Below are 72,089 nucleotides of genomic sequence, written 5' to 3'. Positions count from 1 at the left end.
CAACCATCCTGTTCAACATCCTTGCGCGCATGCCTACAGAAGTCACTGGTTGTGATCTGCCATGGCTTAGGTGCACGGCTCATGTCAACCAGGAACTGTTCATTCAGTATTGGGGCCCCCATTCTTTGGAATCTCCTCCCAAAGGAGTAGATCAGATTGGGCCCCACCTTGTCAAATTTCATCAGCCATTTTAAGTAAGTTTTTAAAAAATATTTTTGGCTAAGCCAGTGTGGCATAATGGTAAGAGTGTTGTACCTGAGAGAGCAGAGTTTGAATCCTCCCCCCCTTAGCCATGAAGCTCACTGGGTGGGACAGTCAATATCTGTTAGCCTAACCTACCTCACAGGGTTGAAATGGCAGAGAGAATCGTGGACACAACATTGAGATCCTTGGAATATAAAGGTGGTATGCAAATGTAAGAAACAGATTTTAAAATATATTTAACTTTTTATTCTGTTTGCTACTGTATATTCTCCCTCTCGAATGCCACTTAAGAATTATATTATTTGAAAGTATCTAAATCATTCACAGAAATAAATAATAGAGATTCCCATCAGGATCCCACCCAACCAAGACCTCAGGAAGACTTCACTGGAAGAAAGGCATGGGACCCCATTGAGAACCGAAACACAAGTGGGTACCAAGAAGAATAGTCAGGTGTGTGCATGACTTTGAAGGAGTGTACAAGTATAAAATCAGTTATAAATCAATTATAAATCCCATGCATAATTAAAACACACAATAAAACAATTCCATCAAAGCATTAAAACCATTCATAATTAAAATATGCACTAAAACAATCCAGTTAAAAAAACACACAATTTGATCAGGAAGTTCAAGTTCAGGGGAAAGCTTGCCTAAACAGCTGTGACTTCAAGAGCCCGTGGAATGCCAATACTGATGGGACTTCTCATATTTCAGCAAGGAAGGCATTCCATAACACTGGTGCCACCAGTGAGAAAGCCTGCTTCCATGTTACCACAACATATGGCTATACACCACCCTGATATTATTATGAGATGGTAATATATACATACTTTTATAAATAAATCAAATAAATAAAGCCACTTTAGTCCTAAAACAGTCAATCTAATATCATGGGCATCCCACCTGCTTCCTAGATCACATCCTATAAACCTACAGTGATCCCTGATTCTCAAACCTGGACCTCCTGAATGAAGGTAGAAGATGCCCAAAGTACTTATTTGACATTCTAGGGCTTTATCAATGAAGTTATCTGTGGGAGAAAGGGTTTACTTGGGAGAAGTAAGAGAAAATTCATCTGTGAACAATGATTCAGTTCCAATGAGGATATGAGCTTCTGAGGCTGGGATAGGATGTTGGATGAATTTAACCCAGTTCATAGGTGAACTTACCTAATTTCCCAAATGATATGTGAAGCAAAACACAGCCATCCTTCAAAATTCACATTTACCTGAATTTTGCAGTGCAGTTCGCTTATCAAGTAATGCACATGAATGCATATATTTGTGAAAATAATGTAAACAAACGCACTATATTATGGGGAATTGCTTTGCAAAAAAATTATATTAGGCAATGTGTATATTAGGCAAAAATGCATACAAAATTGTGTGATTTGCACAAAAAGAGAAGGAGGAGAAATCACAAAATGATCAGGAAATGTGGGGAACTGATTTTAAGATTGGGAAATGAGAAGCTGAGATAAACCGACACTGACAGGTTTGCCCATCCCTGGTCTAGAATGTAACAGTTACAACTCTAGCACCAAGTTCTTCACAATGTCACATAAATGGTGCGACCATGGATACAACTGGCAAAAATTCACACAACCTGCAGGAGCATTTCTCTTCTGCTCCCTAGTTACATGGATTGCTGCTCTCAGAATTGTGGACTACACTGCTTCCATGGCACTTAAGAGTAGTTCAGACATGTATATGTTCCTCTCGACAACTGCAAACTCCATTCCTAGTGGTGATGGCAGCTATTTGAAACCCAGTTGCAACAGAGTTCCTTAAGCAGAACTCTAGTCATGGATTATTATTATTTTCACACAAAGCATACCAGAAAGAAGACAAGAAGGCTCCTTGATTGGAGAATCACATTTCTCATGAAAACTGTCAAGTGAGTCAATTCATCATTTCTATAAATAGTTGTCTTCAGGTTTCTTTTTTTTTTCTTTCCTAAAAAGAAAAGGTTAGTTCAGTTTCTATCCTGCTTTGCCTCAAGGGCTCAAAATCCACACACCAAACACATCCATAAAGTAATGTATGGGACATACTCTGTTTTAATTTGGATCTAATTTGAAATTACTTTTTTATCCAAAACCATTAGCAGGAAGGAGTTGACAACCGCAGGTACATCCATACAAAGCATCAACATCATTGTGTGCTTTTGGACACTCCATCCTTGACAATTTTAATAAAGTATTGCCATGGAAACTCGTGGCTGGAATGGGAGAAATCTGTGGAAAAATAACAACCACGTCAACAGGGGAAGACAGGCAACTCCTGACTGGAGGGCTCATTAATTGTCAGCGCTAAGGAAGGACAGTCAGTGGCTTGTAAGCAAAGAAGCAAACAAACACTTCAGAAGTTTTGAAGAAATTCTTTCGGAATTTTATTTTATTGGGATTTATGAAGACTACAAAGAAAAGAATATACATCTGTAGCCTGAGAGGCCGGGGAGGAAGTGAAAATTAATTCAGAATTCAAGCACTACATTAACACAATGTCAAGAATTTCTTGTCAAAAGGTTTGCAGTTATTATTCTGTTCCAGAAGTGAACTAGACAGTCTTCAATCTAGATATAGGTGAATCTACCCATGTCACTGTGTTATAGTTCATGTCGCCTGTGCACGTTTACCCATAATTCTAATTCATTGGCACATTGCTCTGCCATTTTTCAAACAAAAAAAAAACCGTCTCAGAGATCACATCCACACTATAACAAAAGCTGGGGTGACAAAGCTGCAATGCCAGCTGGCCATTGCAAGGGAGGAGCAGCAGCACAGATCACACCAGATGATTCCTCTTCCTGAGGGCTGCTGCTGTGGTGGTGCAATGAGTCACAGCCACCCTAAGACATTTTGCAGCCTGAGATGGAAGACAAGAACATGTCCTCTCTCCAGTCTTCTTCTTCTTCTTCTTCTTCTTCTTCTTCTTCTTCTTCTTCTTCTTCTTCTTCTTCTTCTTCTTCTTCTTCTTCTCCTCCTCCTCCTCCTCCTCCTCCTCCTCTTCCTCTTCCTCTTCCTCCTCCTCCTCCTCCTCCTCCTCCTTCTCCTCCTCCTCCTCCTCCTTCCCCTTCCCCCTCTCCTTCTCCACCAGGACAACGAATCAACAAAAATATATTTATTTGCTTATTTAAAAAGCATTCTAATAGAAAAGAGAAATATTCTCTCAACCGCCAGTCTCAGAGTTTCCAGGAACAGTGATGGACACCAACTTAGATGGCTTTAAAAGAGGATTTGGCACATTCAAGGTGGAGGGGGCAATCAATGGCTACTAACCATGGTGGCAATGCTCTGCCTCCACAGTTGGAGGCAATAATGATTCTGAATACCAGTTGTGGAAACTGAAGTGCTTAAAGGCCGTTTGTGAGTTTCCCATGGACATCTGGGTGGCCACTGTGAGAAGAGGATGCTGGACTAGGTGGGTCATTGGCCTGATTCAGCAGGCTCTTCTTATGTTCTTATGCCCTACCCCAGTATCATATGCCACATCAGGTGTGAGATAGTCCAAGATATGTGTGGTACACAGTGCTAACCAAGCCAAGGCCCAGGGATCCAACCATCAGATATCTGGGCAAAATCAAGTCAACTGATTTCAATGTGCAGTGGTGTCTGGTGATTGACTTTGCCCAGCTGTCAAACCTGGCCCACAAAAAGGTGAGGGAGATTAGCTCCCCACCCTGATGAAAGCCCTCTTGAGTACCATAATGGAAGAAAGGTGGGATATGAAATGGGCAGAAAGTAATCTGCCAGGTGGATGTGAACTCTCACTTGCCATTTCACACACAGAGAGCAATTCCTTCCCCCCTCCAGGCACTTTTTATCTCACCAGCGATTCACATATTTACTGCATTACAAGACAATGAGCTGCAGAGAGAAAATGGCAGGTTGTGTTTTTTTGTAATAACGTTCATTCACTTGTCCTTTCATTCATAGTTTCTGACTGCCCCCATCTTGAACATTCCAGGCGGCTTTGAGAAGAAAGATTTTTTTTTCCTATGGCTGCTAATATATGTACCAGATATACTTTGATATGGAAAAATGAACCTCACTTGTTGGAAAGATTAATTACAAAGTTAAATAGCATACAGCTGAACATCAAATTGGCAGCCATTTCAAGACAGGAAACTATTAATTATTTAGGTGGAGAAGTTATAAATCAAGAAGGCATCAAGCACTGTTAAGGAAGAAGAAGAAGAAAAGACCAAATTTACATGCAGAGAAGATTCATGTCGAATCTTTTCCTTTCTTTCTTTTTCTTTAAACGTTCAACATCATTCTGAGGAGTGAAGATTTCAAAGGGTGCCCTTATTTATTTATTTTTCATTTTAAAAACATAATTCATTCAAGCTTCTCTTCTGATATCTTTGGCTCCCAGTAGAGCTTTTTTCTTCTTCCTCTTCTGGACCATAAATCTGTTTTACTATTACCACAACCCCAAAGCCAGCTTCAGTTCAAAATTCAGAAGTGTGTGAATGCCTCCCTCATCTCAGAAAAAGTTTGATGAATTTATCAAAGCTTAAGAATTCCTACAGGTATTTTGCCTGAAGCAAATTTGGATTTCCATCCTCATGGTGGTGGGGTGGGAGGTTGGGATATATGGAGGAATTCTGAGAGAAGCAAAGGGCGTTTTGGTAAGGCTACTGAAATGTATTAGGCTAGCTCTTGCGAGCCTTAAAAAAGCCAGACCCCATTGGGCTTGCTGGACACCTCATCTGAGCAGTGTTTTGTCTCTGAGCCAAGTGAGGGAAAATATCAAAACCATTTTCATTTTCACCTAGCATGCAGGTAGGATACCTATCTCCCCTAACCCCACTGGCCAAATCTCCTGACCTCACAACAATACCTGACATCACGTGAGGCAGTGTTTTGAACACCTGGCAATCAACCCTGCATGGTGTTCTGAAGGGCTTCTGACCGGTGGGATTTGCAAAGAGCCCTGTGCTCCTTGAATTCCTGTCAATGAATTCCTGCTTAGAGTGACTGCTGAAAGCACTGCATGAGGAGCTTCTGAGGTGTCAACTGATTGGCAGCACTTCAGACACTCCTTTTTGCCTGGTCACCTTTTTACCTGCTCCCCTACCCTTGGCCACAATGGCCCGGTGGAACAAATGGGGAGGCCTTGTGGGCCTAATTAGATTTGCCACCACTGGCCTACCAAAAACCTGCACTATACACTTATAAGCAGTATCATACCATGATAATGAGTTGTGGCCTATCCCAGGAGCTGTAGTTCATTAGGGGTGCAGAGAGTTGTTAGGGGACCCTTGTTCCCTTCACGGAGCTACCATTCTCAGAGTGGTTTAGCGATCAACCTCTATTCCCAGGGAATGCAAGGAATAGGGGTTTTCCTAACAACTCTCAGCACACTTAAAAAACTACAGTTCCCAAGATTCCTTGGGGAAAGGCATGACTCATTAAAATGGCATGATACTGCCTTAAATAGATAGGACCCTAGTCTACCTATGCAGCAATATGAGGTGATAGAACGGTCTGCACCATTTCAGAGTGCATGTGGGAGACGCATGTTTTGGAACACTTCGTTATGATCTCGTCTTACAACAAATCAAACATAAGCCGAACAGGCAAAGGGCTGGACTAAAAGCTTCGTATGTGCTGTGCTAAATTTCTGTTCACGGGATATTTTTCATGTAGGAGAGCATTCAAGAATGCAACCCCCCACCCCAACCCTCTACTACCTCCTTACCATTCCATTTGGCTGTATACAGAGGCTCTGACCAAGATAAGGTTGCCATATTTCAAAAAGTGAAAAACTGGACCCTAGCCCTAGAAAGCCTTGCAAATTTCAGTGGCCCATCTACCAAGGGAAAATGGGGAGGCTGGATTCTTCAGCTAAGAATGCCACATTCTTCTTCTCGGTGCTGCTGTGAAACTGCTGCATCAACGTACCCTGAATATGATGTTGCCTTCCAAGTATTGCTTTTCAGAACTATGGACTTCAGCATCAAAGCCAAAAAAAGCTTGCTCTAAGGCCAGATGGCCACGCCAAGCACTCTGAGAACTAAACATCTTCAGATGTCAGAAACTCTAATTCACTGCCCCTCTTCATAAGAATGCGGAAGAAGACAACTTCTCACTTTGCCTACCTGTTGTCAATTAACAATGCCTCATTACACAAGTCACCCGGAAAGCTGATGAGGTTTCATTCCAACACAAAAGGCCAGGTCAATCAATCGTCATCAAACCTGTGGATCTTCAATGGACGCTGGAAGGTTAACTTGCTTCTTCAAGGCCTCCGTCATGTCAGCAGAAATTAGCAAAGAGGTGGGCAAGTTGTCAATAGACCACCAAGACAATTAGTTAATGATTAGGACGGGGGCACTTGGGGGAATTGGTAACAAAATGAGACATCTTGGATAAATTTGCATGCATTTAGGAAATCTATATAGGGCAGCGCAGGCAGAGAGGGGGAGAGGAGGAAAGCCAGTGAGCAAATGAGCAATTAAAAAGGACTGGAAAGCAGAATTCAGGAGGTCCAAAAAGGGTGTTGTTTGGCCTGGGATTTTTTAAATGCACTTTCTAAGAGCCAATGTGATGTAGTGGTTAGAGTGTTGGCCATCTGTCAGGGATTAAACCAGCTGCATTTGAGGGGGTTGGATGGGATTGGGGTCCTTCTGAACTCTATGATTCTATGACTCTCTGAGTGGATGGAAGGGGCTGAATTTTTCTCTGGAAAAGATTTTAACTGGAATCAAAGAAGAATTATGGGTTTATTATAATGCTTACTTCATATACAAATCCCAAATATTTGTGTTTCTGAGCAAGGAAATAAGGGCTTCAGCAATGTCCTGGTCATTCCCTGGACAGGGAACCTTTAGAAACCTCCCATAAATTAGCCCGAGCTTCTAGAAAAGGAAGACATAAAGAACCAAAAAAGAAAGTGAATAGGTCTGTGTCCCATACATTGATGCGTTCAGGATAGCTGACAGTCAAGGATGGGTATTTTTGGCTTGTTGCTATCTGGTATTTTGTTGTGGTAATACAGATTAAAAAATTCCACACCAATGATTTAATGTACACCCATGCTCCTTTGAATGTTCAAATGATATTTCTTTTGGCCACTGGGATTCAAAGGGAAATGATTTGGGGCGGGGGAGAACTTCACTTTCTTAAAAAGGAAATGTTGACAAAGGAGCAGGATGTGAAGGAGAAGGGCTCAGTGGTAGGACAGAGCATCTATATGAATGCAGAAAGTCCTAGGTGTGACCTCTCAGCTTCTTCAGGTTGGGCTGGGAGAGACTACAGTCTGAAATCCTGGAGAGCCACTGCTAATCAATGTGGATAATACTGGGCTCGATAGATCAATGGTCTGACTCAGTCCAAGGCAACTTCCTACTGGGAGGTTGGTTTGGTTTTTTGCAGTGTTGGAAACAAAATGAAAAAAGCCCTTGGCCATCTCATTCAATGTCAAAGGTGAACACACACCTTGCTGTCTCTCTTGGAAAAAAAGATTGCTAAGTTCTCCTACTTCTGCCATAGAGGCAGAAAAAGAACATATCTTTTGCAAGGAGGAACAGGACCACTATACTACTGACGTGGTTTAGAACATATTCTCAAATTCATCACAATGTTGAGTTTTGAAGAGAGATATTTCAATCTCTTAGGTTTCCTTTTTTGATGGAAGACTATTTTAGGCTTACAGCTCCATTGCGTTGTACAGCATTATAAACACCCGCTTAATAAGACACATCCACTTCACCTGTGTGTGTAACAAGGTATTTCCTTGGTTTTTCAGAAGAAGCTTAAGAAGATGTCTCATCTATATATCCACTATAGGTTATCTTCTGACCCAATTGCCATCTATTGATGTGCAGATCCTTACCTTTATGTGCCAGAGTACTTTGACATACAGGTATCCAATTATATTCAATTTAGTTTCAGGTAGCAAAGACCTTTGCTTTATTTTATTTTTTTAAAGTAAGCTTGAAACCCATAGATTTTAAAGGAAATGTCACAAAAGGAAGATCATTTTAGATGTCTGACTTCTTTTTTAAGTTCTTCCAACCCATGTCCCTTAACAAGAAATAAATAAATTACGATTTAATTTACTATCTCGAAAGGTGGTGTTTGGCATCAAGGCCCCAAAATGACCACAAGATGCCTTCTGCAGGAGACAGAAGTGATTTTCTATAGGTCATGCATCAACGTTCACATGCTTTTCAGTTCGTATTAGATAAACATGAAAGACCGATCTCTTCCTTCTTTTGAACATGATGGGGGAGGAACATGATGCTTCAAAGATGCTGTGCTCTGAATTGTCCCATTTGGCAGAGATGGCCTAATTGCATGGAATATTGGCCCTCTAAGCTTTTGTTGAAGCCTTCGATTAGTGTGCCCCCCCCCATCTTCTTCTTGGAGTGCATTGAAAACTTCAAGCATTCTTGAGCACTAATGGCCCACACTCTACGGGTGGATGTTACCATTACAAAAACGCTTTCGTGATTTTTGTGAATTGCTTCCAGTGCAATTATCTGAAGTGAATCTGTTGGTGGGAGTAGACAGAGGGTGTGAGAGCAAACATAAATATCATCTTAGGAAGCAACTTGTTCTTGATGATGTTCAAGTGTGGAAAATCATTCAAAGGTGATACATTTGAGCTGCATTCTGTTGAAAGATGACTTGTATGTTTTCAGATTCTTCTAACTTTTTTGACATGTAGTATCAATGAGCACAAATGACCCCACTTTTATTGTTTCACCCCATTTTTCCTTTTGTGTTCCCCTGGCTTCTCTCCATTCTTTAAATCAGACTTAGGCAAAATGCTGCCCTACAGATTTTGTTGCATATCAGTTCCCATTAGCCCCTGCCAGCACAGCCAATGGTTAGAGATGATGGGAGCTGCAGGCCAACAACATCTGAAAAACACTGTATTTGCTGCCTCTGTTATAGAGCATGCAATGTGTGCAGAATTTAATATAGGTTTTGCCCCAATATAATACACATATCTCACCCATTGCAATGCTTAAGAACATAAGAATAGTCCTGGAGATCAGGCCAATGACCCATCTCATCCAGCATTCTGTTCTCACAGTGGCCAGCCAGACGCCCATGGGAAACCCACAAGCAGGACTCAAGCACTTGAGCCCTCTTCTCCTACTGCACTTTATGGCAACCTGCATTCAGAAGCATTATTGACTCAGACTGTGGAGGCAGAGCAGTGCCTCCATCATGAGCACTTGCCATCAATAGCCTTATCCTCTATAAATTTGTCTAATCCTCTTTTAAAGCCATCCAAGATGGTGGCCATCACCGCCTGCTGTAGACTTGAATTCCATAGCTCAGCTCTGCACTGCAAGGAAAACTACTTTGTTTTCTCTGTGCTGAGTCTTCCAACATTCACCTGCATGTGACATCCAAAAGTCCTAGTGTTCAAGACCAGGGGAGAGAGACAGCGGAAGAAGATTGGAAGAAATTTAAGGACTATCTTAAGAAACATTGTAAAATTAATGAATGTTAGAATGACGTTGGTTTAGAAATTACGTGGTTTCCAGCGGTAATGGATAAGCAAAATGAAAAGAAAGCCTAAAAATTAAATGAAAAACAAGGGAAAGGATTTGCTGAATTAATAAATTAGAAATTGGAATACAGAGAGGGGAGGTATGAGGAAGTCGTGGAAGTAAGTTATAAGAAAAAAAGGGATTGAAATTATACTTGTCTTTTATTTTTGTCTGTTTTTATTATTGTTTTGTTTTGTTTTTATACAATTTTTGAAAACTTAATAAAAATCTTTTAAAAAAACAAAAAAACAAAAGTCCTAGTGTTATAAGAGAGGAGGGAGCCAGGTTTCTCTTTCCACGTTCATTTTATTGCATACGTGGCCTCACCCATGAGTAGGGATAGATAAATCTGTCAGTTTCAGCTACTTTTAGATTCTCACACACACACCCATTTTAACTTTAGTTCAACTTATTTATTTATCTATTGGTAAAGAATGTTTATAAACCACCAACCCATAAAAAAGATCATGCAGGCGTACAATAAATCATTAAAACATCATATTATAAAAAGCACAATAAGTAGAAGTACTTCCTTTTATGTGTCCCAAATCTTCCAACATTCCGCTTTTTTGGCTGTCCATTGGTTCTAGTGTTGTGAGAGAAAGAAAAACTTTTCTCTATCCACTTTCTCTATGCTATTTATAATTTTATACACTTCTGTCATGTCACCTCTTAACCACTTTTTCTCTAATGCTGGGTATTATGATCTGGTTCATACGGTCTACTTTGCATGCTGGAATAAATAAATGGCCATGCATTTCTACATTTGGGGGCCACTCTTAATGTTGCCTTTGGGACTTGATTTCTGCTTCTGAGAGTTTGCACCTGACTAGCAATGTCAGAGAATTCTGATGTAAACAGGTCACATTCCCTTTGGGAAAACTTTCCATGGGTTATATGATTGTGGTAGGCAGGGCCAGAAGCAAAAGTAGGCAGAGCATAAATGCTAATTTTGCTTTGTTCTGGAGGCTAGTTTCTACACACAGAGAGAGCCCTATATCTCCTCCATTCAGGGAAGCAAGAAGCAATCTCAGATTTCAAAGACATTCCATCAGGGCAAAAGAAAGCAAGGAGGATGCAAAGCAAACTTGGTGAGAGGTGTGCAGTCTGGAAAGAGTCCTGAGGACCACAGAGCCATATTTGTCACCCAGGCTTGAGCTTCCCCAGCCTTGCTTGGCCAGAAATCCCTCAACCTCAGACTCTAATGGCCACACACCTCAAACACAACAATTTTCAGTGTATGCCATTCAGCTGTACCATTGAAGTGTAGTGAAGTTAAGTGGTGAACGTACATGTACTTGCGTGAACCAGTTCTACCTCACAGGATACTGTGGCAGCAGCCACATTTAAAAGATATACATCACCTTTGAATCATTAAAGAAAAAATGCTTGATAGGTGATACACAACACAGTCACCTGAGCAAAGCCTGGGAGATGGAAAATCTCATGGGCGCCTGAAAGTTTTGTTGCTCTCAGCTCTTCCAGTTGCTTTGATCCTTGATGTGCTACCAAGGTCCCACCATATTTCAGGCTCGAGAATTCATTTGGCTCCTTTCTCCCCTCTGAAAGAAATCCCCACAAGCAATACAGCAGTGCTGTGTCCATCACCCAGGTGCTAATAGCATTGCTTCCTTGACCTCCAAGCAGAGGGAATCAGTTCAGCTTCTCTGATGGGTGAATTTCTTTTTTTTGGTAGTTTGCTAAAATGCTTTTCTTCGCTTTCACAGACATAATATAGATTTTACATTCTGGAAAAAGAAACCTGGTCTCTCTGAAGTTCAACAATAGCTGTCAAGAGCTCTTGCAACCATCTCGGTTTTGATCCTTCCTCCTTTTTGGGGTACTTTGATAACTAGGCTCGTTAAAATATTGTGTTACAGGGCCAAGAGTGTGGTTGTTGTTTTGTTCCTTCCACTGAATCTGTTCTATTTTTACTGCACTTTCCCCCTTCTAAAGCCAATCACCTTCACAAAAACTGTATTAGTCTCCACCAGCAGTTATCATGAGGCTAGTTGGTTTTAGTAAGGATCTCCTCAGGATCATATAAAATATATTATGCATATGAAATGTGGTTTTAAAAAAATCTACGATAAACATTGAGGGTGAATATAATATATGAGTTGATGGCACTTTTAGTGGAACTAATTGATATCAAAATGGAAGAAGCTGGTTAACAATTAAAAATGGAGATTTTCAGAAAATTCCATCCCTAGAAATTGCTTCAGTGTCACAAAGTTCCTCACTTCAACGCATGGTGTGACTACCAAATGGATGACAATACCATTTTGAACACTATTGTGTGCAACTCCTTGCATCAGATAAATTTGAGAACCTTGCCATCATAATTTGAGGTCCTTCTTCGTGTGCCTCCTCCACAGGAGGCCCAGAGGATGGCAACACACGAACAAGCCTTTTATGTGGTGGTTCCTCGTTTGTGGAATGCTATTTTCAGGGAGGCTTGCCTGGTGCCTTTGTTACGTATCTTTAGGCACCAGGCAAAAATGTTTCTCTTCAACCAGGAATTTAGCTGATTAACATCCCATGGCTTTTTAAATGTTTGTGGAAAGAGGGGTTAATGGTTTGTTTTGGTATGTAAAAACACTTCTTATATGTTTGGTTTTGAGATGCAGGTACCCACAGAATATGTAGTTCAGCCCCTACACTTGGTGATAATGTATATATACCAACATCAAAATCAAAACTCAAGCACTCTATCTCGTGTCCACGAGTTCCAAGGGAGAATGTGCTCTTATTGTCCCTGTCTCCATTTGACTGAAAACTCCCATTTCTTTCTCCTGTTAATTGATTTTCATGATCCTTTCTTCCTGCCATGAAGAAGCCAACAGAATTATCTCAAGGATAATTCAAAGAAATTAGTTTGTGTAAAGCACATTGGCCTCTGCTGCATGAGGTGATGTTTTCAATGTGTCATTATCATGATTGCTAAATGGCTTCCAAACACCAGCAAAACACTGTGACCATTTTTTAAAATGAGGGGGGCAGACTCCTTCTGTGTCCGCCTCCCCCCCACACACCCGTGCTGGAGCCTTTTGTGGAAGTGAGAAAATGAGAAGTTCTCAAAACTGAGGAAGCTCAAAAATATATTTTGAAATGTCAAGCATATGTGTTAGGTGAATATATTCTTTTTCGGAATAAAGGCACAGTGTACCAAGTGCCAGTAATGTGGAAGGCCCATTAATTTTAAAGTACATCAGCTGCTGTCGAGCTGCAGCAAAATGGCCAAATACATGATCTCTCAGCCAGAAACTGCCTCATTCAGATTAGTGCTGTGCCAAAAATGTCAGCCCTTTTTTAAAACAAACAAACAAACAAACCATTTGGCACCAATTAACGAGAAAAGAAGCAGCATTTGAAAATTATCAATGGAGAGAGAAACTTCTGGTGAAATTCTCATGAATGGGGTTGCAGGCTTTTTGAGCTACTTGCCTGACTCTCAAGATGGCTGAGGGGTGCTTGTGAATATCTTTTCTTTCATTCCATGAATCATCTCCCCAGTGTTCTTCACTGTGCAGCCTCCCCAGGTGCCCTCCCTCCAGTTAAAGCTCAGGGGAAGACATCATGTGTTAACAACCATCTCTTGGCTCTAAAAGAGGGTGACGAAATATTATGCTACGAGGCACGACATTTTCAAGCCTCTCAAAGTGAATTTATTGCTATTTCCTCGGATTCAAAGGGATTGTCACTTTCACATTTCAGCTGTGGTCTGTGGAATGCTTGCTCTGGAGCAGTTCTCTTCACTTTAGCAGGCTTACTCTGAATTTCAACATTCATTGCCCTCTCCGTATCTGGGAGCAGTACAGTGGCTATGCTTTAGGCCAGGTGGTGGAGAACCCCAGGCTAAAGATGGCCCTCCAGGTCCTGCTAACTGGCCCTTGGAACTCTCCCCAGACCATGTCACTAGCCCTGAGCCATACCCTCTTCCACCGCTTTGGCCTGGTTGGAATGTGCCCTTGAATGGTAATAATGCTTCTTGCTTGGTTGGAAGACAAAAAGGTTTATAGATATGTGGAGACCTCTTCCTTTTGCTTGACAGAAATGCAGCCCATGGTACATCCATTGCTCTACCTATTTTTGCCTCTGGCTGCACCAGAGAGTGCAGCTCTCAAAGATTGTCAGGGAAGGAATTCATAAATTCTTCAAGACGAAACACTGTTGGAATTAAGGCTGAGTCAAAAATCCACCTCCTAGTCTCTTGAAAATAAAACAGGGGTGTATTTTCTTCTTGGGGGAGAATAAATTATTCTAAGAAATACTTGAGATGGAGTTGCTCCTTCCATTGCTAGGTCATGCCCACACTGGAAGCTGTGGAAAAATACTCGCAGCACTTTCCATATGCCACACTTCCCATAATGCCTTGCAGCCCGACATAATGTCTCTCTCAAAGGATTTCAGGAAGTGTATCTAGAGGGTAGCTGTAACAAAAAATGTGGAGGTGTAGTGGTTAGAATGTCAGACTAGGGCCTAGGAGATCAGGGTTCAAATCCCCATTTGGCCATGCAGTGAGTGAGCATGGGCCTATCACTGCCTCTCAGCCTAACCTACCTCATAGGGTCATTGTGGGGGTTAAATGGGAAGAGGGACAACCATGTATGCCACCTTCAGCTCCTTGGAGAAAAGGGGCAGATAGAAATGCAATCAATCAGTAGGATGTTTGCACCACTGTGAGTAGTGTGGTGCTTTGGAAACAAATTTCAAAAAGCAAGGAGAAATGGAAAATACTCAACCACCATAAGGTAAAGCAAGGTAAGTTGGACAGACCCACATCTTCAAAATTTCAGAGAAATTTCTTTCCACTTGCCACCCCACGATTTTGGGGCGCAGGTTTTATTTTGCCCCCATCTACCCAACAAAAGAAAATTTCAAAACTTCCAGCCCATCTGCAGTAGAAATGGAAAGCAGCAAAGGGGCAAATACACATATTTTCCCTATTAGATTTAAATAAAAGTTACCCTTTCTGGAGTCTTTTACAGCTGTCTCAAGAGACCGAAGAATTAACTAGTAACAGATGATTGCAACTTTTAAATTAGGCCTCCAGCTGAATGTGAATTAAGAAAGATAACAAGCTAAAATGAAAAGCAAATTAACAGCTAAATTCAAGCAGAGGATCAAGAACAGAGGTAAGATCTTGGCAGAGCATTCATAGATTTAACAGGAACTTAAAAGGCATTCGCGGGATTGTTCAATTATTATTTCAGGTGTGAACCAAGCCTAAGTCTTGTGCTTGTTCTTACATCCACCCCACCAGTCCCTGCGGGGCAGAGGGAAGAATGGAAAAATAGCCTCTCCAATAAAGAGTATGTGGTTAATAACTGTGTGCATGCTCAGGGCTAGGTTCCCTTATCATTATCATCATCATCTCTGTCCATATTGCCACTCCTGTTCTTTAGCAGGGGTGAATGCACCCTGTGGCATTATAGGGTTTAAGGGAACTCTTAAGTCACCTTCCACAGGCTTTAGCTTGCTGGGGGGGGGGGAGTCATTGGGGCTGCCACGTGCTCCTCAGTGAATGCTGGACAAAGGGTCCTGGGTGCACATATCCAAGGCTCACTTAGGAAGAAAGAGTTTTCTCCCAATCCCTGTATGGGGAGCCACAGAATGTGGCTATTTACATGCCTGGGGTAGTAGAGGGATGCTTCCCTTATACAGTGGTACCTTGGTTTACAACCATAATCCGTTACGGAGGTCCGTTTGTAAACCAAAACAGGTTGTAGCTCTATATAGAGCTTCCCTTGCACTTGACCCAGAGTGCGGAATACTTCTGCATCATGGCTGGTAGGAGTGAGACCCTGTCAATATATTGCATTGCTACTCAAGAGATCTGCACTGCCAATTTGTCACCAGGCCAAACTCAAGAACTTACTATTAGTATAAAAAAATTCCTAGTGTCATTAGACCAGTTTACTTGCCTCATATATGTCCATTGAACCACTTTAATCTGCAGAGCTGGCACATTATGAAATGCCACAAAATGTTGCAAGGAGTCAATCCTTTAGTATGGCGGCACCTTCTCTCTGGAACACCCTGACCATTGTTATTAGGCAGGTGCCTCCAGTCCATTGTTTTCAGCCTCAGCTAAAGGCTTTTCCTCTGCATGTTTTATATTATATTATGCTAACCACTTGGTAGGCTTTTTGTTGATTTTGTTGATTAAAACTTCTTAAATAAATAGATAAAACAAGTGACACTGCTCAATAGGAATGGGCAGATCTGTCCTTTCTGCATCAGTTTGTGATGCACATGTCTCCTTGTGAAAACTCATCAGTATTTAGTGCTAATTTCTCCAAACCTGTTCCTTAAGAAGGATGGAAATCCCATCCAAAGCAGGTTGAACACCACCCCTTCTTTGAACCAAGTAGGTTGATCGTACTTGAAGAGCTGACATGTATATATGCCCACAGTACTATCAAGAAACAAGGTGTGTGGATCTCGATCAGGGTTTCCCAAACTCAGCTGTTTTTGGACAACAATTCCCATCATCCCTGACCACTGGTCCTGCTAGCCAGGGATAATGGGAGTTATAGTCCAAAAACAGCTGGAGACCCAAGTTTGGGAAACCCTGATCTAGATTATTGCCAGTCCCTATAAGCAATGAAGGTGAGAGGGAAAGATTCCATTTCTACTGGGAAACCAATCATAATTCTGATATTTGGGCCTTGACAACTATCAATGTGAACTAAGGAGCAGGGTTTTTTTGCAAGCAAAAAAGGATCCACTGGGCCAGATAACGTGGTTGAAGGCAAGCTGGAGGAGGAGGCAGACAAAGACTTAAAATGGCCAGAGGCAGATGCGGGTTAAGTATTAGGTTCTGAAGACAAGTTTGGGAGACGAGGAAAGTCTCAGCAGTCTATTGGCTACCTAAGACTACCAGCTATGATGGCTATGCCCTGCCTCTATGGTCCAAGTCATGCTTCTGGTTACCAGTTGCTGGAAGCCACAAGAATGGAGAATGCTCTTGAGTCTGGGTCCTGCGTGCGATTTTCCTTCAGGCACTGGATGCTGAACTGGGTGGGCCATTGGCCTGATCCAGCAAGCTCTTATTAGGTTCTTCATTAGCAAGACACAGTGCTCAGACTGAGAAGGGTTTTATAATGGCTGGTGCATTCTGCATCATTAGTGGCTTACAGGGCCATGGAGTATCCTTCAAGCTGATTCAAACCTCGAGCTAGTATCCTTACCTTTATAGTGCATGGCAAACTGAGCCATTTTGGTGAGGAACGGCGCAATTTCTTTGAGACATTTCCCCCCTCTAACATAATTACTTTCTTCTACCAAACACGACTCTTTTAAATAACCTTTCCTTTTTTTTTTTGTCTCCTAGAAATGAAAGAGTTCTGCAATATTTATTTATTTATTTGGAAAAAAAAGGCATTTCTTCAACCTCGGTGTCCTTGAATCAGCTCAAAATGTAAACTAGACCTTTCCAGCTTTCCTTTGAAGAGAAAGGGGTTTCAATCTTTCTCGGCGAACACGGCCCATTTAAATAAGGAGATGGAGTCCCATCTTTTCGATCAGCCCTCTCTTTGTTTGACTTGTCAGTAATAACACTTGAGCTGAAATTGTACAGGCGTCCTGCTAATTTAGTAATTATTGACACGGTGCCCGGCAAGAGATGATAGCAAACAGAGGGAACTGTTAACAGGAAATGGAAGAGGAGGAAAGGGGGGGGGGAGAAAGATCTTCATATCATTGCTGAATAACGGTCGAGATCATTTTATGCTCGAAGCAGGCCCAAGGCACCGTTTTCCATTTTCCCGACACATTTATAATTTATGCTTTGTAATAGTTCCAAATATTTTTAGGACTCTGCACTTTGTTTGAGAATCTGGGAGGACTGAATGAGAATCACGGAATGCACACACACGGATGAGTGAGCAATATGACCTACCACATATTTAAAAAGCGACCCCTCATTTCTTTTTACTCTCCATTCTCAATTTACACTTGTATTTAGATTGGACCTGAGGCTGATGTACCGTTGACACCCACCCACCTACCCCAGGCAAAGAGACCATGAGAGTGCTTATAGAATCTGCCCCCAGAGATAAACTCATCAGGGCAACTTTACTTTGTTAAAATGCCTGCTTTGTGGACTGACATGAAGAGGTTTTCATACGCATATAGCTTGGAAAGGGCTTCTTTGGGAAATGAATAGAGGGCAGATATATTATTTCAAATGGCATAATCCATGGTGGGACTGTAGCTCGTTGGTGGAGCATCTGCTTTTCACACAGAAGGTACCAGCTTTAATCCCTGGTATCTCCAGGTAGGGCTAGGAGGGACCCCTCTCTGAAACCAGACAGTGCTCTGACTCAAGTTTGAAATACTGTAGGAAATAAATAAAACTGAAGGAAGGTTCAAGTGTAATGTATGAGATCTGGTCAAGTATGTGCAGTTGCAGTTAGGGCTTATCCACACTTCCTCTTGTTCCTCTGCTTTCCCCCTGGGGAAAACCACTCTTTAGTGCTCAGTCAGAGCAAACAGCAATCTGGGCTTTCCCTGGATTGCCATTTGTTGTGATCTATCGCTAAAGAGCAAGCAAAGGGGTGTTAAGTACAGTCGTACCTTGGTTTTCAAGCAGCTTAGTTCTCGAATGTTTTGGCTCCCGAATGCCACAAACCCAGAAATGACTGTTCCAGTTTGCGAACTATTTTTGGAAGCCAAATGTCCAACGGGGCTTCTGTAGCTTCTGATAGGAGCTTCCTGCAGCCAATCAGAAGCTGTGCTTTGGTTTCCAAATGTTTTGGAAGTCAGACGGACTTACAGAACAGATTCCATTTGACTTCCAAGGTATGACTGTATAGTGATTTAATTTACTGACATAGGGACTGTTTAAATGCATTACAGTGTGCTTAATTCTGGAATGCTCCCCAGTAACTCGCGTGTGATTAGTAAACTCTGGTCACATCTTATTACATCCTCCATTTTGTTTTGTGTGTGAGTGACCTGATTGTAATGACTGCCTCTCCATGAACAGCAAAGAAGACACAGTGTTAGATAACTCTCTATAAACGCAACAGAAGACAGGAGTGCTAACATTTCTGTGTGAATGTATGTGACAGAAAGAAGTCCAGAAGTTGATGTTCTCCCAAAGAAGCAGTAAGGAGTAGTCTGCTGGAAGGAGAAAGTGGAAACCTCTCAAGAGGAACTGCATGGCCTAACTGGGTCATGAGCAGAAGGCTGAGTGTAAGTACTGGAAAGAGAAAGACACAGTTTGTTTGAACGTTTAAGAAAGAAACTATAATCTTCATCTAAGTAAAACTAAGTCCATGCATGTGAACGTAAATACTTTCCATATATTCTTCTTTAGCTATACATACTGCAAGTAAAAGCTTTTTGAGTATTTTAACAAATGTTTGGACATTGCTTTAATTTCAATAAAAGAGTCGGTGTTGCACATGATGTTGGCTTCCTAGCTGCAATTTAGCTACTCTGCTAACAAGGGGGAAACAATTTGGACCTGTGCTTTCTAGCCACGGCACAAGTGGAAGTGTGGACACGCCCTAGTAACTGCTAGTGATAATATAAGATCCATGAAGCAAAAATAAAGGGCTCCTTGCCTGCATCCACATGGCAGTTTATTTCTTTTTCACAACGTTTCCCTACTTTAATTTCCACATTGAGTTTTCACACAATGTAAAAGCCACTTCCAGGAATACAGTGGAACACAGCACAAGTTAGCTCTCATTTCCACATTACAGTATTTGCAAACATATGTTTTCTGGAAGCAAATTAGTACTATGCTTGCACTATATTCCCCAATAGTTCTGTAAATGGCTTGCACATCATGTGAAAGCTCAAATGCAATGCAGAGCTTAATAGGGAGAGGTTGTGAAAAGAGAATAAAGTGTCATGTGAATGAAGCCCTTGTTACTCAGGAATTGTTGTGTGTGTGTGTGCACCCTGCTTATTGCACATCACCAACAACAAAACATCACACCAGAAACCCTACTTAGTCTTTCACCCCTATACCTAGGTGGGTTGACCACTTTCAACATCAGGACTGATACAGCCAAAATTTCCTAGGAATTTGGAGAATGCCACTGAGAAATGTTGCTAGCCCTATCAAAATGGTTTCATCTGCCTTCGGAATTACATTGATGTTTTGCCTGAAACATCAATCCCCCCTCCCCCATTACTTCAAAAACCACTTTCAATGAAATTTGGCAGCAGATCTTCATGGACCGCAATGACATCTGTGCCATAGATTGGTCATCCATCATCTGGGACCATGTTTATCAAATTGAAGACACCTAGAAATGAGTTGCAAGCCCTATGGCTTCTCTTAGCAGTGGTGAGAAGTGAAATAGCTATCTGCATTGCTGGGTGGTTGCTCTTAACATAATCCGGCCAATTTGTGGAATGGTAACAGATTCAGCCTTAGTCCCTGAAGGCTCCATTTTGTTCTCAGGTTATATACGCATTTCCTAGAACTGTTTGCATACACCGTTTATGTGACCAGCTCAAAACATATCCCTAAGGACCATTTAAATCTATTTGCACTCCAATCAACTGCTAAGAAGAGGCTGTTAGTGCAAACACAAATGATATACTTTAAAAGAAAAGAAACTGTTCCTGTATCAGAATGTATTTTACAATAATGCTGTCCTCTCTGCCTTTTTCCTTGGGAAAAGCTGCCTTATTGAGTCACAGCACAAGTCCATCTAACTACCATGGCTTCCAGCCATGATGGTTTTGCCGGGCCTCCACAGCTAGAGACAGGAATGCTTCTGAATATTGTACTAGTTGCTGGAAACCACAGGAGAAGGTCCTGCTTGCAAGTTTCCCACAGGCATATGGGTGGCTACCTTGGAAATAGGATTCTGAATTAGATGGTCACCCTTTGGCCTGATCCAGCAAGTTCTTCCTAATTTTCTTTGGGTCCCATCAAACTCTACAGTTCTATGATTTTATGTTCTTAACTCAGACCCCATCTGTGTTACACGTTTAAAGCAGTATCATACCACTTTGAACAGTCCTGGCTTCCCCCAGAGAATTCTGGGAAGTTTTAGTTTGTTAAGGATGCTGGGAGCGATGAGCAGATGCCTATTTCCTCTCCAGAGCTACAATTTTCAGAATGGTCTTACAATATGTTCTCCTTCCCATAGGGAATTGTACCTTTGTAACGGGAATATGGGTCTCTTAACTCTCAGCACCCTTAACAAACTACACTCCTGATTATTCTCTGGGGGAAGACAGGACTGTTTAAAGTGATATGATACTGCTTTAAATGTACAGTAGAGTGCAGAGGGGGCATCAGTTTCAATCCCCAGCACCTATAGTTAGGGCTAGGAAAGAATTCTTTCTGGAGCCCTGGGGAGAAGCTGCCAGTCAGTGTAGGCAGCACTGAGACCTTTTGAATGAAAAGCACGTGCTCTGTGGCCTCTTAACCACTAACAAACCCCATGCTAAAAATATAAGACAAAATGTGCTGGGAACAGAGCTACTATCTACCCAACCAAAAATGGTATATGAACTGTTGTGGGATATAGAATCAGAAAACAACATATGGGTGGCTTCACTGTGTTATTCCCTTTAAGATTCTTGATGGTGTCTGACCCTGACCTGATGTGACATGTGATCTCAGGTGTGGGGTGGGTCAGTGAGGATTAGAGAAAAATGACCTTGCAAGCCAAAATGAGACTTCTGTCAGGCCAAATTTGACCCGTAGAGTGTATGTTCCCTACCCCTGCCCTAAACTCTGTGGGACAGGCTATCTAAAGGCTTATCTCATCCCACATGGGCTCAAACCCACATCTGGCTCCCTGCTCCCCTGCCGTCAGCAGCCTTTGTGTTTGTTATGCCATGATTATGGGACACCCTTCAAAGGCTACCTAGCTTGGTCAAATGTCTTAGTCCCCAGATACCCTTCCCTACAGACCCTCTCAGATGTTAAGATTGTCAGAATGGCACCTCTTGGTAGTTCCACTGGCCTCAGAAGTTCAGGGGGGAGAGGAGAAGGCATTGTCTGGAAAAGCCCCTAAGAATTCCATTCTCACAGAGTTGGGCCTGGCACCTTAATTTAACATTTTTCATTGTATGATGAAGACACACCTTTTTACCTGGCTGTTGGACACCCTGCCCTTGGACCTTATTGCCAAAGGCCGGGAAAGAAGTCAAAATAACAGTAATAACAACAATAACTGCTCAGCTCCAGGCAAGTGCTTCAAACATGGTTATCTGCCTTTGTTGCTTTGCATGTTTCTGTAGTCCTTTATTTTTTGATATTACTCCTAATATTTAAGCTGCTTTGGGGATCCTCCAGGACTAAAAGGCAGGGTATTAAATGTTGTAAATAAATAAATAAAATGGGTGAATTTGCCAGATGGCTTGATGCAGCAAATCCCTCTCCTCCTCTCCCCCCGCTCCTTGCTGCCCCCCCCGACTCTGCCCCTTGCCTGTCATACAGGAATAATACAGAGAAAATAATATTGACCTGTCTTATATGATTGGTCTTCCACAGATTTTGTACGTTATTTTGATGTAAACAATAAGTTTGCTACTGGAATACACACACACACACCCCATAAAAATTAATCTGATAAATTAATTGTAACTTCTGAAGGAGAAAGTGGGGAAATCCTTCAGGTTTAAGAAATGAAAACAGGACATGCAAGTCAGTCCAACCCTTGAAGAGAAAGGAGTTGGTGGCTTGCCCACTTTTAACTGTGCTGAAAATCACAGGTAAACAGCAGAGAGGAGAACCTTAAGGAACCGGCTCCTTTTTTCAACCCTAAGGATCCTGACAAAATACCATAATAATAATAATAATATTAAAAGCAAACAAACCCTTTCCACACCAACCTCCAGCTCCCCTGCTCAGACTGGGTCCTTTTAATCTTAATTTTGAACAGTTGCTACTCCAATTAAATTCTACCACCTAGCATTTTCAAACAGCTCTCAGTTGTCGTGGCAAACTCTTTTTAATGGACAGCTGTTTTTGACAGGTCTCTCTGATTTGCCAGCTCTCTGTCATCTGCCAGCACAGGCGGCCCCGTTTGGAATTTTTTGCTGCTGGCATTGAGGGGATATGCAAATGTACACATGAATCAGTTGTCACCAGTACAGACGCAGTGCGGGGAGATGATGAGAATGTGTTGGGAGTTCAGTCGGCTTAAAGTGGGAGGGAGGGAGTTGGGGGGGAGGAGAACCCTTCCTGCTTAGATTTCTTGAAGTGATTCTTTTTTTAAAAAAAAAAAAAAAAAACATTTCAAGTCCCTCCAGGTTCTCCCCCACTTTGTGGGGCCTTGTCAGTTTGGAGTTTGGCAGAGTCCAATCTGTTGCTTGCAAATCAAACCATTGCGGAAACTTATCTTAAAAAAAAAAAAAAAAAAAGTTTCAGGAATTATAGAAACATTTCAGGTCCACAGTCTCAAAGCTTTGATTGTGCAAATGGATGGAACTTGTTTGTTTCCAGAGGGGGGGGACACACACAAACTTTTTCGAATGGGCTGCCAACCGTCGGAAGAGACATGCTACAAAATAAACTTCTGTTCGGCTTTCCCGAAGAATTCTGGGAAATGCACTATCATGGCTGCCCCCAACAGATTCTACTCAGGGTAGAAGAGAGATATGGCTATGACAATCAAATATTAGAGTAGCAATGTCTGTTTGGTGTGGGAGGTATTTTCACAATGTGTGGTCCATCAAACAAAACAGAACCCACTGACCACATATTGTGGCCTCCATTTGTTTCACAACCCCCTCAGCAAAATCAGTTGGTGACTGTGCTATACATTTAAAACAGTATCTTACATCTTTAAATAGCCATGTCACCCCCCATAGAATTATGAGAACTGTAGCTTGTTAAAGGTGCTGAGAGGTGTTAGAACACCCCCTAATCCAGTCACAGAGCTACAATTTTCAGAGTGGTTTAACAATCCCTCTTCTCAAGGGACTCTTGGAATTGTAGGTCTCTTGAGAGGAATGGGGCCTCTTAACAACTACTCATGGCACACTTAATAAACTGCAGCTCCCATGATTCTTTGGGGGAAGACATGTCTGTTTAAAGTGGTGTGATACTGCTTTAAATGCATTAGTGTAGATGGGGCCGTAGAGTCAAACAGATCCAGAAGACCTTGGGTCCTCCAGAAATGTGTATTGGGACCAGTGCTTTTTCCAGTTTCTTCATAAATGATCTAGAATTCAGGTTGAGCAGTAAGGTGTCCAATTTTTCAGATGTCATAAAAATTTTCAAGAGGGTAACAAGAAAAACGGATTGTTAAGAACTAAAAAAAAAAGACATCTCCAGTCTGGCTTACGGGTAACAAAATGAGAAACGTGGCTCAATGTAATTAAGTGCCGAGTGTTGCACATGGGGACAAAAAAATAAAATAAAATCCTAGCTTCACATATACACTGAAGAACTCTTGAGTTGGCAGTGACAGAACATGAAAGAGATCTTGGGGTCGTGGTAGATAGGTCAATGAAAATGTCGACCCAGCGTATGGCAGCTGTGAAAACTGCAAATTCCATGCTAGGGGTCGTTAGGGAATGGATAGAAAATAAAAATGTCAATATCGTAACGCCTTTATACAAAATCTATGTTGCAACAACTGCACTTAGAATTGTGTGCATAGGTCTGGTCACTGCATCTCAGGATATTTCAGAAGTGTTAAAGATGCAGAATAGGGCAAACCCTTTGACTACAGGGCTAAGGTAACTCCTCAGTGAGAAAGGTTACATTTTGGGCTTCTGTCCAAAGGTGACAAGGGATTATAGACATTTATATTATAGACATTTATATAATTATGCATGGTGTGGAGAAAACAGATAGAAGTTCCCCCCCCCCCCTCTCCTATAATACCAGAGACCAAGACCACCCAATAGAGCCAAATGGTTAAACAGACAAAAGGAAATACTTCTTTACCTAGCACATAATTAAATGATTGATTTTTCTGCTGCAACAGACCCTCCAAATGTCCCTATTTTCCAAGGACAGTCCCAGATTAACAGAAGCTGTCCCACTTTCTGATTTGATCCTAGAATGTCCTACATCCCTATTTCCATCAGAAATTTTTGGGAGGGTATGGAGTTATGCGACCCCTGACCCAAGGAGATAAGTAACTATACAACCTTTAGAAGACATCTGAAGGCAGCCCTGTATAGGGAAGGGTTTTTTTAAAATATTTAATGTTATATTACATTTATGTTGGAAGCTGCGCAGAGTGGCTAGGGCAACCCAGTCTGATGGGTGGGGTATTATTATTATTATTATTATTATTATTATTATTATGGAATAGGATGTCCCTATTTTCAATGAAGAAATGTTGGAGGGTATGCAACAAGATGTGGAGATGGCCACAAACTTAGATATTTTAAATCTAATTGTTTCTTTCCCCCCATACTGAACTGTAGTACTATTGATAAAAGTATAAATACAAATGAAAATTAACTCCTGCTTTATATATCCTCCTACTCTGAATGTAAGGTCATAAGAAGAGCCTTGCTGGATCAGGCAGGTGTTCCATCAAGTCCAGCATTCTGTTCTTATAGTGGCCAACCAGATGCCTCTGGGAGGCCCACAAGCAGAACCCGAGTGCAAGAACAACTCTCCCCACTTGCGATGCCCACAATTGGCATTTGGAGATACATACTGCCTCTGACAGTTTCTTGACCCGAACTCACTTCTCTCTGAGTGACTTGACTATCTCAATTGATTACCAATCAATACAAAGGCTGGCGGATCCGTTCCTCATCAGCACGCTGTTCTTTATTGAAGCTTCTTTTTCTATTCCTTAAAAATATGAAAATAAAGCTGCAATCAAGAACAGAACAAAGCAACAACAACAACAACAACAACAACAACAACAACCCATAATTGCAGAGGGATCTATACCTATTTCTATATCTATAATATATAAACATACACACACACAAATTTATTTCCTGTAATGGAGATATTCTGTAGTTGCTCAGTGTTTTGAGCATGAAAAGAGGGAGGGGCACGTCTGATTTTAATCCAGAAATGTTCCTGTGCCCCAGCTATCGAAACCTGAGCTGTGCACTGGATTCAATGGAAGTCTGAATCGTGAACAAAAAAGGGCTTATTCAGGGGATCAGGTCTTGGGCCCAGTCACATTAAGCCAGCCCTGGGCCAGCCTAGTGTGATCAGAGAGTTAGGCATTTGGCAACGAGTCTGCTTTCCCAGCACGTTCGCCTCAGAACTAAATCCTCTGTTTTAAAACTCCTTAAAAAATATAGCTTTGCGCAGAACTGATTTGAGACTGGATCTTAGTTGGGGTGGATGTTCGCTGGGGCAATTTGGGGTGGGTTGGCCCAATATGGGCTGGGCTAGGTACAGCATGAATCAAAACTGTCACTCAGTTTATTATTATATGGACTGTCTGGATGTCCATCTCAAATCACTGAGTGGCCAGAGTTGCAAATCCTTAAAGAGCTTTCAAGATGAAGAGACCTTTGCTATCCCAGTTCCAACATAGCCTTATGACACTTTTCCCAAGTGAGTAGACAACTCTGTTCTCAGTCTTTTGCTTTGCCAGCATGGTGAGAGTTGCTCGACCCCTCACAGAGTTGTGGTTTGCAGCACCCTTAGCAAACCTCAGTTCCCAGATTTGGTTCTCCACTCAGCCAGGGAGATCAGTGGTTGATTCTGCCTTGCCTACCTTGCAGGGTTGCTAGGAGCGTGAAATGGGGTAATCATAAATTGATTATTTCATGGGCATTGATAGGTAGTAGGGTTGCCATACGTCTGGAGAATTCCGGACATAGCCAGGATTCAGTTGTTGGAAATAGTGTCTGGGCAGAAATTGCTGAAATGTCCAGGAAAGTCCTGACGTATGACAACCCATGTTGGAAGTTTAGATTTTGGCAATGTTTGTTAAGATATTGCAATAAAGGTAAAGGTAAAGGGACCCCTGACCATTAGGTCCAGTTGTGACCGACTCTGAGGTTGCGGCGCTCATCTTGCTTTATTGGCTGAGGGAGCCGGCGTACAGCTTCCGGGTCATGTGGCCAGCATGACTAAGCCGCTTCTGGCGAACCAGAGCAACACACGGAAACGCTGTTTACCTTCCCGCCAGAGCGGTACCTATTTATCTACTTGCACTTTGAGGTGCTTTCGAACTGCTAGGTTGACAGGAGCTGGGACCAAGCAACAGGAGCTCACCTCGTCACCGGGATCCGAACCGCCGACCTTCTGATCAACAAGTCCTAGGCTCTGTGGTTTAACCCATAGCGCCACCCATGTCCCTAAGATATTGCAATAAGGTACTGCAAAAAAGCTCAGCAACCTTTGTCCAGATTTTCACTTCTTGAAATATGGCAACATTAATAGGTAGAGGATGCTTGTTTAAGTCAGCATTGATGGCATTTGAGATCTGCTGGCTGCAAATCTACTACAGTTTTACTGGACAGTCCCCCAACTGCTTAGATGGAGGCAGGGGAGCAACAGTTTGGCAACCGAAATATTGCCATTTGCTTCTGGAGAATTGGAGACGCTTTGCAAATTTGCACTGCCTGCCTGAGTGTTTGCCTGCTTCCCTGGGCTAAGCCTGTATATTTGTAAATAATGCGACATTACAAAGTACCATATGCCTCCGTGCTGTCTGCTCACAAGGCAAGTTGCCCTATAAAAAGGCTGCTCCCCCCTTTGCTCAAGAAAGCTGGGAGCTCTGAACATGACACAGTTTGCTATTACTATGCTATTTTCTGCGTCGTGGTTGCAACCCCTACTGTTCCTGATACTAGCGCTTCACTGGGGGCAGGAAAATCATCAAATAGCTCTTCATTTTGACAGTATCAATATGTTCTGTGCGTGTGTTTTTAGAATAAAAATAAAAATAAAATTGTTCATTCTTCACACTTAATTTTCTTTGAAGCGGCAAAGCATCTTTGGGAAATTTAGCTGCAGGGAGTAGAGGGCAAAGGAGAGGCTATAGATGCATCCTCTTTATGAACAATACTGATAATTAGAGGAATAAAGAAGTATGTGTGTTTGTTTGCTTAGTGTAAAGTAAAATTGAGGCTTATTTTATGCCATGATGACTAGGACCTCTTCATCGATTCCCCCCCCCCCCCAAATGGCAATGTCAAGAAGCAAAGCAAAGCAAAATATGAGAACAGGGAAAGGGATGATGGAGAAGTAGGGAGGGCAGGAATCCAAAAATTAAGGAAAGGAAACATTTAATAGCACCCATCTGTGGCAGCGGGCACATTTTGAACTTTGAGAAAATGTTTGTGGGTTGCCAGTCACAAAATGGCTGCCATGGGGACGTGGCATAACAGCATGGCTGCCGTGTGTAACACAAAATTAGAGGGAGTTCATCTGATTTGTGCAGATCCATGGTGAAACTACACTTGGAACACTTTGTACACCTCAGAAAGGATATTGTAGGGTTGGGAATGGTTGAGAAAAGGGCAGCCAATGTGATCGAGGGGTTTGAACAACTTCATTCTGAGGAAAGGTTGCAACGTTTGAGTAAAAGGAGACATGATATTAGAGTATATGATTACACACAGTGTGGAGAGAGAGGTTTTTCCCTCTCTTATACTTCTAGAACTCCAGGCCACCCAGTTGGAAAATTCAGGACTGATTAAAAAAGAAACACTTTTTCACACGGTACATAAATGATGGAATTCTGTCCCACATATGTAATGATGGCCATCAGCTGAATGTCTCTAAAGGGGACTTAGCCCTATCCTTCATGAATTTGTCTATCAGTGACTACTAGCTATGATGGCAATGTACAGCTTCCTTCATAGCTAGAGACGGTATTTCTCTGAATCACGGGGGGGGGGGGTTGCAAGTGGGGAGAGTACCAAACCCTCCAAGTGTCCCTATTTTCCAGGGACAGTCCTGGATTTAGAGAAGCCGCCCCGGTTTCTGGTTTGATCCCAAAATGTCTCACTTTTCCTTAGGATTCCTTCCAGTAGCACCTTAAAGACCAACTAAGTTAGTTCTTGGTATGAGCTTTCGTGTGCATGCACACTTCTTCAGATACACAGTGTATACAGTGTATCTGAAGAAGTGTGCATGCACACGAAAGCTCATACCAAGAACTAACTTAGTTGGTCTTTAAGGTGCTACTGGAAGGAATTTTTTTGTTTTGACTATGGCAGACCAACACGGCCACCCATCTATAACTTTTCCTTAGGATGTCATGATTTTAATCGGAGAAATGTTGGTGGGTATGGAGTGGCCCCCAAGCCAAGGAGATAAGTAACTATACAACCTTTAGAAGACATCTGAAGGCAGTCCTGTATAGCTTTGTTATATTTTAATAGATGTTGGAAGCCACTTAGAGTGGCTGGGGCAACCCAGTCAAATGGACAGGATATTATTATTATTATTATTATTATTATTATTATTATTATTATTATTATCATCATCATCATCATCATTATCATCATCATCCCTCATTTAATCAGATAAATGTTGGAGGGTATGGAGTACTATTGCACTCAGGTTCTTACTATAGGCTTACTATAGGAATCTGATTGATCACTTCAAGAACAGGATGCTTGACTAGGTGGGCCTTTGGTCTGATTCAGCTGGGCTCCTCTAATGTTCTTACAACTCAGACTGGGGTAACGAAAGTTAGGGCCACGCTGGATGTGGCAAGGCACCCAGGTTTATTTTTGCTTCTGTCCTGATCATGTGTAAAACAGGGTGAGGCCCCCTATTCTGTACACAAACATAGGCGCTGACTCCATGGGGCCTGAGGGGGCCCGAGCCCCCTCAAAAATTCGTTTGGGGGGGCTCCACCCCCCCCAATAATTTAAGAAAATTATTAGTTATATTATGCTTTGTAAAATCACAAAATTATGTTGGTATTTTTTATTTTCCTTGTTTGACGATAGTTACCTTTTAAAATACATTCAGTAATGAGTTAAAACAAATAATTATTACGGTAGTAAAAGAGGCGGCGCGAGTAGTTTTGCTCGGTGCGTGCGACTGGCCCAGCCCCTCTTTCCTTTTCCTCTCTTCTGCTCTCCCGCCGGGCGCCTGAGGGAGAGTTACTTAGCGGTTCTGAGGAGCCGCTGTTGTTTCGGCAGGGGAAAAACCGCCGCCCGCGAACCGCCGAGCTCCCTCTCTCTTTCCAGCCCCTCTCTCTCTCTCTCTCTCTCTCTCTCTCTCTCTCTCTCGCTATGGCCAAGGAGGAGAAGAAGCCCTTCAGCCAGTCTATGGCCGAGTGGCGGAGGTTCATCTACAACCCCAACAGCGGCGAGTTCCTGGGGCGAACGGCCAAGAGCTGGGGTGAGGAGGGCGAGCGAGCGAGCGCGCGCGGGGGGGGGGGAAGGGAGGGGAGGGGGCGGCCGGTACGAGGGGCGGTGGGAGGCGAGGCGCGGCGGGCACTTGCCTTGCCCACCACGCATCTCTCTCCTTCTCGGTCTCTCTCCCTCCCTCAGCTGGCGAGGGGGCCACGAGGCAGGCAGCAGCAGCAGCAACGGGCCGGGAGCGGCTCTTAGAAAACTTCCCGGGGCAGGACCCCGGTATGGCCCCCCCCCAATATTTTTTATAAGTCGGCGCCCCTGCACACAAAGCAGAAGTGAGTGAAACCCACTGCTCCCTCAGCTTACCTCACTGTCCTCCACCGCATTCAGCACCCAAACTCACATCCGGCTGCGGGGGGAAGCTGCTCATCATAAGATGATAAGCACAGCCATCTTGTCCTCACAATGGCCAGTCATGTGCCTATGGGAAGCCTAGGATCTGAGTGAAACAGCACTCTCCTCGCTTGCCATTTCCAGCAGCTGGTATTCAGAGATAATACTGGTTCCAATTGTGGAGGTAGAATCATGGCATTTGCTTAAGAATATGCTGCATTGAACTTAGCAAAATTTACTTTTGAGGTGGCATGCACAGGATTGTGGTGCTAAGCAGTGGAGAGAAGCCAGGTCAGGTGGTGGCATGAGTATTCCCCTCCTTCCCCATGTGAGCTTTTTGGTGCAAATAATAGGCTCTCCATCCTGTTTTGTATGAGGCTGGAGCAGACATGTAGATGGCTGAATCTACTGAATTTACGCTTCCCAAAACAATAAGTGAACTTCAAAATTCACGTTTCTCCAAATTTCGCATTGCATTTCTGCAACCAGGTAACATTTACCAAAATGCACTTACTGGGGGTAAAGTGTGCAGCATAAAAATGCATATATTAGTGAAAATAAAATACAAAAAATAAGGGAATTTTCTTTGCAGAAATGTGTATGTTGGGCAAAATTGCATACAAACGTATTGGCTTTTAACTTAAAAAAAATCACAAAAAGGCTCAAAAAAATTATAAGGGCTTTAAAAAAAATTTAAAAAGCCACTAACAGTTGTATAAATGTGGGCAACTTAACTTAAGACAGCAAAAAGGAGAAACTGAAACTGGCAGATATGCCCATTCCAGATATGAGAGCCAGTGTGGTGTAGTGGTTAAGAGCGGTAGACTCGTAATCTGGTGAACCAGGTTCGCGTCTCCGCTCCTCCACATGCAGCTGCTGGGTGACCTTGGGCTAGTCACACTTCTCTGAAGTCTCTCAGCCCCACTCACCTCACAGAGTGTTTGCTGTGGGGGAGGAAGGGAAAGGAGAATGTTAGCCGCTTTGAGACTCCTTCGGGTAGTGATAAAGCGGGATATCAAATCCAAACTCTTCTTCTTCTCTTCATTCCTACCCATCACATATACTAGGTGTGGGGAATCTTTGGCTCTCCAGATGATGCTGAACTTCAATTCCCATACCCCCCAGCTATTGGCTATGCTTCAGTTTTGCCAAAAGCTTTATCTGGGACACCTTAAGCACCTGGGGGGGTGACAACCAAGCTTTCTCACCCCAGTTCTGAGGCCCAATCTCTGGAGAGGTGTGCTCGTCCCAGCCCCACCATCATTAGGCTGATGTGAGTTGTACATCAACAACATATGGAAGACCAAATGTTTCCCATGCCTGACATATAGTTCATAGTTACATAGCAAGTTGAGTGAGCTTTGAACTGCTTGTTTTCTCACTGTGTAGCCTACTTTGTGAGGATAAAAGGGGGGGAGGGACTTCACATTAATCCTTGGAGGGTAGGTAGGGAAAAAATGCAACAAATAAAATAAGGCAGCTTATTCAATTCACTGAACTTGCTTAAAACGAACACAATATCTGACAGTATTCAAGAGTTAGAAGTCTCTGTAAGAATTACTTTCTGCGTTTCCACCAATGACTCCCTTGGTTAGCTTCGCGCGCACACGCACACACACACACACCAATTGCCACTTACTTGTAGTACTCAAACCATCGCAGAAAGGAAAATGTGAGCTGTTTAGACAGAATCTATAAGGCAGAATAGAGTGGTTTTAAAGCATTCTCAACAGGGGGGATGAATACAAGAGAAGGGCGGGAAGAAAAAATCTATTAAAAATGAAAATAACAAAGTCTTTTAATGTCTAAGGGGAAAATAGAGACTGATTTTGTGCAAAAACGGTACAACGTGTTCATTGATCTTTTCTTTTTTTTTCTTTCCTAGAGACAAGAAGAAATTGGCTGGTGACTGAATAAAAGAAAATGAAGTCCCATTAATATGATCTGTCGAAAGAAAACTTGCGTAAATTGATCAATGCTATACAAGCCGCTCCTAACCTTTCCTCTCGTTTGAAGAGGATAGTGTGTGTGTGTGTGTGTGTGTGTGTGTAGATGTTTCTTCCCTACAACAGCATAAACAATACACATCAACAATTTCAGGTTGCTTTTTAGACAGTTTCCCAGTAATATAAGAAATATAGAACTTCTGAAACTTGACCTGGCAATAGATTTCTCTCTCCACATTTGCCCACAGAACCAAAGTTTGAAGCTAGCTTTTTTAAAAGAAAAAGAACCTGATGGCCTTTTATTTTCTTCTCTGGGTTTATTTTGGATTCCAAACAAGAAGAGGAGGAGGAGGAGGAGGAGTTTGGATTTGATATCCTGCTTTATCACTACCCTAGGGAGTCTCAAAGTGGCTAACATTCTCCTTTCCCTTCCTCCCCCACAACAAACACTGTGAGGTGAGTGAGGCTGAGAGACTTCAGAGAAGTGTGACTAGCCCAAGGTCACCCAGCAGCTGCATGTGGAGGAGCGGGGAATCGAACCCGGTTCCCCAGATTACGAGTCTATCGCTCTTAACAACTACACCACACTTTACAGTACACCACACTTTACAGTAGCCATGTAGAAACTCTTAGGCTGCAGGACGTAGCTGCTGGGTGGTTGCACTGCATCATGGAACTTGTGGTCTTAAAGCTGCATGAAGAAGAACCTTTGTAATGATTATTTATCATCACACCTCTGGATTGCAGACTCAGCTGGTGAATTCCAACAGGACTATATCAAAAACAAGAGTACAATTAAGAATTATCATTATTGTTATTAATTACCCACCATTCAGCCTAAGTTCCCAAGTGGGATACAACTTTAAGAGGAAGACATCTTCATGCTCAGGGGAACACCAAGATTTGCAGACATAAAAAAAAAACTTAGGGGGGAAATTCTAAGGGGATAAAAAAAAAAGTCAAAGAGGACTGAGTATGTTCAGCAGCTACAAAATGCAGATGGAAGAGAAATAGAATGGAATATTCTGGAAAAGAGAACTGCTGGCTGGCCAATACATTGAAAAGGGCAACCATATACTGAAACATGTGTTTTAGTGGCCCACTGTTATTTTGAACAAGTACTTCTGAGTGAGAAGTAAGAGAGCCAATGTAGGTAGTGTCTATCGTGTTGGACTTTCAAGTAAAGCAGGAAAATATAGGCCGTTAGACCTTTAAAATATCACCTTCTAAGTTTCTTCCAAAGTTCCCCACTTCCCTCAGCATTGACCACATTTGGTAAATGAAAAATGGTTTACTTACAAACCCTTCAAAAGTCAGATTAATGCACTTTTCCATACAGCAGCAGGAAATGTTTACCTTAGATTAAAGGCAGTTTAACTTAGTTTCAAATTTGGTAAACAGCTTGCTAAAGCCACATGGTCTACATACCGGTAGGGTTCACATGGTAGAATGAGAGAGAACAAAGGTATGGTAACCTTTCTTCCCAAGGTGAGGGTGTGTGACCTAGCTAAGCCTGTCAGGACAGCTTATTCTATGGTCTTAACCCATTCATTCATTCATTCATTCATTCAAGTTAAGCTTTTTGGTTATTTGAGGCTGGATATATCCCACATTTAGGTCATTCTCCTGTTCTCTGGTCAGTGAGTTCTCCACACCACTTAGCAAATCTCAGGCCAAAAGTATTGCTTTGACCAGAAGATCCCATCCATCTGTCTTGAAACAGGAAAAATAATGTGATAGTAAATATGTATGTTATGGAACTGCTGGCTCTTAGCTCTGGTTATGCAGTTTCCCGCTCCTTTTTTGTCATGATGGAAATCCAGCTACATTACCAGCTCTACATTGCTGTTAGACCCAGTATCCAATATACTGGTATATGTTCTGAGCATGCTCAGTGCTGTTTCCTTGAATGCCACATCTACACACTAGCAAAGCTCAGGGCCCAGCTTCCCTGACTAACCTTGTTTTATTCTTTATCACTTCTTTCACTGGTTGCATGAGTGAGTTCCACAGGATCTATTGTGAATCTCTTGTTTGCAAAATAAATGGGTTGGAGTTTAGTTTTGTTTTTATACCATTTTTAAAGGATGTCAGGATTGGGGTGTCAAAATATTTTTAATATTTATTTTTTGCCACATTTCCTGTAGCAGTTCATCCTCATGAAAATGCTAAGAGGATCCTATACCCATCACAGAGCTACAATTCTCAGAGTGGTGTAACCAGTGCCAGATTTATGTATAGGCTAAGTAGACTGAAGCCTAGGGACTCTATACCTAGGAGGTCTCGCCAGCCTGCCCACCCCCCAGTGGGCAAGTCTCCTCTCTCTCAAAATTGCAAACCCAAGGCTTCATGTAAGGGCAGGGCAACTCAAGCCTCTAAATCTAGGGGGCCTTGCCAGACTGCCCACTCCCCAGTGCCGCAGTCTCCCCTCTCCCAAAATTGTAAACCCAAGACTTCATGCAAGGGCAGGGCAACTCAGGCCCAGCAACTATGAGACTCAGGGCTAGCCAGTGGGACCCAGTTTGAAGCAGTGGAGCACAACTTGAATTTTTTTCCCTGTAGGGCCCCAGTTCACAGCCAAAGGCTGTAAAATCTTATAGATATAAATAAAATCCATCTAGATTGCCCTGGTGCAGGGGGGCCCTTAGGAGCGGCACGTGGGGCCCAATTTGGCCAAATTGCTCCAATTGCCTTAAGGTCAGTCCTGATGAGACTGTGCAGGGGTTGGACTTACAAGCCGTGCACCTTCTAGGTCCCTGGTGTCACTATTCAGAGTACAGACTCAAGGACTTGTTATGGAAATAAAGGGGGACACTTATTGGAAATCAGTTTTGTCACCTCTTCCCCCCCCCCAAACCCCGAGACAATGAGTCCAGCCACCTTTTATTCACAGTCACATAAGCACTACACTACAGCATGGCCATAAACCTGTACTTTCAACCGCTGAAATATACACCCAATATGTAGCAATGGAGATTTATGTTACTCCTTTATGAATGAACACTGTGTTTTATGAATGGACTCTGTATTTTGTGAATTACCTAAGAGCCACCAATAGGGAGCTTTAGAATCTGACAGCTAACCAATTGGGTACTACCAAACAGCGACCCCTACTGCTGAAAGCAGCTAACCAGCAGGGAATGCTTCAGCTCAGCCTTTGCACTGTTGGCTTAACACCCTCTGCTGTGCAGGTAATGGAGAAAGCTCGTAAATTGTATCCCTTCTGGCATCCTGGCCAACTCTATTACATTGGTGTAAACCCTGGTGCACCAGAAGCCCAGAATAGCAGCAAATAAAATCTGCTCATACATCAGCAACTGATAAGACTTGTCAACCAGTTCTTCCAAAGTCTTCCTAAATTATAAAGCTCCAAAATACAGGCCAAAAGAGAGCAGGTCTGGGAAGAATGAGGCATACAATGGGCACCACCAGTGAAAAATCCCTGCTCCATGTAGCTCCTGCCCTGTCATTTGATAGAGTCTGTTGGAGTCTCCATGTCCAGTACAAAGACCATAAGAAGGAAGAGCAGGGACCTTGAAGTTTCCAACAGCTGTTAAGCAAGCAAGCAAGCAAGCACACAGGTCTCCTTTGTCACAGTAAGGATGCCTTACTTCTTGTACTTACTTTCTTGTTTGTTCTCAGTAACCAAAATTATATTATCAACATACACAAGCAGAAAAGTTAAATGATAACTAATCAGAGGCAGTTACAGTTGCAAATAGTAACAAAATATCTGTGAAAGGAAGAGGAGCAGGTTTGCTCAAGTGTGTTGCAGATAGAAATACTGTTTGTAATGAAGTGAGAGCAGTAGTTTACTTGCTCGAATTAACAAATAAGAAAGTTTTGAGAATTTAAATTCTAGATTAAAATTGATTACTTAATTGAGAATGGGATTGTAACAAAAACAATGGGTGTAGAGTGCCTGGTATCTGATGGGCAATCTCATCCTTTATTTACACACTGTGGCTGCAGACCAAAGCACTTGTCAGGAGAGCTATGAGATTCAGGTGAGGGTCAGATGCCTTGTCAATCCAAGCAGGTATGTTACAGGAAGACCCGGCCTGCCCAGGCCTGTGGTCTGCCCAATGATCAGTTATTGCAAAAGTTTTTCAGTTTGGATCTAAATCCGCCAATGGGCATAACAGTAGGTTTCTCATACATCCAGAATTTCCTGGATATAGCCGGAATACTGCAGTTGGAAGCAGTGTCTGGGTGGAAATAGTTTAAATGTCTGGGAAAATCCAGATGTATGACAACCGATGTCGGAAGTCTAGATCTAGGCAAATTTCCTGGAAAATAGCTTTATATGGGGGGACACAAACTCAATATTGCAACCTTACATATTACTCAAGCCCTCCTACTGTGGCATTGTAGCTCTGTGCAAGGTAATGGTAACAACTCTCAGAACCCATAACAAGCTGCAGTTCCCAGAATTCTTTGGGAGAAGCTGTGAGTGTTTAAAATGGTATTAAAGGTAAGGTAAAGGGACCCCTGCCGGGACGCAGGTGGCGCTGTGGGTTAAAGCCTCAGCGCCTAGGACTTGCCGATCGAAAGGTCGGCGGTTCGAATCCCTGCAGCGGGGTGCGCTCCCGCTGCTCGGTCCCAGCGCCTGCCAACCTAGCAGTTCGAAAGCACCTCCGGGTGCAAGTAGATAAATAGGGACCGCTTACCAGCGGGAAGGTAAACGGCGTTTCCGTGTGCAGCTCTGGCTCGCCAGAGCAGCGATGTCACGCTGGCCACGTGACCCGGAAGTGTCTCTGGACAGCGCTGGCCCCTGGCCTCTTAAGTGAGATGGGCGCACAACCCCAGAGTCTGTCAAGACTGGCCCGTACGGGCAGGGGTACCTTTACCTTTAAAGGGACCCCTGACCATTAGGTCCAGTCGTGGCTGACTCTGGGGTTGCGGCACTCATCTCGCTTTATTGGCCGAGGGAGCCGGCGTACAGCTTCCGTGTCATGTGGCCAGCATGACTAAGCCACTTCTGGTGGACCAGAGCAACACACAGAAATGCCGTTTACCTTCCTGCTAGAGCGGTACCTATTTATCTACTTGAACTTTGACGTGCTTTCAAAGTGCTAGGTTGGCAGGAGCAGGGACTGAGCAACGGGAGCTCACCCCGTCAAGGGGATTCGAACCGCCGACCTTCTGATCAGCAAGTCCTAGGCTCTGTGGTTTAACCCACAGCGCCACCCGCGTCCCTAAAATGGTATTACAAAGCTTTAAATTTATGGTCTGAATGTGGGCAACCACTCTCAGTTGTGGTCCAAAACAACTGGAGGGCAACAAGTTGGCAAAGGATGCCATAACAGCTGTCTAAAGATACTAGATCCTGTCACCAGGCCTTCCTCAGAAGGACAGAGCTGAGCTTTAAGTGTGTATTATTTTGCCTCTCCTTAGTGTCACCCATTTACTGTTCTTTGACATTTGTGGGTAATATTCTTTCCCCCTCCCCTTCCAAGAGTTTAATTTAATACCAAAATCCAATTATTATGTAAATACAAGCCTAGTTATAATTGTCAGAAAACAAGTTAGCATAACAATGGAAAGCGGGGACTTCCTGAAAGTAAAAGCCAGCTCTGATTTATGACAGTCTTTCAAGTATGATTGATAAAACCAGTTCTGAGAAAGAAGTAATGTGTCTGTGTGTGTCCCTGTAGTGTTTTCTCTGCCTTGCTGTTTCAGAATATTTCTCCAAAGTGTTTGTGCAAAGTAAAGTTTCTTTGGAAGGCAAAACTTCACCGTAAAATTCATTGTCTTGGTGGTTTGTTTGTTTGTTTTTCCTTTTGTTTTGCTTAAAAGGCAACCCCCCCTCCTCCAGCAAACCACACCAAAGTCATTATTTAAAGTGCCTCTTCTCCGTTCCTCCCCTCAAATGTTCCTAGCAGATGTTTATTTAGAGAATGTGCTGGCTTTCTCTTGCTAGACACAGAAGTGACATTTCTTGAGGGTTTTAGCTGGAGAAATTTGTCTTCTTCATCATGTCTTTAAACATCTGTAAAAGGCAACGGAATCTTTATTATCTTGCTAACTTGAAGTGAAACCAAAAAAAAGCAAGCAAGCAATATCTTAGCTCTGAGTCCAAAAGAAACTGTAGTTAATGGGACTGACAGATGAGAAATATCTATCCTGAACGTTTTGCTTCAGTAGAAACTCACCCTCTGACCTCTTGACTTCTGAGTAAGGCTGGCGCTTTCTAAAAAAGAACATTCCATTTCCTTCAGATGTGTTTCTTTTTAAAAGAGAAGATTTTTGTTGTTTTGCTTCTCTCCATATTTCTGTTATCTGCCTTAGGAAATAAAGCATTACCCAGAGGATTCAAAACTGTAAAAACAAAGAAGGGGGCTGATGCCCTAGATGGATCTGTTTATGTGATGCCAATTTACTGGGTTGTTCTACACAAACACACCACAACTGGATTTCTTTTTTGACTTTAAAGGAGCATATTATTATTATTATTATTATTATTATTATTATTTCTTAATGAATGTTTAATATGTAGTATTTTTAAAGTCCCACCCCCGTGCAACCTGTTTGGCCTTAACGCTATTCATTTTATACCTCTGGTACCAATCGCAAGTGGGGAGAGGGAGTTGCTGCTTTCAGGTCCTGGCTGGAGGCGTCCCATGGAAATCTGGTTTGCCCCTGTGAAAAGAGGTTCCTGGGCAAGATGAGCTTTTGGCCTGAAGCAGCAGGATTCTCCTTACGTTCTTACGGACTGCAGCTCCTGTGGGGAAAACTGATTTAGAATAAAGGAAAATATCTCATGCTAAGTCAACAATTGATCCATTTAGCTCAGGATTGCCTCTGAATACTAGTTGCTGAGGATCTGGAGCAGGAAGAAGGCTGTTGTGCACATGCTCTCTGTGTGGCCATCTCAGAGGCATCTGGTTGGCCACTGTGAGAGCAGGATACTAGGATCGCCCTACTCACGTGTAGGACCCTGGCAGAGACACATGCCCAACTGGCATGTTCTCTCCCTCCTGGTCAGTAGGGAGCTTCAAAAGCTTTCTCCAGCCCGAACATCACAGCGACTGATACCAAGAAGCATTAGCACGCTTAGGATCCTGCAGAGTATTTGCAGTTTGCGTAACAGAACTCAGTAGCACAGCGTTTTGGCTAATCTACTTTATTTACATATAACACACTCGGAGCATTCTGACTTAGCTCCTTCCTCTTTCTCATCAGACAGCAAAGAGAGAAAGAACAAAGGAGTCCCACTTCACGAAATAGTCCCACTTCACGAAACACAGTAATACCAAAACATCCTGTCTCCGTCACTTCCCACACTGCGGAATGAAAACATACACTGTCATGTGATAGACAACAATCTCATGACTGCAAACACGGAGCAAGAATCCTAACAGACTAGACTGGTGTTTGACTTGCTCCACTTCTTAAATTCTCATAGGAACACAGTTCCATTTTTGATGGGCTGCCGGTCATTTCCTTTATCCCAGATGCAATGCAGTTCCAGGTAATTGAGTACAATACATCGGGGGGCATTAAAAATGGAAGACCACACTGATGACTCCCATGTTTTTGTAGGAACTACAATATCCTTTAAAAAAAAAAAGTACCATGGAGGGAACCACACTACATCTGGGTTATTTTTCAGGAGATGAAATAGTGGCAGCCCAGCCAAGAAGATAGCTGGGATTCTGCTGAAGCTGCTGCTACCACAAATAGTGACAAACTAATTAATAACAAAGTTTAAAAGAATATAAAAAGCCCCAGCCACTACTGCAAAGGTAAGCAATGATTTTTGGCCCACTTTACCACAGTATATGGACTTTTGTACACTTTGTGGCCAGGACCTCCATACACACCGCCCAGGCTTGCGCCCCAAACAGATCACTTCAGTGTTGCTAACACAATGGTTTGACTTCACCTCCTGAAGCGCACTCCATTGTCTCTTAAGGACAGTTGGATGCTAACAACTTGACTAGAGAACTGCCTTGCAAAATTCAGAGACATGCATCTTCCAAAGGATGTCTGTGTTTCAGTTCATGCACTGTTTTGGAAAGTTTGAATTAGGTTGATTTGCCTTTAAATGTGAACTGAGTTGAAATTCTCCCCTATTCCTGTTTCTGATCAGGTCAGTCATGAAGCACATCAGAGGCAAGCACCAACCACCTCCAGTTCCCCACTGAGGCAATAAAATAAAATAAAAATCACAGGTCTACAAAGTAATAGCCAAGTGTCTAAGCAATGTGCAGGAGGTATTTTTCACCCCAATGAAACCTCTAGCTTTTTTGTTTGTTTGTTTGTTTGTTTCCAGTCCAACTTTCAGTGAAGGCCTATTTAAATAAAATAGACTCTTTGCCTATGCTTAACTCCAGGTCTAAATTCCTTGCAGCAGAGGGGTGGGATGAGTAAGGTCGAGGGAGTCAGAAATTTGGAACGCTGCTATGTGTTTGAAGAGTCTTCCCAAGTTATGCTTGGCTGAAGCACTCCTGATTTAAGGATTCATTCTTCCACAAAGAAGCATCCATTAATTGCTCATGTTTAATTCTACTCTTTCTGTGCCAGCTGGTAAGCTTGTTGTGCAACAGTCGTAAATATTTGCAATGCCTGAGTTTCGTAAAAAAGAAAAAGAAAGAAATCAGCACTCATAATTAATTCCTCATCCAGGGTACTCCTGACCGCCGGTCTTTCACCTGACTGATTCGTACGGCCGCTAACAGCTCATTACGTATTAATCATTTCCTCTGCAGAAGCAATCGTTGAGTGGCTTGGTTGGCACAGGTCCAGGTAGTTGGATGGTCATACTGGGATTCCCTTGGATCAGTTATGGGTCGGAGGAAGTCAGTGATGGTATCTTTGCTTGGCTGCAGTTCCGAGAATGTTGTGTGGTGGAGGGAGGATGGAGGGACCCACCACTTACTGAGGGAATGGGCAGCATTAGCACTGAATGCAAACAAATAGCGGGAAACAAAAGTGGTGTACTAAAGTGACTCTCTTTCCATTCACTTGATGCTGTCACCAGAGGCACCCTCTTAAGTCCCATTAAGGCCCCCTTCCCTTTCCATTGAGAGCTAGTGTGGTGTAGTGGTTAAGAGCAGTGGACTCGTAATCTGGTGAATAGGGTTCGATTCCCCGCTCCTTCACATGCAGCTGCTGGGTGACCTTGGGCAAGGGAAAGGAGATTGTTAGCCGTTTTGGGACCCCTTAGGGTAATGATAAAGCGGGGTATCAAATCCAAACTCCTCTTTCTCCTCCCCTTCTTCTTCTTCTTCTTCTTCTTCTTCTTCCATTGTATCTGTGGCATCTGTATCTGTCAGAAGCCACATGAATGCCATACATTTAAATCAGGGCTTTTTTAAAAGCCGGAATTTGCTGGAACTCAGGTTTGGCACCTCTAATGGTTCTATAAAGTCCCTGTCACAGCGATCGGCAGTTTGGTGTCCTCCACATTTTCTAGACTCTACCTCCCATCTTCCCTAACCATTGGCCATGTTGGCTGGGGTTGATAGTAACTGGAGCCCAGGCTATCTGTAGGGCGTCAACATACATTGTGGGAAAGGGAACATTATTGTCTGTCCACAGCCTACACAAAGGGGCAACATTTCTCCTGTGGTTACTATATTGTTGTTGTTGTTGTTGTTGTTGTTGTTGTTACCCCGCCCATCTGACTGGGTTTAATATGATACATTTAAAGCACTCCGATACCCCTGTAAACAGTTATGGCTCCCTCCAAAGAATTCTAGGAGGCATACAGAGCTATACAGGGCCTGTCCAAGGCATTTTGACACTTGAGGCAAACCACAAAATGGCATCCACCACCACCAGGGAAGAAGAAGAAAGTGTGCATCAGGAACAAAGGAAGATCTACATGTGGTGCATTCCTTGGAGGCCGGAATAGCTGCCCTTGTAGATTCTGCCACCAAAGGGAGAGCCAGCCCTTGAGCTATAATTCTCAGTGTTCCCTATGAAGGCAGATTGATTGTTAAACCACTCTAGGAAGGGAACAGTGCCCTCCTAACAACTCTCAGCATCCTTAAAAAACAACAGCTCCCAGAATTCTTTGGGGGAAGCCATGCCAGTCTAAAGTGGTATCATGGTGCTTTAACTGTATGGTATATATGTGTCCTTAGTTACTCCTCTCAGAATTCAATAAATCCAGATAGTTAAGCAAAGAGACTCAGAGACATTGGTGTAAACCTTGCCTGTCACAGGATTTGATTATTGGTTGATCAATAGATCTCTCTCTCCTGCCCCCACCCCTCACAATACCACATAGCAATGTTTGGAGCTTAAAGGCTCCTTTTCATATATATGAAAGCCAGCTCTGTACGAAGCATGTGAAATACGTTAAGGCCACACATTTTTTATATTTATTGGAAACAGCCTAAATAATTAAACTCAATGGGTTTTTTTGGTGGCTTTGGGGCTCTTGCCTAGAGTGAAAGGTCACAACCTGACATACCATCGGCCTACATGGTCCCGATGATTGACAGGAAGAGGAAATAAGTTGATATCCTTCACGTGGGAATCACAGCTTGCAGTGCCTCAGAGTAAGTGGATCGGGAGGCAGCTTTGTGGGAAAAGTTAATTGTGTTATTATTCAAAATCTTCATTCCCAAAGTTTGGCTCAATGGCGATTTATTTACTTAGGCGATAAAACAGCTGTGTGTCATAATAAAACACAGGTCACTGGCTGTTATTTAATGTGCCGAAGTGGGAACCTTGAGCGTTGTGTGGGTTACATTGGGATATATGAGAAGCTTTGAATTCTTGCACAGTTCTCGTCGTCGCATAGGAAATAATTAAAGTTATTCTTTCTTGTTTGCTTGTTTTATTTTTAAAGGTACACACACTGGCTTGAACGATGTACTTTTTTGGCCCCACAGATTTCAGTGGGGACATTGGGCTGCCTCAAAGTAGACCAATTTAAGCTGATAGACATGACAAGCATAGGTCCATTAATTTCAGTGAGTAGGATTGGACAAATCTGTCAATTTTGTTTCTCCTCATTTCCACATAAGATTGTAGGGGGTGGGGTTAAGGTCCTCATGAAAATTCATCAGCATTTTAATGCAAATTCCAATTCATATACAGTACACATTTTTGTGTGCTATTTTACCTAACACACCCAATATTAAAAGGCAGCATTCCCTAATATGATGCATTTTAAATGTTATTGTTGCTAATATTTTTATGCACACTCTGCCCTAATGTATGTGTTTTGTCTACATTATTTGGTTGGAGAGCTGCACTGTGCTGGCACACTTCTTTTTTTTAAAGCATTTGTAAACTTTTAAATAATTTGAGTTTGATAATATCTAAGCAGTGTACAATATTATACACACGCAAACACACACAGAGACACAAAAATCACTGAAACAAAAATGTAACATAGGGCAGAAATATGAAACAAAAGTACAGTGGTACCTCAGGTTACATACGCTTCAGGTTACATACGCTTCAGGTTAAAGACTCCGCTAACCCAGAAATAGTGCTTCAGGTTAAGAACTTTGCTTCAGGATGAGAACAGAAATCGTGCTCTGGCGGCGCGGCGGCAGCGGGAGGCCCCATTAGCTAAAGTGGTGTTTCAGGTTAAGAACAGTTTCAGGTTAAGTACGGACCTCCGGAACGAATTAAGTACTTAACCTGAGGTACCACTGTACATAAAAGAGCCTGCTGGATCAGACCAATGGTCTGACTGGTTCAGCATCCTGTTCTCACAGTGCCCAAACAGATGCCTGTGGGGAGCCAGCAAGCATTTGTAATTAAAAACAGAAATTCAAAGGCTTGAAACACGTAAAACGGAGTCCAATGTTGTGAGTCAGGGAAAGCCTGGCCAAACAGATAAGGTCCCAACTGAATTACACATTTAAAGCAGCATCATACCACTTTAAATAGTCATGGCTTCCCTCAAAGAATCCTGGAAACAATAGTTTGCTAAGGATACTGAGAGATTATTTTGGAGAGCTCTATTCACTTCACAAACCCAGAATTCCCAGAGTCCAACCACTCTGATATTGTCTCGTTTTCTCTTCACAACAACCCTGTTAGGTAGTGTAAATCAAGAGACTGGTCCAGGGTCACTCAACGAATTTCATAGCTCAGCAGCGATATTCACTCTATTTTTCCTGGACTCACATGCTTTCTTCATGGCCTCAGACAAAGTTCAGTTATTTATCAGGCGAGAACAGGCACGGGGTGAGCAGGAATGGCTGGAGAGGGCTGCTACATCTTACCTGAGGTAGCCATTTCACTCTGCCTAATGGCAGAGCTGGCTCAAAATTAACTGTATTTACGCAAATCTAATGAACCATCGAATCTAATGCACACCTCAATTTTCAAAATCTTGAAACAAAAAATAAAGTATTTGCTAGCACCATCAAATCTAATGTGCACCATGATTTTCGTGACTTAATTTGGCCAAAAAAGGTGCACATTACATTTGAGTAAATACGGTGTGCCATGCTGCCTAATCCCGAGACACTGTGTTGCAGCCAAATCACAGTGCCTGATGGTATGTTTTGATCCCGTCTGGATCAGGGGTGGGTTCTGAAGTCTGAGCACACAGAGGTCCATGTAGCTCATAAAACCAGCATCCCACAACCTCCCCCATTTTGGGGGGGACTACAATTCCCATCAGGCCTAGTCAGCCATGCTGGGAGGCTGTACTAGACTATGCCCCGCCCTCAGGCTGAAATGTTCCTGCATTGCTTTCACAACTTGGCCCTTTGAACAATTTGTCTCAGGCCTCATGGCACTGCTTGACCTAATAACATGCCCCTTTAACATGTTTTTATAATGGTTTGTTGAGGAAGATGCTTTTCTTCCTCACGGTTTATCACTCCACCTGCTTTAATAGATTGTAATGATCTTCACGGAGACTTGCAATAGAATGAAATCCATGACGCCGCAGAACAGTGAAGTGTAAAGGGAGAAGACAAGGAGGGGAGGGAGAGAGGAAGGGGGGAACCTTTCAAATTATTGTTCTGGTGCCAAAGGTGCCCAATCACCTTACACCTGTGGATTAGTTCGTTGCCATGGAAATGCACCGTCGCTTTACAGGGCCACGATGCGGTGGTACCCAGATTACTGACTCTGAGAGACACAAAGGGGACGGAGGAATTGTGGGTTATTATTAGAACTGCAGCTGGAGATTATGTTGTAAACCTGGGATTGCATGGAGTAGCAAATGGGTGGCGGGGGGGGGAGAGAGAAATGAATATAGCTGTAGCCTTGAAACACAGCAGAGGTGGGGAGGCAGAGATGGAGGGGAAGGAGGGGTGCTCTCCAGTGATTACTGCAGGAATTGTCCCCATTATAATCCCCCCCCCCACCCAGCCTGAATAGGTATTTTCCTGTCAACCAGAGTGAAAGGGTGGGAGATAGCCCGCTGAGTCTGCATGCCGGTACAAAAACCTAAGTCTGGAGCCTTTGTTTTTCTCCCTGAGGATGTGAGCAATATAGTAATACATTAGCAAACTGTCCATTGCCTGCCTCTGTGTGTGTGTGTGTGTGTGTGTGTGTGTGTGTGTGTGTGTGTAGGGAGGTTAAAATCCAGAGAAGAGGACACACAAACACTCATCAGGCACCACCCCGTGGGGTCTCTGTCTACAGAGGATGGAACACCCGGGGTCAGGGATGGAGCACAGGATGTAAGACAACAGCGCTTTCATATTCCAAGTAGGAATGAAAAGCAGCCACTATCACTGGATTCCTCTCTCTTCTCCTAGCCCAAATGCTGAGCAGCTCACAGGCTCCTAGTGCACCCATCTGCTGCTACTAATGGGCTCGCTTGCTGGGTGGGTGAACAATATAAGAAAGGTCTCATTCAGCCAGGGGGTCCTGAAACCCAGAGCTATCAAGCTCAACAATGGGGGTTTACAAAATGCTGTCAGTGTACTTAGTCCTTGGCCCACAGAAGTATCCAAGCGCATCATGTTGCTGTGTAAATTAGTGGCTTCCATTCATATGACTTAGATCTGTAATGATCTAAATCAACAGTCTCCAACCTGGTGCCCAGGCACACCACCATGCCCATCAGTACTTCCTATGGTGCCCGCAAATGGTCTCAGCAAATATTCCGTTAAAAACCGCCCACTGTTTGCTCTTTCTGCTCGCTTCCTGTTTGCACAGGTTCAGGATCTTCTGCATTGAAGATGCCCTTGTAAACATGCTCATGTTTCATTGGAATTTTATGTGGCCTCCCGATCTCAAAACAGGAGAGGTGCAAAGAGCTTCTCTCTGTGAGCAAGTGGGGGGGGGGGGGAAGTGACTGATATAGGTTCATTTATCCCAATGATGAGTGGGGTCATGCCCACACAATTTTGTGGTCCTTTCTCTTTTCCTCCTCTTTTTTAGACGTGGCAGCCATTTTGTGCTGCTGCTGCTGTTGTTACTAAACACACTCCACAGCAACCTCCCCCCCCCCCGCCTCTAACTTGCATTTTCTCTATAATTCCAAATGTTCGCTAGAGACAAATGATGGCTGCCTCCTGTCCTAAAGGGCCTTGGACCAGGATAGCACAAAAATCACTTCTTCCTGAATAATTCTGCCACCTCCTTAAAACAACCATCTGAGACCCTCCTCTAGTACCATTCCCACATTCTGAGATTAAGTGGGTGAGAAAATAAAATGGAGGAAAGAAGACTGCTGCACAATACTGAGGGACTTGTAATTTTGTTTTACTAGCATATCTTTCTAGGGTTACTTTTGGTTCACCACATTTCTCTAATGAAACTAGGGACGTCTATTATTATTATTATTATTATTATCATTATCATTATTATTATTTTGTGTGCATCTGACTGGGTTGCCCCAACCACTCTGGGTGGCTTCCAATACATATAAAAACATCATTAAACATTAAACATTAAAAACCTTCCCTATACAGGGCTGCCTTCAGATGTCTTCTAAAGGTTGCATAGTTACTTATCTCCTTGGCTCGGGGGTCACATAATTCCATACACTCCAACATTTCTCCGATGAAAATAGGGACATCCTAAGGAAAAGTGGGACATTCCGGGATCTGATCAGAAACAAGGACAGCTTCTGTAAATCCAGAACTGTCCCTAGAAAATAGGGACACTTGGAGGGTCTGTCTGTATGATAGGGATGCAGAATAAATTCAATTTGGTTGACTTTTTAATGCAAACCTACCTAATTCACACTTCTTGAATCAAAAACATAGCTAGCCTTTGAAATCTTCACTTCTGCATATTTTGCGCTGCAGTCCTCCATCCGAACAATGTGCAGAAAAATGCATATCTTTGGGGAAATTGTGCATCAAACTGATGTGGAAATGTGGCGAGTTGTGACTGGAAAACTAAGGAACTGAAATTGACAGAAACATTCATCCCTAGTTAGAAATTGTGCTGTGAAGAGTTAACAATCTCTTGGCATTAAATAAGTGATGGGTTGGAGTGCAGCCAACGTTTTGTGCTATATTGAATGGTGTTATGGCTAATGGATAAAACAATAGAATGGAACTGCTTTTGTTATCTGGTCAAGTCAAGCCTCATGTATCTTGATGCTGCCAGTTGCTGTCTGTCTGTCTGTCTGTCTATCTGTCAGTCAGTCTATCTCTCTATTATGTATCTATCTATCATCTGTCCCCAACTTTCTATCACACTACAGTGATACCTCTGGTTGCAAACGGGATCCATTCTGGAGGCCCGTTCGCAACATGAAAAGAGTGCAACCCGCAGTGGCACGTCTATGCACATGCGGGTTGCGATTCGCCACTTCTGCGCATGTGTGTGACATCATTTTGCGCTTCTGCGCATGTGCGAGTGGTGAAACCCAGAAGTAACCCTTTCTGGTACTTCCGGATCACTGCGGGACGTAACCTGAAAGAACATAACATGAAGCGGACGTAACATGAGGTATGGCTGTATAGTGTGACTACAGTAATGCCATAAGAAAATGAGAAGAGCCCTACTGTGTTTCACACAGATGCCAGTGGGAAGCACAGAAACAGGACCTGAGTGCAGCAGCTCTCTACTGTATAGGACTGTATAGGATAAAGGGTGGAGCCAGGGGTGGACCTTGGTAATGTGGCGCCTTGCGTGAGGCCAAAATTTGACACACACCCTTGTGCTGCCTTCCCAAAGCCGCCTAAGCAAGGTGTCAGGCTTTGGAAAGGAGGCAAAGACCCTGGCAAGGTCCTAGAGCCCTCCTATCTCCTTTCCAAAGCTGGATAAGCATTAACTAGGCTTTGGGAAAGAAGAGGGAAGACTCTAGGACCCTGTCAGAGCTGTCATACCTCCTTTCTGATGAAAGGGCCTACTGGGCTTTAGGAAGGAGGTGGGAAGGTGCCCTCACGGCTCGGCACCATGTGCAGGGGAACCATCACACTCTTGTGGGGCTATGCAAAAAAATGCATTCATGCTCCTCAGTGGCTTGAGACAGTGGAAGCTATTGAATCACTGGCCTCAACAGATGAGGATCCTGTGGTCAGGAGGTAGACCAAGCATAGGCAAACTCATCCCTCCAGATGTTTTGGGACTACAACTCCCATCATCCCTAGCTAACAGGACCAGTGGCCAGGAATGATGGGAACTGTAGACCCAAAACATCTGGAGGGACGAGTTTGCCTATGGCTGAGGTAGACCATGTCTCAGTTCAGAGCACAGAGAGATGCCCTGCACCCCTCCTCCAATCCCTTCCTCTGCACATACTTTGCCCATCAAAACAACAAGCCTCTTGCTACCATAATAATTCATACTAATCTGAAAGGAGGCCCTTTGGGCACTGTCAGTATATCCCCTCTGATGTCATGGACTGGTTGGACATGAAGAAATGGTGGGAGGGACCAGCTAGGGAACCACCAAGGCAAGAAGGTTCAGAGCCTGGGGGAGCAGTGGTGGCAGGATGATGAGTGGTCATAGGGAGAAGAGGGAGAAGAATGGGAAGGGGAGGTGTCAGAAGCTGAAGGGCTAACAGGTATCAGTACGTTGGAAGAGTCTGGGGCAGAGAGAAATTCAGAAGCAGAGGCAGAAGGTGAAGCAGGCAAGTGGAAGGAGGGAGGTCAAGAGGCAGAGATGAGTCAAGCTAGTGAAGAGTCATGGGTGCCCCCCCCCCCAGTGTGACAAGTTCCCTCCGCATCCCAAATCCCAGAACCAGGAGAGGGATGAAATAGGTGGAGCAAAGATAGGCTGCACACAGGCACAGTCTCCAAGTGTTTGGAAGACGCCCTGGAGCGGTAGAGACACAGATGGCTGTAGAGAGGCAGGTACCTTTAGTCTTGGCAACTGATTTTATGGAGTAGGACCTACAGAACATGAGCTGCTGTGTTCATTAGGCTGAGTCTGTGAAGGTCATTTTTTTCTAATTGTTATCTCCAGCTTTGAACTATGTGATTTACTGAGCAGCTTACTCTGCGGCACCTCAACAGTACTTTCCTCCTTTCAACAATATTTGTGTGATTGTTGCACACAATCAATTCAGTGTTTATCCATTCAGGAGCTGTTGCCCTTGCCATTGTGGGTCCTTAGGGACATCAGATAGCCAAACTGATGCCACACAGCTCATTACAGAATTCACAATAAACTAGGATTACCCACATGACTACCGTCTAGAAACACTGCCCTCCCTCTCAACTGGCTTTATGTAATTATGTTATCACATAACCAAGTCTAATTCACCTTGTTGCATCATGACATCATTCTGTTCCACTTGGGATCCCCAGTTGGATAGGCCTGCCCATGTGATTATGCCTAAGAACACTTGCTATGTAGATGGGGGTGGGAATGTGGTGCAGGGAAGGACTTTGGTTTCTCAAATTTCAGTGGCACCCTGCGTGAAGCCAAAATTCAACACAACCCCACCTCTCGTCTTATTTTCTGTGTGTGCACTGTGTCATAGTTGCAACACTTTGCAGCACGCCCCTCAAATCAGCACCCAGTGCTAGGGAACCGATCACACTGCCTTTAAATCCTTTTTTGATGGCAGTGAAACAGCAGATTAGGGGAAAGATGGCAAAGGCATCGTTGGGGGAAAGCAGTTTAGCTGTTTCCCCATCCCTTCAACTTTGAATGGAAAACGGAACCTGGCGAGCATGCAGAACAACCCTCGTAATGATACTAATTTTGCATTTTAAAATCAACTGTGTCCAATCCACTCCGCTTTCAGAGATTTGAGGACAAATGCAATTCAGAGCTTGGGGCTCGTACATTCATTTCTTCATGTATCCATGCGAAAACACAGTGCATTGCTCCTGGGGCGAACATCTGCTCACATCCAGTGCCACAGGCAACTTTCATCTGTCTCCTTCCAAGTACTTGCAAATGAGGGCTTATCACAGCCCTAGTGGCATCCGTCCCAATGTGTGGCATATCGAAAAACACTTGCATCCTCACCATCGTCCAAGCCCTTCACCTTGGCAATGTTTGGAAGTGCCCTGGGAGTGTGGCCACAGAGTCTCTTCTCTCCCCTCTCCTTTCACCTCCCCCCCCCCCCAATCTGCAGTGCTTGCCTTGCCTTTGACGTCAGCTTTGAAATTGCTCGCTGTGATGTGCCGTGGCTTTGCTGTGTTCCCTTTCTAGTCATAATATTGGTTCAGCCGTAACCTCGGCACTTTGAGGTATAATTGTCCCTGACAAGAGGGTGAATCAATGGTGGAGGGTTGATAAGCATTACATACAGATGACAGAAGTCAGGACATATCGGATTACTGCTGTGAATATAATAAAAGAGAGGCGAAACATGTTGGCGGCTCAAAGACAAGCCATTTCATAACTCTCTAGTGGGGCTATTATCTTCCATTTACTGCCACTGATAACCAGGTTGCCAATGGTCTCCATAGGATCCAGTTACAATCCATTTAACATGTTGCTTGCCAGGCACAGCCAGGATGGGGAGGTGATATTGACAATGATTTTTAGCTTCTTTGATTAGTTTTAGGAGGGGAGTTAGATCTGCCTTGACCCAGCTTTTCGATGAGATAAGACACCAAGCAGGTAATGCTTTGAACTTTTTTTGTGGGTTGGTGTGTGTTTGTGGGTATTAGCCTCTTAGGAGAACATAAAAAGAGCCCTGCTAGATCAGGCCAAAGGCCCAACTAGTCCAGCACCCTGACATCACAGTGGGTAACCAGTTGCCTATGGGAAGCCTGCAAGAAGGATGTCCGTGGAACAGTCTTCTCCTCCCCACTAGAGATTCCCAGGCACTGGTAAGGTAAAAAGCAAAAGGACTCCTGGACAGTTAAGTCCAGTCAAAGGCGACTATGGGGTTTGGCGCTCATCTCGCTTTCAGACCAAGGGAGCCGGCATTTGTCCACAGACAGCTTTCCGAGTCATGTGGGCAGCATGACTAAACTGCTTCTGGCACAATGGAACATCATGACGGAAACCAGAGTGTGCATGGAAACACTGTTTACCTTCCCACTGCAGCGGTACCTATGTATCTACTTGCACTGGTGTGCTTTCGAGCTGCTAGGTTGGCAGGAGCTAGGACAGAGCAACGGGAGCTCACCTCATCGCAGGGATTCAAACTGCCGTCCTTCTGATTGGCAAGCCCAAGAGGCTCAGTGGTTTAAACCACAGCGCCACCTGCGTCCCAGCAACTGGTACACAAAGGCAACCCTCAACTAGCTGGGCTGATTTAGCGTGTGGCAGCTTACAAGGTACTAAATCTGTGGTGTATTTACAATGCAGTCAAACCAACAATGCATGTTTGCTAGATAGACACATGATAAGCAATGAAGTTCAGAGTTCTGTCAGTTTCCTGAGAGACACTCCCACTGTGACCTGTCAGTGGGACGGCATATCCATACATATAATTTCATCACCTGGCCAGGGCACTTCCTCTTTGGACCTTGACCTTTCACCTCATTCCAGCAATGTGAGAACATCTGCATATCAGACACCATTTTAAACTGGGCTAAAGTAGGTCTTTGCAACTGGATGGTCATTTTAAGCCTGTCTGAACAAAGCTGCTGTATCTGTTGCTCTTCAACAAGTATGCTGAGTGAGTAAGTGCTATTTTTAATTTTTCCAAGACTGTTTGCGTGATTAATTTTTTATGTTGGAGAGACAGAGGAAATGCCAGAAAAAAATTAGTCTGCCTTAAAGCAGCCTGGGTTACTTAAACCAAAAGGCTAAAACCAGCCTATCAAAGCTTCCCTTTTAAATGGCGAAGGGATGCACTCTGCTGAACTCACAAACATGAGGAAGGAAGGATAATACCTAGTATATCCTCTCCTAGCATCTAGCAAGAAAGAGTGTTCCCCAAACACTTCTCCCCCTTTCCAAATTATCCTCACAACTCTGTGAAGTAGCTTAGGCTGAGAGACAGTGAATGGCCCCAAGTCACCCAGTGGGATTCATGGCTGAGCAGGGATTTGAACCCAAGTCTCCCAGGTCCTGATCCAGCACTCTAATCATTACTCCACACTGGCTGTATATCCTAAAGACACTGCAGTCTCCACTGACCTTCATTCCAGGAAAACCAAACCTTAGAAAAAGCACAGGGAGTCTCTTGCCGCTCAGAGATTTGGGTGCAAGCAGCCATTGGGAAGGGCCATTGCTCAGTGGTAGAGCATCTGCTTTCCATGCAGAAGGTCCTAGGTTCAATCCCTGGCATCACCAGGTAGGGCAGAGAGAGACCCCTGCCTGATACGCTGCAGAACCACTGCCAGTCACTGTAGACAATACTGGACCAATGGTCCGACTGAGGTATAGGGCAGCTTCCTATGTTCCTAATGCATAGTATTCAGCACCATCAGTGTGCATTGCCACAAGGTGCTGGGTTTAGTCTGAGAGACAGAGGGAAGGATGTTTATTGCTTTACACGAATCAGCTCTTTTGAGCCATTGTTGAAATGCTGAGCTTCTGAAAAGATGCGAGGTGCACACTCTTATGTACTGAAGTTCTCACCCTGGGCCAGCAGGGGAATACTGTAGATAGTTATGCAAATAAGGGATTGAAAGTGACATTCAGTGATTGGATAGTTTTAGAAAATTGTTACAGTTACATTGTACTGGAGCTCTATATAAGCAGGCTGACTGAACCCTTCAGTTCAGTCCTGGCCTGTGAATAAACAAGAGCTGTTTGAAGAAGTGCTGCGTCGTCTGATATGTTCACCCACAACTTAACACACACACATTCATTCACAACATTCTTAAGTGTGGAAAACATGCATTCAGTTTCCTTCATGCAATTATGCTGACAGAAAGCAACGTTTTAAATACTACACCAGAAGAATCTTTATTTGCATTAGCCACTAGCCATAGCAATAAAATGTACTAAAGATAGAGGTAAAAACTTAACTATGCAAAATACATTCTGGAGGTTTACATCAATAATCAAATAACCGATCTTATTCTAATTGCCCCTGCTAATTTTTTTTCCAGTTTTTGCTGTCACTTGATTATATTGATCTGCTAGAAGAAAGAACACAGTAGCAAATGGTTGAGCGACCTGGTAGAGGGGCAATAACCTCAATCCTCAAATCTTTATAAAGAGCACAATCTAGCAGTACATGAGCTACTGATTCAATACTGCCATCTCCACATGGACATAACCAGTTTTCCAGTGGAATATTTTGAAATTGACCCTCAAGTACAGCTGAAGGCAGCATATTTAATCTTGTGTAAGTGAAAGCGCATCTTTATTTTGGAATTATTAAATTTTTTAAATAGGGTGGCAACATATCAAAATGACTAGGTGGAAAATAATCACACCGTACAGAAAGTCACAATATAAAATAGTGGTATGTAAGTAGGGATTTCTCCACCCCTTTGTGAGACCGAAGTACCTGAAATTCCACTCCAGGGTTCACTGGAGTCTCTTAGGAGCTGATACTTTACCATGGTGTCAATCATCTTTCATACTGATAGGTTTCAAGTTTATATGTGGCGTATGTGAACAGCATGAGATCTTGTTTTCAAGTGTTTGGCTTCAAATAGATTTAAAGCATTAGGTCTGAAAGTATGCATGCTTTGTTTTGTGAGAGAGAGTACAGTGGTACCTAAGGTTAAGTACTTAATTTGTTCCGGAGGTCCGTTCTTAACCTGAAACTGTTCTTAACCTGAAGCACCACTTTAGCTAATGGGGCCTCCTGCTGCTGCCACGCCGCTGAAGCCCGATTTCTGTTCTCATCCTGAAGCAAAGTTCTTAACCTGAAGCACTATTTCTGGGTTAGCGGAGTGTGTAACCTGAAGCGTATGTAACCTGAAGCATATGTAACCTGAGGTACCACTGTACCTCCTTAGAATTATTCACCTCTGGTACACAGCCAGAGAAATCCGGGAAAAAATATTTCATGTTCTCCAGCATTGCACAGAGAAATCTGGAAAGATCAGCTTCATCATGAGGAAAATTTCCTGTTCTCTGTGGGAAATGAAACTTTATACTCTACTAAAATTCTTCTGTGTAAGAAGCATGCTATCAAGGCAGGGAAGCTCGCCGCCTCCCCAGCTTCCGACAGATGAGGTGTTTTAGATCCAAGACAAAAGCCCTCGCCATCTTTCCTGGGCTTGGGGATCAGAACCAGGCTCACACATGGGGCAGCGATCTGGAAATGCTTGGCCACAGAAATGTGCTTGGGTGCAAGCCAGCCTCAGCCCTAGGCAAATTCCCACCATGTGCAAAGATTCCTAGCCAAAACTGCAATCTGTGCGAAGTGAGGAAGTATGAAGTGATGAGCCATTCCTGGGTCAGAGAGAACACGGACAAGGGAACATGCAATAACACCCTCCCCAGCTAATTCATTCCTTTATATATTTTTTTCCACTTGAGGAGAGTTTTGTTCACTTTCTGTTGGTTTCCTGACTGTAGCAATTTACAGACTTTCTGCCAAGAAGCCCTGGTGATCAGTGAAAGCTTATCAGGAGTTCTTCATGAGATAATTAGGAACAACAGACAGACATTTCTCATGGAATGCACACATACACATGTGTGTATGCAGATGTATTCTAGGGCAAATTTACACAGGACAATGGTTATGCCCCAGAGACCTGTCAGGTACCTTGAGTGGGTGGTCTGAATAATACTGGGCTCAAAATCAACCAGGAATTACAACTTCAGAAATCCAATGCATTGTGCTTACCAAGTGCAGATTTACCGCCCCCATACACACCCACCCACCCAAAAAAAAAACCAATTGACAACAACAATAGCAGCCAAGGCAAAACAAAAAAAACCTACATTGCTGGCTGGAGAGTACTGATTTGTTTCTCTCTCTTTTTGCCAATTATTTTGATAAAAAATCCAAATTATTACAAATTGTTGCCAAATTAATACAATTTAATACAATTTTCCAAAACCAGTTTCCTACTACTCTCCTTACAAGATAAATTTGTTTCTTCCTTCTGTGTGTCCCAACTGTTGGGCACAACAACAAAATGACATTTCTCTTCCAAATAAGGCTACTGAGATGAAGAAATCAAGCCCGGAATGGGATTTTGCATGAAAGGACCGTGAGCTCAGTTCATAGCTGGTACTGGAAACAAATCTCCTGGCTCTGAATGTATGCATGAGCTACCCTGCTCTTTAATTCCAAGTGGTCCCTGGTGTAGGTTCATTCCAAATGTGTTCTAGATATTGGAAGATCTTTTGGTTGGTCATGATGAAAAACAAAGTACTGTAGATCTAACAAGTCTGAAATCAGCCAGCTCCTGTTAAGAACATAAGAAGACCCCTGCTGGATCAGGCCCAAGAGGGAGGTCCATCTAGTCTAGCACTCTATTCCCACAGTGGCCAACCAGATGCCTGAGGGAAACCAGCAAGCAGGACTGAAGCCTTTCATAGGACAGAGGCCCCTCCCCTCCCCAGATGCTGCTTCTAGGGGTGGAGTTAAGGCCTCACTAATTTCCTCAGTCACATAATACCAGCGTACTGGAAGAAGCAAAGATCACTAGTGTTGAAGCAATGATTCTTCAACATCAACTTCGTTGGACTGGTCATGTGCAGATGCCTGATTATCGTCTTCCAAAGCAACTACTCTTTCTCCAACTTAAGAATGGAAAGTGTAATGCCGGTGGACAACAAAAGAGGTTCAAAGATGCTCTCAAGGCAAACCTAAAAAAAATATGTAGTATAACTGGGAAACACTGGCCTGCAAGCACTCTAATTGAAGAACAGCCTTTCCCAAAGGTGTCATGGGCTTTGAAGATGCTCGAACTCAGGAGAAAAGGGAGAAACGTGCTAGATAGATAGATAGTTTATTACGGCCATAGGCCCATATTCAATACATCATACAGCAAAGCAGGTATAAGTCAGAGAGCTCGGCGTCCTCCAGTTCCGTTAATTATTGCTTATCTCACAGCTCAACATTCTTCTGCTCTCCAGCTTCCAGTTGAAAAAACAATTGGTAGTTAATAAAATACTTGGTTTAAAACAAGTTAAAATCAATTAAAACTCGATTAAAATCCGTGGAGCTCTGAAGCTGACTGCCTGGCCTGACGCCATCTTCGATCACAGTCGGAGAAACGTGCTAAGAGGAAGGCACGTCTAGCAAATCCTTACCATGATCAATTCCCACCCGGAAGCCTATGTTCTCACTGTGGAAAGACATGTGGATCCAGAACTGGCCTTCACAGTCACTTACAGACTCATTGTTAAAACCATGTTTATGGAAGACAATCTTACTCAGCTAGTGGTGATTGCCAAAGAAGATTCATTCATTCATTCATTCATTCATTCATTCATTCATTCATTCATAAGATTTCTTCCTTACCCTTCACCACAGGGTCCCAGGGTGGGCTACAGTAGTATAGTATGCAATGAAAAATCTGGATAAAAATTTTCAGCTGCAAAGCAAGTACAACCATTCTATATGGAACAGAAGATTATAAATTCAATAAAACAAATTTGTCAAAGGCCAGGAGCTATGATGCAATAGTCTCTTAACAATCTCTTCTGCTTGGTAAGTACTAATACAAGAGCCCTCCTCATAGAAATGTGAACTTCAGAACACATCCCAGGATACTCTCCAATGTGTGTGGCTTCCCTCCATGGTACACTTGCATTGCAGTAGAGCTGATAGGCCAGACACTGGTCTCCCTGCTCAGTTGGCCACTTGAGTGGGTGGGTGGTGCCACACACCTGTCCATCACCTAACATCACCCTAGCATCAGGTGGCCCTTCTTTTTTCCTTTGTAGTGCAGCTTGAGCACAGCTGATCCCAGAGAGCATCCTGTCTCTGTCGATAAGCTGATTGAAAGTGACAGCAAGTCTCCCTTGCTAAAGAGTGTTAAGGCTCATGATTGCTCATTGGCAGCTGTGCCTCTACCTGCCCGACATCTGAAGTCACTTATTATGTCAGGTGTAGGGTAGGAGGTGGGATCTGGTTTGGGGAAAATGGTTCACAGGCCAAATTGGGACCCATGGCTGGCCTGATTAAGCCCAAAGGCCAGATGTTCCCCACATACTGTATAACACACTGCAGTAATCAAACCAATAGGATACTGGAGCACAGATGATCTTCTGTGCCACAGACATCCCAAGAGCCTCAAGTGATAGCAATGGAACCAGAAGTACCCTCAAGCTGCACATCTGCTTCTTCCAAGGGAGTGTAACCCCATCAAGAGCAGGAAACCTCCCACCCATCTGGTCTGGGGAACCAGCCACTCACAGTGGCTCAGTCTTATCTGGACTGAGCTTCAGTTTGTTGGCTCTCATCGTCTATTACTGAGGCAAGTCCAGCACATCCATTGCCACACCTGCAGATGTAAAGGAGGAGAGCTGTGTGTCCTCAGCATATTGCCGATAACATACTCCAAAACTCTGGATGAACCCACTCAGTAGTTTCATGTAGATGTTGAACAGCATAGGGGATACAACACAAAGGAACCCCACACTGAAGGCTCCAGGGGGGTGAAGAGCACACCCCAAGCATCAACCTCTGGAAACGACCATCCAATGCAATGCCACCCACCTGCAACTCAGACAGTCGCTCCAGAAGGGTACTATGGTCGATGGTATCAAAAGTTATTGAGCGGTCGAGGAGAATTAACAGGGGTGTATTTTCCCTGTCTCTCTCCCAACAGAGGTCAAGCAAGGCAGTTTCTGTGCCAAAACCTGGACCTAAATGCCACCAATACCCTGACCATTGTGTCCTCCACAACCATGGGCAGGAAAAGGATGGAGATGGATGGAGATGGATGCCAATTACCTTGAACACTAGTACCCTTCCCTGAATTCAGAGTATTCCCCCTTGGCTTCATTTCCAAAGGGGAAGGGGTTCCATAAACTGTTCCCTGCTCCGCCTCCATTCTATGCTGACCAACCAGGCACACTGTATGAATGCTAGGGAAGCCCTTCCCCAGTCATGTCCTCACAACTACCACCCAGATACCCGTGGGAAACCTACTAGCAGGACCTGAGCACAGGAGTGTTCTGCCCTCCTGCAGTTTCCAGCAATGGGTGGCTATTCATCATCATCATCATCATCATCATAATAATAATAATAATAATAATAATTTATTATTTATACCCCGCCCATCTGGCTGGGCCTCCCCAGCCACTCTGGGCGGCTTCCATAAAAACCAAAAGTACAGTAAAATATCACACGTTAAAAACTTCCCTGAACAGGGCTGCCTTAAGATGTCTTCTGAATGTCAGGTAGTTGTTTATCGCTTTGACATCTGCTGGAAGGGCGTTCCACAGGGTGGGCACCACTACCGAGAAGGCCCTCTGCCTGGTCCCTGTAGCTTTGCTTCTCGCAATGAGGGAACCGCCAGAAGGCCCTCGGCGCTGGATCTCAGCGTCCGGGCAAAATGGTGGGGGTGGAGAGGCTCCTTCAGGTATACTGGACCGAGGCCGTTTAGGGCTTTAAAGGTCAGCACCAACACTTTGAATTGTGCTCGGAAACATACTGGGAGCCAATGTAGGTCTTTCAAGACCGGTGTTATATAGTCTCGGCGGCCGCTCCCAGTCACCAGTCTAGCTGCCGCATTCTGGATTAGTTGTAGTTTCCGAGTCACCTTCAAAGGTAGCCCCACCTAGAGTGCATTGCAGTAGTCCAAGCGGGAGATAACCAGAGCATGCACCACACTGGCAAGACAGTTCGCAGGCAGATAGGGTCTCAGCCCACGTACCAGATGGAGCTGGTAAACAGCTGCCCTGGACACAGATTTGACCTGTGCCTCCATGGACAGCTGTGAGTCCAAAATGACTCCCAGGCTGTGCACCTGGTCCTTCAGGGGCACAGTTACCCCATTCAGGACCAGGGAATCCTCCACATCTACCCGCCTCCTGTCCCCCAGAAACAGTACTTCTGTCTTGTCAGGATTCAACCTCAATCTGTTAGCCACCATCCATCCTCCAACCGCCTCCAGACACTCACACAGGACCTTCACTGCCCTCACTGGTTCTGATTTAAAAGAGAGGTAGAGCTGGGTATCATCCACATACTGATGAACACCCAGCCCAAACCTCCTGATGATCTCTCCCAGCGGCTGCATGTAAATGTTGAAAAGCATGGGGGAGAGGACAGAACCCTGGGCACCCCACAAGTGATAGCCCAGGAGGAAGGAGCGGAACCACTGTAGGACAGTGCCCCCAGCTCCCAGCCCCTCAAGACGGTCCAGAAGGATGTTATGGTCGATGGTATCAAACACCACTGAGAGATCCAGCAGAACTAGGAAACAGCTCTCACCTTTGTCCCTAGCCCGCCGGAGATCATCAACCAGTGCGACCAAGGCAGTTTCAGTCCCATGATGAGGCCTGAATCCCTACTGGAAGGGATCCAAATGGTCCGCTTCTTCCAGGCGTGCCTGGAGTTGTTCGGCAACCGCTCGCTCTATCACCTTGCCCAAGAATGGAAGATTTGAGACTGGGCGATAGTTGGCCATTGTGGCTGCATCTAATGATGGTTTTTTAAGAAGCGGTTTAATAACCGCCTCTTTCAGCGGGTCTGGGAAGGCTCCCTCACGGAGGGAAGCATTCACCACCCCACAAAGCCCATCGCCCAGTCCTTCCCGGCTAGCTTTTATAAGCCAGGATGGGCAAGGATCCAGGAGACAGGTGGTTGGTTTCACTCGTCCAAGCAGCCTGTCCACATCCTCGGAGGTAACAGATTGGAATTGATCCCACTCAACTTGACTAGACAGAACTCTAACACTCTCCCGCCCCGGCCCTGCTCCCACGGTGGAGTCTACTTCTTCCCGAATCTGAGCGATTTTATCTGCAAAAAACTTTGCAAAATCATTGCAGGAGAACATGTGGCCCGTACTGGGCCCCGATGTTGCAGGTGGTTCCGCTAAATTGTGAACCACCTGAAAAAGTCTCCTGTTGCTGTTTTCTGCAGATGCAATAGAGGCGGTGAAGAAATTTTTCTTCGCTGCCGCTATCGCCACTTGGTAGGCTCGACGTTGAGCTCTAACCTCTGTCCGGTCAGATTAGGAATGAGTTATCTGCCACCGGCGCTCTAGCCTTCTCAACGATTGTTTCATTGCCCTCAGATCCGTGGAAAACCACGGGGCTCTCCGGGCTCCATGCAATCGGAGAGGGCGCTTCGGAGCCAAACAGTCAATAGCCCTGGTTAACTCCACATTCCAGCGGGCCACCAGGGAATCAGCTGAAAGGCCATCAGCATGGGATAAAGCATCCCCTACCACTCTCTGGAAACCATTTGGATCCATTAAGTGGCGGAGGCGGACCATCCGAATTGGTCCCACCAATCATTACTGCCTCTCAACAGTGAAGACAGAACATAGGATAGTGGCCATTGATAGCCTTATCTCCCACCCCCGGTGAATTTTATCCAAATCTCTTCTAAAGTCATCCAAGTTGGTGGCCATCACTGCCTCCTGTGGGAGTAAATGCCATAGTTTAAGTTAGTTAAACTAAGTTTGCTTACCATAGTTTAATTAAGTTGAACTTAGTTTTCAATAGTTAATGCCCTGTTGGCTTTTAGATATCAAGAAGGTTCTACAACTGCAGCCTCACCTCTCTCCCATCTTCCACTAGGCATCAGGAGCTGACCTCCATAGAACCAACTTCCCTGGCATTGGAGGTGTCTTCTAGAGACCCAGGTCATGCCACCTTCTGCCAGTGCTGGGCTTGTTGCCTTGGCAGCCATGGCAGTGGTACCACTCTTCAGTGATCATGGCCATCCTTCCTGGGATTTTGTAAAAATATTATTTATTCAGTTTACGAGTCACCTAATTAAAGCAAATATATATTCTCCAGGCAGCACACACAGTAAAACAGTCAAAATTAAAACAAGCCACACAAAAACTCAATAAAACCGTAAATCAATGCAACCAACCCAGCAGCTGATAAAAGCCAGCCGTAAATCCAGGCACAAATCAAAAGTCCAGTAACCAATCCAGCAAATTGTATCCATGCCTGATTGCTGAGATCTTGGGAGGGAGTCTCAGTTCATGGATCCCTTGTGGTCTCTTCCAACTCTATGATTCTATGATTCTATGATCCCCATGGCTCAGCTTCACAGCTTATCTCCACTGGGAGCTGTGCGTTCCATACTGTGGGTCTGACTCCTGAGTTTTCGGGAGAAGAGCAGGTTACAGAATGTACTAAATTGCTTAAAATCAAAGCTCGTTTTTAGTAGGTTTTTCATTTAATTTGGTTTTTTCTTTTATCCTACTCTTCAGCCAAAAAGTGGGGGAAAGGCTCTTGGAATAGCTTACAAATCACAATCTGAAAAGACAAAACACAAAAGGAAAATGGATTGGGAGGGAGAAGGAAATAAGTAAACACACTGTATTAGATACCAACTGCACAGAATTCTCCTGGGCTGGCAAGAGTTAAAATGAGGAAAACACAGGCTGCTTCACTCAGAAAGCCATTTTCTTAATTATTTTAGTTTAACACTCAAGTCAGGGTGTGCAGAGGTGGGAATTCATGTGTAATCTAAAACCCCCTGACATGGGGACAGCATCAGGCTGAGAAAACATTAGTGGTACGATTTCCATTACATTAAAAATTATTCCTATTAGGCCAGCCCTGTGGGCATTACATTCTGTCCGCTCCCTTCCACTGTTACATCCGTTGATGTCATTATCATGCTTTAGGAGTATAACGTTACCGTTTTATCACAGAAACCTTAAACACTTACATCCAAAGCACCGAATCGAGTTATTACCCGAGATGACCAAATCTCAGTCTATTATCATTTGATTTTTTTCCATTTAAAGAACAGTGACAAACACCGGCGACTCCATTTTATTTAACATGAGAGGGAGACAGATGTAGCTTAGAGATGCATGAAGCTTGCAAAGGTGCAAGGCAGTATCAAGTTTTAAATCAGAGCATACCCATGGAAATCAATGGACAAAACTAACTTGAGCCCATGGATTTCAATGGGTCTGCTCTGAGCACAATTTGGTTAGATGCAATGTTGTGATTTCTGTTAAGGGTCTAGATGTGTCAGAATTCACTTAAAGCAGCAATAAGACATGTGCATTCACACACATTTTTCTGGGCACATCAACAATTGGGGTTGAGATATTCCCTGTCCCCCCCCCCCAAAAAAAGGATGTATTGCTTTTTAAAAAATGTTATCAAGTGCTTCCTTGACTGCTGGAGAATGCCAGTCCTCCTGGAAAGGCCATGGCTCAGTGGAAGAGCATCTGGTTTGCATGCATAAGATCCCAGATTCATGTCTGGCATCTCCTTTTAGGGCTAGGAATGCCCCCTGCCTGAAACCCTGGAGAACTTCTGGGTTCTCCACTGTAGATCAGGGATAGAAAGGGGAAACTGTTGCCCTCCAAAATTGGATTCCAACTCCCATCAGCCTCAGCCTGCATGATCAATGGTCAGGGATGATGGGAGTTGAAGGCTAAACACATCTGGAGGGTCACAAATCTCCCATCCCTGGTGCAGAAGATACGGAGCTAGATGGACCAATGGTTTGACTTGGTGTGGGGTGAGTAAGAAGCAAAATGATAGAGGTTTATAAAATTATGCATGGCATGGAGAAAATGTCTAGAGAAAAATTCTTCTCCTTCAGCCTGTGAAGTTGAATATTGGAAGATTTGGGACAGGTAAACAAAAACACCACACAATTCAACTATGGAACTCACTCCCATGGCAGGGAGTGCTGGCCACCAACTTGGATGGCTTCAAAAGAAGACAGGACAATGCATGGAGGAGGAGGCTATCAGTGGTCACCAGCCATGATGGATATGCTCTGTCTTCACAGCTGGAGGCAGCAATGCTTCTGAATACCAGTTGCTGGAAACGAAGTTTGTTCTGGGTATAAGCTTCCGTGTGCATAGTATCTGAAGAAGTGTGCATGCACACCGAAGCTTATACCCAGAACACATTTAGTTGGTCTCTAAGGTGTTACTGGACAATTTTTTATTTTTTTTATTTATTTTTTATTTCATTTATGAATATTTATTCTATATTTGAGACCTTAAAATTCTTATAACAACCCCCTGTTTGAGGCTATAATTTTATTTAAAATTGTTGTCCCACCCAACAACCTGATGTCCACTCTTCCCTGATGTTATAAAGACTCTCCTCCCTGCAAGAGAGGGGAGTGGTTGTGGGCGGGAGCCCGAGCTCCGCCCCTAGCAGGGGGCGTTAGCCCCCTGCCCCCACTTCACCTGGCTGGCGCCCACGCCCCTTGGCAGGCATCCAACCAGGTGCTTGAGAGGAGCGTGTTTAGCCGCCTTTTGCTGCGGCGCCAGCCTCTCCCTGGCCTCATTCTTCGTCGTCTCGCCACGAGTCATAATGTGTTGTGCTGTGTCGAAGAGCTAGGTGTGGCCATCGCCTATGCCTTCAATTTTTGGGTATTCCGTTAAAGGAATCTGGCGGTCGTGTATTCTGTCCGATGCCTGCTTGGCGGGAGGCCATGGCACGACCCTCGGTGACATCAGGGGAGAGCCTATAGTTGGATTAGCATCAACAGGCTCCACCTACTGGTGAATAAACCCACTTGTTTGAGAAATCCAATGCCTAAGCCAATACCTTTTCACTGCTGTAATCAATAAAGTTGTGGCCTTTCCTTGCCCATTAACCTTATATCACGTGTCCTTGTGTATTCTTTTCACATTGTGGGGTTCGGGTCCTCGAACCACAACTGGATGTGTTTATGTAACCCTGAAGAGACTTGCATGTCAGGCCTCTTAAGGCTGTTTGCAAGTGTAGCAGTGCTCATAGCTGGATATAGGATACTGTATCATATAAAATAATCTTGTTTTGTTCTGTTGTTAGATTATTTGCGACATTCTAACACTTTGTGAGAAGCCTTCTCTCCCTTTTTCCTTTAAAAATGAGGGTTTATGCTTTACACTTAGCAGGAAGGTCCATTTAAAATGAAATATGTAGTTGTTTTGCTTCTGCTTTTTTGTGTTCTTGGGTGTCAAAGATAGCCTCCTGGCCCTGCTCCTCCAGTATGCCATAGCAACATTCCCCAGTATGAATCTCTGCTTGGGCTTTCGTTGACCATAAGCAATATCCCACATGGCTAGGTTGCCCATCTTTAGGGATTTACTATGGCTTTGGTCTTGCACTCAAGGGGTGAGTTGCTCTTCTTAGAGGTTCACCTATCCTGTTTGAAGGGAAAGATGGTCAGGATGCAGGCCTGTTATAGCTTCTGGGGTTGAGGAGGCATGTGAGCCTCACCTGTCCTGAGTCTACTCCAGCTGAGGAATCACACAACTCCTCCCCAAGCTAGTGAGCCCCACCTGGACTATGGGTCCTTGCCTTCCTTTGCTCCAAACGGACAGCTGTTAGTTCTGGAATCCTGGGGTCCTGCTGATTGTGGAAAAGTGGTGCTAGAACTGGTGCCTGAAAGAGCTTGCAAGATCTCTCCCAAATCTCAAGAGATATTTTGCTCTCCTAGAAATCTCTCAACAAACCTGAACAAAAGTGTGCAGGAATCTTTAAAGACTTTCGACTGCGTCAGACCAACATGGCTACCTACCTGAATCTATTCATAAATGCACACATATATAAATATATAAACCATATGTCTGAAATAGTACAGGAGAGCAATCCTGAAGCCATTCTGACTCTCCCAATGACCTCAAATATTCCTCTGCAGTAAGGGAGGCAAATGGGGAAATCCTTCCCATGGTCTTTTCACTTACAAATGCTGTCTTAAGGGCATAGTTGTGTATGAATATACAACTGGCCAGGGTGCAGGCCTCCTATGATGTATGTATGATGATTTTGGGGTAGTCTTTGTCTAAGGGGGCTGGACAATGTCAAAGTCTTTAAAGGTTCCTGCACACTTTTGTTCAGGGTCTCTCCCTCCTTGGAAGGATGGGAGGGAACTCCGTTGCAACAGAAAAATAAATATCTGCCTTGCTTTCCGCTGTATCCTGTCTCCATCCACTCTTCTCTGACCGATCATGGACTTAGGGAACTCTGAGTTCCACTGGGGAGTTGGGCAGCAAAAGCCAAACTATTTTTTTACATCACTACCACTACAGCAAACTTGAAATGTTTCTATCCTACTGCAATTCCAACACCTCTCCTTTTAAAAAAAATTTTAAAATGCTATGATCAAGTCCTTATTTCATTGCAACAAAATGGACTCCTCTTCTAGAATTCCTCATTGTGTTGGGTTCACTGGAGTCCACACACCATCTCAGAAAGGTGGCAAATGAACCAATCATGTTCTGGCACGTGCACAGAGTCTCCCTAGCAACAAAGATGACAGCTTTGTAACAGCAGCAGCTGCTTAATCGGGGAGTGGGGGGGGGATACATGCTCTCATCTGAAGAATAATGCATGATGGAGCCCTATTCATTACCTGTTTGCAAAGAGTAATACACAAATGTGCAATGAAGTCAGACACCTTACAGGCATAAGTTAAGAAGTTTTTGGAAGTGGGAGGGGGGGGGCTTTTAATAGTAATGCCTCATCTCTAAATTGCCACAGTCCCATCTCTCGCAGTTTGAGGTTGGGAAGAAATGGTTCCTTTCTGCATGTAGAATGGCAGGAAAAAAACCACCCCAATCCCTACGTGTTGGATAACAGTGTTTCTGCCAGGAACTTGTTCAATGAAAAAAGTGGCACATTTTGAATTTTACAGTGTGAGGTAGCCCTATTCATAGGAAACAAAGGGGAGCCCTGCAGGCTCAGACCAAAGCCCATTTAGTCCCATATTCTCTTCTCAAAGTGGCCAAGCAGATGCTTCTGGAAAGCCTGCAAGTGGGACATGAGTGGAGCAAGAGTTCTCCCCACTTGTGACTCCCAGCCACCAACATTCCAAGGAAATCCTGTGTCCTAAGTCCATGGGGGTTGTTGTAGTCTATAAGAACATAAGAAGAGTTTGCTGGATGAGGTCAAAGACTCACCTAGACCAGCATTCCGTTCCAGGGGCAGATCTATACAGTGGTACCTCGGGTTACATACGCTTCAGGTTACACACTCCACTAAGCCAGAAATAGTGCTTCAGGTTAAGAACTTTGCTTCAGGATAAGAACAGAAATCGGGCTCCGGCAGCGCGGCGGCAGCAGGATGCCCCATTAGCTAAAGTGATGCCTCAGGTTAAGAACAGTTTCAGGTTAATTACGGACCTCCGGAACGAATTAAGTACTAACTAATGAAGCTTAAGCGTCAGGACCCCTAATCTCAGAGGTGCCCCAGGAGCAACTACCTCTCCTTTAAATCACAACCAGTGAAGGCGGTGAAGGTCTTGTGTGAGTGCCTGGAGGTGGTTGGAGGATGGATGCCGGCTAACAGATTGAGGTTGAATCCTGACAAGACAGAAGTACTGTTTTTGGAGTACAGGGGGCGGGCGGGTGTGGGGGATTCCCTGGTCCTGAATTGGGTAAAAGTGCCCCTGAAGGACCAGGTGGCAGCCTGGGAATCATTTTGGACTCATAGCTGTCCATGGAGGCACAGGTTAATTCTGTGTCCAGGGCAGCTGTCTACCAGCTCCACCTGGTACACAGGCTAAGACCCTACCTGCCCGTGGACTGTCTCGCCAGTGTGGTGCATGCTCTAGTTATCTCCTGCTTGGACTACTGCAACACCCTCTGCATGGGGCTACCTTTGAAGGTGACCCAGAAACTGCAATTCTCCAGAATACGGCAGCTAGACTGGTGACTGGGAGTGGCCGCCGGGACCACATAACACCGGGTTTTGAGAGATCTGCATTGGCTCCCAGTACATTTCTGAGCACAATTCAAAGTGTTGGTGCTGACCTTTAAAGCCCTAAATGGCCTCGGTCCTGTATACCTGAAGGAGCGTCTCCACCCCCATCGTTCAGCCCGGACACTGAGGTCCTGCGCCACGGGCCTTCTGGCAGTTCCCTCATTGCGAGAAGTGAGGTTACAGGGAACCAGACAGAGGGCCTTCTCGGTAGAGGCGCCCACCCTGTAGAACACCCTCCCTTCAGATGTGAAGGAATAAGCAGCTATCCTATCTTTAAAAGACATCTGAAGGCAGCCCTGTTCAGGGAAGTTTTTAATATTTAACACTGTATTGTTTTTAACATTTGATTAGGAGCCGCCCAGAGTGGCTGGGGAAACTCAGCCAGATGGGCGGGGTATAAATAATAAATTATTATTATTATTATTTAGGCCACGTTGCTTTACAAAAATGGGTCAAATTTAGTTTTTACTAAAGTGCAAGCATAAGCAATCATCTCTAATATAATGCTTTTGTGCCTGCTGTTTTCAGGAATGTGTTCAATTTTACACGCACTTCCCCCACACTTCCACCACGATGCATGACGTTGTGTGCATTTATCACTTTCGGTTCCTCATAGTTTCCCACCCTTAAGTTCAATTCTCCAAATTGTCAGTTTGCTTTTTTTTAAAAAAAAAGTCCTCATAAAAATTTATCAGCATTTCAGTGCAAATTTCTCCACATATACACATTTCCATATGCAATTTTGCCTAATATATCCAGTCCCCTCCCCCAATACTAGTCTATGTCATTTTTGCTAATATATTCATTTTTATGCACACTGTTCCCTAATACATGCATTTTTTTCTCCTAAAGGTTGGTCGGAGAAGAGCAGCACAAAATTTCAGTAAGAGTGGATCTGGAAGGACAGCTGTGCTTTGGTTCCCCAGAAAGTTTGACATTGCTCACATTTGGTGCTTAAAATCCAGTTTCTCCTTCATCCGGACTTGGAACTGTCCATCGACAGCACTTGGAGAGCAGACTGAAAGGCCCACAGGTCAGTTGGTCACAGCCTTCCTTAGCATGGCGAGGAGTCTTGCATTTCTATCCTGATGATCACAATTATTTCTAATTGTGCATCTATGCATATAAATTAGCATCTCATTTGTCCTTTGTTTTTGCCAGGCCAAAATGGCACCCTCTGATCCCTTCCCTTGTGCCTTTCCCTTGGAAAAGAAATTAAGGAAGTGCTAAGTGTGGCTGCTTAGCAAAAGAAGAAGAGGAGAAGAAGAGTTTGGATTTGATATCCCGCTTTATCACTACCCTAAGGAGTCTCAAAGCGGCTAACAATCTCCTTTCCCTTCCTCCCCCACAACAAACACTCTGTGAGGTGAGTGGGGCTGAGAGACTTCAAAGAAGTGTGACTGGCCCAAGGTCACCCAGAAGCTGCATGTGGAGGAGCGGGGAATCGAACCCGGTTCCCCAGATTACGAGACTACCGCTCTTAACCACTACACCACGCTGGCTCCCTCAAAAGGGGGGAAGGGTGTCACATCCATGGCAGCTTCCTCAGGTTTACATAAATCACTGTTCACCTGCCCACGAGAAATATAGCAAATGAGGCTGGATGGAAATAGATTCTGCAGTGACATTAGTTAATCTGAAATAATCCACTTTATTAAATGATAGTAATGTAGTAATGGCCATCACTGTATAAGCAATAAAGCTAAATTACATGGTAACTTGCATTAGCTCCTTGACATTTTATCCTGATTAATGTACAATTAATGTGTCACCTAATACTATACATGTGTTTGTCGATGGACAGATGGGTTAAATTTCACTGCACACATGCATTCCCACCCATTCATCACTCACACTATTTCTCCTCATCTAAAAAGGAGATTTCATTTTCTTCTAGCAGCAATGGGGGGACGGCACGGTAGCCCCTTCTCATAACAATTAGGCAGGTTTGCTTGTATCATTTCGCTGCCTTTCTCCGACTTGTGTGCAATGTGATATAGTGGTTAGACTGCTGGGCTAAAACCTTGGAAGACCTGGGTTCAAATGCACATTCAGCCATGAAGTTCAATGGGGGGGGGGGCATTGGACCAACCACTGCCTCTCATCTTAGCCTACTTTGCAGGGTTGTTGGGAAGATAAAATGACAAGGGGGGAAGAACCATGTGAATCACCTTGAGTTCATTGGAGAAAACGGTGGATCAGCAATGCAACAAACAAACAAGCAAACAAATTCATCCTACCAGCTACTAGGAACAGAGAGAAGCATTTATTGTCATGCCAATCTGCCAGATTAGTACTTCCCAAGCCAATAACTTTAAAGCCCTTAAAAAACGAAAAAGGTATTCCAGTTTTTAATCTGTGCTTTGTTGATACATTTTAATACGTACACTGATTAAGAGGTCTATACGTTTCCTCCTAAATAATATAAATATATATAATATACTGACCGAAAAGTGCATATGCTCTGATTTAGGCAATTCTTAAGCTCTAAAATTTAAACACATTAGGTAGGGAAAAGTATATTTTATAATTATTATTTTTAAATGTTGTAAGCCGCCTTGAATCCCAACTCATAATAATAGTGATAATATGCATCATAATAGGGAAATGGCTTGCCTCATCAAGTTCTCTGATATCAGGCTGGCATCCCAGAGGCTGAGTTCAGAAGGTGCTTCTTCCATTCCTAGGCACACAGCTTAGTCATTTCCCATGTGTGCGTCTAGGACGGAGGGTGGGGGGTTTATTTCTTCAAAAGAAATTCATTGTGTAATGCCTCATGGTCTATTTTCAGCATTGGCTGAAAGATTTGGATCAGCAGGTGAAGCTAGCGGGCACTAGCTATGTGCATGGAAAACTACATTTGATCTTCATTTTGGCTTGGAAAACCTAAGGGAGGAGCTGTAGGTCAGTGGTAGACCAGCTGCTTGGCATGCAGACGGCCCTGTGTTTGATCCTCAACATCTCCAGCCAAGGCTGGGAAACATCTGCAGCCTGAAACCATGGAGAGCTGCTGCCAGTCAGTGTTGGTAATACTGAGACAGAATCATAGGATTGTAGAGTTGGAAGGGACCAAAAGGATTGTCCTGTGCAACCCCCTGCAATGTGGGATGCATGGCCCAATGATCTGCATTGTATAGAGCAGCTTCCTAGGGTCCCATGTCCCTGTGTTAACACAGCTGGATGATACTTCCTCCATTACACAGAATGCAGTCCAAGCAGAGCTGCACATTGGTCCATACAACTGAAAATGCTGAGCTACAATTCAGCTAGGAGCCCTGTCAGATGCTCTACAAGGACATTGGGAGCGCCACCTTGCCTGCCACCTTGTCGCCCACCCTGGACAGCAGAATGTCTTGAATTACCTCTGCTGGCACGAGAATACAGTGGTACCTCGGGTTACATACGCTTCAGCTTACATACGCTTCAGGTTACAGACTCCGCTAACCCAGAAATAGTGCTTCAGGTTAAGAACTTTGCTTCAGGATGAGAACAGAAATTGTGCTCCGGCAGCGTGGCAGCAGCAGGAGGAGGCCCCATTAGCTAAAGTGGTGCTTCAGGTTAAGAACAGTTTCAGGTTAAGTACGGACCTCTGGAACGAATTAAGTACTTAATTCTGAGGTACCACTGTATAGGAAAGTGCTTTATACTAAGTCAAACCATTGAGCCATCTAGCTCAGTATAGTTGACACTAACTGGCAGTGACTCTCCAGGATTTCAGAACATTCCCAGCCCTACCTGGAGATGCTGGGGATTGAACCTGGGTCATTCTGCATAAAAAGCAGATGTCCTATTACTGAGCTACAGACTAGCCCTGCCAGTCTCCAACCCAGCCCAACCCACTCTGCATTTTGGCAAGGCCAACAAGGAGCTGTTAGTTTGGAGAGGGAGAACATCATCACTTCTAGTCACTTCCTGGTGGTGCAGCAATAAAACTGCTAGTGCATTGCAAAGCGGACAAGGTCAAGTGTGGTTTCATATTGGATGGGGGACCATGTGTTGAGATTCCTGCATTGCAGGGGGTTGGACTAGATGACCCTTGGGATCCCTTCCCACTCTAAGATTCTATGATTGTACCACCAGCTTGTTTCCTTCCCTAGGATGCCTTTTGGGGCTGTCACTCAAGCCCCTTTGTCGGCTCGGCAGGGGAAGGCAGGAGGAAATCATCTCTTTTGCTAATCACCTATCACAAGCAATGAAATCCCGCAGGTCGGTGCCAGCTAGGTACCTCTCAGAGGGGGAGAAGGGAGAGGGTGGGGGGAGCAGCCTGTCACTCAAAGTGGATATTTATGAAAGATGACAGTTTTCAAATATCTCAATCTTGGACAGGGCTGCTCCAGTGTCACAGAGGAGTGTTGCAAAATTGGAAGAGTCAGCAGCCAGCATTTATTTCATCAGGAACTGTCCAATCTCTGCCGATCGCTTGACAGTCCTGGGATTGCTGGCACGAGCTCGCCTCCTTCCCATTGGCCCTTGGCTTGCTGTTTGCATGGATCAGTCTAAAGAGTTGTAATAAATATGTAAAAGAGAGGGATGGGGACTCTTCGGCAAAACAGCCAGAGACAGCGGCCCGGGTGCCATGCTACCCTTTTTAGCTATGCCAAATAGGAGCCGTGGTAATTACATTCATATTGATCGTTATTGTGCAGGAACAAGGTGATTAGGCTTTCTTTATTTCGTTCCTGCAATGAGCTGCACATCCTCTCTCTCTCCCCACCTCAACCACTGCCCTCCCTTTGACTTAGAGGTGCTTAAAAACTGACTCTATGGAGAAAGTGATTTATAGGAGAGCCACCTTCCATCATGCAGATTAGTACTGTGCTGAAATCTCTCCTGATCCCCACCGTA

At 43.9% G+C, this 72,089-nt stretch overlaps 1 long non-coding RNA gene across 1 annotated transcript; it reads right to left on the bottom strand.

Annotated features, from left to right (window-relative positions):
- Window positions 1-32,893: 32,893 nt before the first annotated feature.
- Window positions 32,894-69,957, bottom strand: LOC310831969. Its single transcript, XR_014558072.1, has 3 exons — window positions 69,861-69,957; window positions 38,817-38,982; window positions 32,894-33,030 (listed from the first exon to the last, which is right to left on the bottom strand). It is a non-coding gene; the product is annotated as an uncharacterized lncRNA (long non-coding RNA).
- Window positions 69,958-72,089: the final 2,132 nt, after the last annotated feature.

The sequence above is a fragment of the Podarcis gaigeae genome (genome assembly GCF_964106915.1).
Source record: "Podarcis gaigeae genome assembly, chromosome: 14".
In the NCBI taxonomy this organism is placed as follows: Eukaryota; Metazoa; Chordata; class Lepidosauria; order Squamata; family Lacertidae; genus Podarcis; species Podarcis gaigeae.
Note: the sequence above shows the minus strand (reverse complement) of the source record. Positions and strands in the feature narration are given on the sequence as shown.